Source organism: Macrotis lagotis, chromosome X (genome assembly GCF_037893015.1).
Source record: "Macrotis lagotis isolate mMagLag1 chromosome X, bilby.v1.9.chrom.fasta, whole genome shotgun sequence".
NCBI lineage: Eukaryota > Metazoa > Chordata > Mammalia > Peramelemorphia > Peramelidae > Macrotis > Macrotis lagotis.
The window spans coordinates 543,835,585-543,907,673 of record NC_133666.1 but is presented as its reverse complement, the minus strand read 5'-3'; positions in this window follow the sequence as shown (position 1 = coordinate 543,907,673).

The window sequence follows — 72,089 nt, the reverse complement described above, 5'->3', positions numbered from 1 at the left end:
TTAAATAATGATGTTAAACTTGAAGCTTAACTGGAAACTAGTTTGTATAGAAGACTATGCAGGGAGAAATAATGTGAGATGAGAATAGAAATATATAATATCACAAGCTATAAGTATCTTCCAAGGACATCTTAGCAAACTGTACTTGAGCAAGAATATTTCCTAAAGCCTGAGTTCATCCAGACTTATCTTGAGTAGAAATGTGTTGTCTTCTGAAAAAACTCATTCCACCCATGGCTAACTCCAGTTATGGAGTTATGCCTCTTCTCAAATGCCACATATTACTCCTAATTCTGATCACTGGGGCCAAGCAGAAAAAGGCTATTCACTCTCCCACTTGACAACCTTCGAAATACTTAAAAATTTCAAATACATTCTAATCACCTTCTTGCCAAGTCTTCTCTCAACTAGCACTCTCATCTTTTTTGATCATTCTTGATATGGACTGATAGCAAGATATTTTATCATTCTGGTTGCTCTTCATCTTAAAAATATCCTCCCAAAAAACCCAAACTGGTCTCATGTGTCACCAGAACTGAGAAAAGGATCAGCCAAACCTGTAAGTGATTGCATCTCCCCCTTTTCCTATTTCCATACAATGGTCTAATGATACATTTATTCAATCTTGTTCAATTCTTTTAGAATCAATTCAATACTAGTCACAAGATCATAGAATTTTGAAATGCATGTCCAGGCTCTTAACTGTTTAACACAACTGCATCATTTTAGAGATGATAAAAATGAGGCCCATGGGATAAAGTGACTGGTCCCAGGTCATAGACATGTACTGATCTGCCCCTATTGAGCATTATGTCAGTAGTTGGGACAAAGACTTATGTTTATACATGTTCATATACTTAAATATGAAAACTTACATAGATAACCACAATACAGAATAACATATTCTAGTTACATCAGAAAAGGACAAAACAAAGTAATTAATAATGTCAAGGGGACAAAATCCTTCTCATCTCATGGACAAAGTGAGATTTAAAGAATAACTATAAATACATTGAGAACAAAGGAAGAAAGGTGGAAAAATACATGGCACATTCAGGGGGTAGGGTAGAGAGTTATTTAGTTTGGTTGGAATATAAAGAACATACTAGAGAGCAATGCTAGAAAAGAATGAAAAGACAAGCTAGTGTCACCTTTTGAAGAGCCTTGAATACCAGGGAAGAATTTGAACCAAGTAGGTTAGGGGAAAGTAGAGGGAGGGATGTAAGAGGGTTGGGCAAAGGTGGCGCCTGAACTTAGGAGGAGACTAGGGGGTTGTAAGAGGGGGCAACTGAGCTTAATTAGTACCATTTTGGACACAATTCCAAATTATATTTGTAGATCAAAATTAAACTTGGCCTTATAACTTCTGTATTTACAGGTACTATTTTCCCTGTTGTGAATAAGCTGGCTTCATTGAGAACACAGTAGTTTGTGTTTAGGCTTCAGTGCCAGCCTGATTTCTAATATTTATCAAAACAAGAGAACTGAAGAATTGAAATGCCAAAAGTTTATCACACCATTGTGTCTGCTGCTAAGACTATAGAACAGTTGTTAATATTGAAAATGAGATGAAAGATGTTCTAAATTTATCTAATCAGCATTTGCTGCCCCCCATACAGTGATGGCTGTTTGACATGACCACATTGCTTTTCAGCCAATTGAAATCACATCTCAAATGACACTGATTAATTCACAAAACATGGCACAGAAATGAAGAGTCATGGAGGGGAGAAGTACTCATTCACCTGGGAACCATATTTTGACTGCATTATAGTATAAGTAAAGAGAAGCAATATTTGAATGAATATAAAAATCATACTTAAAAGACTTCAGATGGAAACTATATATTTTCCAATATCCCTATATAAATTAATATGTGCCATCTGGATTACAGCTGGCAATAACAAATTGTTGTCTCGTGTGTGCTATAGGTTTGAGAACCATTAAGCAGATCCTACATCTCAGACACAGAGCTTGTGAAGAAGATAGCCCTTTGTGACAGCATGATTCTCCAAATGAATTGAAAAAGACATGGGACCAGTCAGGTCAAATTTTATTGATGTACAGTGTAATGCTGTACAACATTATAGGACAGATCATAATACAACTACTGCCTCTCTTCCTGACCCTGGTATTGACATTTTACTGAGCTTACCTACAGCATGACAATAGATTATGCCAGAGTATTGTCTACTTTCCTTGGATTAATGGAATACCTTAGACTCAAAATAAACTTTACTGATGGGCAATTTAGCTTTTATGCTCAGTTTTTTTCCATAAATTAGAGTTTTATTTAAGTACCTTTCAACTATTAATTTTTTCTCTCCTCCAACTCCCCCAAATAAAAAGAAAAACAAAAAAATCTGTAATGAATATACATAATTAAATACACATATTCCTATGATGTTTATGCCCCAAACGTATATCTCATTCTGTATATTTAGTCTATCATCCCCTCTATCAGAAGGTGGCAAGCATTCTTTATCAACTGTCTCCTGGAATCATGGAAGATCAGGGAGTTGATCAGAGTTCTTAACTTTTTAAAAACTTTTTTGTTTATCTATGCATTCATAAGAAAAATAAATGAAAGACCCTGGAACATTAGGTGAAAATTTGTAGCATGGTAAGGCCAAGAGTTGTATGTGATGAGGCAGCCATGGATGACTTGCAAAATGCTTTGCTCAAGGAGTTTCCTTTTGATAAACGGATCCTAGAGTATATAATTCTAAGTATTAGAAGCAAAAAACAAAATGACACTTTCTTAATTCAAAGTTAATTCCTATACTTTTCAAGGATTATCATCCAGGGTGCTAAAATTCAGAACTCCTTATCCATTTCCAAAATAAGAAAAAAAAACCATTAAAGACATTTTACAACTCATTAATGATATTAACAAGCCACCTTGGTGCCCATAGAATGACAGAGGCAATTAGGGAGTGGGTAGAGGAAGATAACTGAAACAAGACACATGGCCCTATGGGGAGAGGAACCATCCTTTCTTTACTGATTTTTTCTTGTTAGTGTTCTGCTAAACTCATATGCTCCATTTTGCTATAGAAATGCAAGGGTCATTAAGATCATCTTATTTAGCCAGTCTCACCTACTTTGAGTCAAGTCTTTGACTCCTCATTCTCACTGATTCCCTATATCCAATTATTTGCCAAGTATTGACCATCCTATCTTTTGCATATATCCCTTGCACTCCACTAATACTACAATTCTCTATTTCAGGTTCCCAATACCTTTCTCCTAGTCAGGCAATGCCAACCTAAACTATAAGGGCCAAATCCAGCCTCTGTCTGTGTTTGTACAACTCTCAAGCTAAGAATATTATTTTACATTTTATTTGAAAATATGCTTCATATACTTCAATATCTTCAAGCATTCTCCAATGATAACACTACCATGTGCCTCAGCATTGCACCAAAGAAATGCAGAAACATCCCATCAGATTGCAGCATGTGCTAGACACCAGCACTAGAGCTCCAGCTCAACACCAGGTAAACTTCCAGAACCCTATGGCCTCCAGTAACACTAGCTACCACTCAGCACAGCACCAAACATGAGGATCTCAGGGCAACATCAGTGTAACACTAGATCAGGTCTGCTACTAAAACCACTGACACAAGAAGCCTGAGAAAGTGAGTGACTTTTCCACCCTTGAAGGAGGGCTCAAATTTAAAATAAAGGAAAAAAATACCTCTAAAAAAGATGAGCAAAAAAAAAGGATGTGATCATAGAAAATTATTATGGTGACAGGGAAGATCAATACAAAAACTCAGAAGAAGACAACAATGTCACCTATGGGAAAAACTCCAAAGAAAAACAGGAAGAAGTTTCAAGTCCAGAAAGAATTTATAGAAGAGCTCAAAAAGGAGATTAAAAACCATATGAAAGAGGTGGAAGAAAAATTGGGAAAAGAAATGAGAATGATCTGAAAGAATTATTGAAAAAGGCAACAGCATGAAAAATTGCTTAAAATGTAGAATTAGTCAAGTGTAAAAGAAGACACAAAAAACCTACTGAGAAAAATTCTTTAAAGGTAAAATTGAACAAAAGGTAAAGAAAATAGAAAACTTAATTGAGGAAAACAACTTATTAAAGGCTAGACTTGGGCAAGTGGAAGCGAATAACTCTATGAGATGATAAAAATTCAAGAAATTCAAAAGAATGAAAAAATGGAAGAAAATGTTAAATACTTTAAAGGGAAAAACAACTGATATGGAAAATATATTCAGGAGATATAGTATCAGAATCACTGGACTACCTGAAAGTCACAATCAAAAGGAGGTTATGGACAATATCTTTCAAGAAGTTATCAAAGAAATCTGTCTCAATATGCTGGAAAAAAGACCAAAATACGCAGTGAAACAATGTACCAAGCACCTCAGGAAAGAGGTCCCAAAATTGAAACTCCCAGGAACAATATATACAAATTTCATAATTATCAGCTCAAGGAAACATACTCCAAGTGGCCAAAGAGGATATTCAAATATTGGAGAGTCACAATCAGGATAACACAGAATGTGGCAACTGCAACATTAAAAGAGAGGAGTTATGGAAAATAACATTCCAGAAGGCAAAGGAGCTAGAACTACAACCAAGAATCACTTCCTGGGGAAATTAAGCATAATAATACATTAATGGGAAAATGTTTAATGGAATAGAAGGATTTCAAATTTTCCTAAGAAAATCAGAATTTAACCAAAATTTTGACCTCCAATATGAAGAACCAAAGACAAACATAAAAGTTAAAAAGGGGAAAGAAATTATGTGATTAAATAGAGCATAACTGTTTAGGTCTCTACAAAGGAAGATGATACTTGTAATTCTTAAAAAATTATATCACTAATAGCTCAGAAAGAAGGAATATACATAGACGGGGCACAAGTATAAGTTGAATTTATGGAAATTACAAAATACAAAATTACAAAAAAAATTGTGGAATGAGAAAGAGGAGTACAATGGAGAAATTGTACAAATTGTACAAAATTGTACAAAGGGAGTACAATGCAGAAAGAAGAGAAGGGAGAGGTAGAACAGGGTAAATTATTTCACATGAAAAGGTTTGAAAGACATATTACAGTGGAGGGGAAGGGGAGGATGGATAATGAGTAATACTTGAATCTTACTCTCATCAATATTGACTCAAAGAAGAAATAATTTTTGAATATAGAAACCTCTCTTAATTGACAGGCAGAAGAGTTTAAGTAAAGATAGGTGGGGTGATGTCTGACAAAAGGGAGGGTATATCAGGGCAAGTGAAAGATAAAAGCAAAACACTGTTGAGGAGAAAAAAAGGTGAAAGGAGAGTGAGTGAGGACAAAGAGGAGAAAGAATAGGATGGAGGGAAATGAAGAGGTAATAATCGTAACTGTATATAGGATAAATTCATCCATAGAAAGGAAGTGTATAGCAGAGTGAATCAAAAAAAAAAAAACAGAAGCTTGTGAAATATATAGAGAACTGAGTCAAATTTACTAAGAATGCAAGTCATTCCTCAATTGATAATAGGTCAAAGACTATGAACATGCAGTTTTCATATGAAGAAATTAAAGCTATCTTCAGTCACATAAAAATATTCTAGATCATTATTGATTAAAGAAATGCAAATTAAAATAACTTTGGGGTAACACCTTATACCTATCAGATTGACTAAAATCACATAAAAGGAAATTGGTAAAATGGAGAGGATAGGGGAAAATTGGGACACTAATGTCCTGTTGGTAGAGTTGGTGGAGTTGTGAAATGATTCAACTATTCTAGAGGACAATTTGGAACTATGCCCAAAGGATTACAAAACGGTGCATATCTTTTGAATCAGCAATCCTCTACTGGGTCTGTTATCCCATAGACATCATTAAAAAGGGGGAAAGATCCATATGTACCAAAATATTCATGGTAGTCCTCAAAATGTTGGAAATTGGGAGAAGATCCACCAAATGAAGGATGTCTGAGCAAGCTGTACTTTATGAATATAATGGAATACTGTCATGCAATATGAAATGAAGAAAAGAAAAATCTGGAAAGACTTGTATGAACTAATGCAAAGTGAAATAAGCAGAACCAGAAAAAATGTACACAGTACTGGCAACATTCTGTGAGGATCAACTATGATGGATTAAGCTCCTTTCAGCAGTTCAATGATCAAGGACAATTCTGAAAAACATGATGAAAATGACATCCACATCCAGATAAAAAACTGATGGACTCTTTAATACAGATCTAAGCATATTTTTTCTCAATTACTTGTTTCTTTCTTGTTTATTTTTCCTTTTGATCTATTTCTTTCATAGATATGTTTTACATAATAGCACATGTATAAACTATACCAAACTGTCTGCCATTTTCAGCAGTGGGGAGGGAGGGAGAAAATTTTGGAAATCAAAATTTTATAAAAATGAATGCTAAAATTTTCTTTATAAGTAATTGGGAAAAATAAAATATTAAAAAAATAAGAATTATTATTAAATAGAAAGTAGATAGGATGTGGGAAAACTATAGTGCATAATTTTGACCCTTAATCTAAATAATATCCTGATTGACTTTCTTCTTTCTTCCTCTCCAATCTATCCTCCTATATAGTTGTGAAATTGATATTAATAAAGCACAACAATGTGCTTTATGTTACCCTATAATAGTCCTCTCTAGTTGTCCTCCTTAATAATGTCTCTAATAAGCTAATATAATCAAATCTCTGCTAAACATTGCCTAACAATGGGAGAGGTAAAGAGAATTGAAGTTAGACAAAAAAAAAAAAGAATGTTAATATTGAGAACCTAACAATCCAGGCACCTTCAAAGCTGGAGTAACATGGAAAGTAAGAAACTTGACAGCATCTGCTCTGATCAGACAGTGGAATGGTCATGAATGAATCTGTTCTGCAAATAGATATAATTAAAAAATAAAAGAAACCTGATTTGGAGTTTATTTTGATTCGACCCAAATTTGACTAGGAGGAAGTAAGATGGCTGGAACATCTGTAAAACCATGCAAGACTTCTAATGACCAAACTTCTGACTGCAACAAAATTTACCTTTGTACACACAAGTAGTCTTCCAGAAATATATGAGACAGAGAATCTTATGCTGCTACATCTCTGAAAAATCAAAACTGTGAGTCACTCAAAAGGCAATGGAGAGACATATGGTGGGTAGAAATAGGCTGTAGCTTATTAACAATAACACACTGCAGGCAAGAAGACGTGTAAAAATGTCATCAAAGGGATGCATGCCTGGAAAAGGAGGGATACCAAGAGAGAATAGTTTGAGAGACTGTGTGAGCTGCTACCCAGATAATGCTAAAAAAATAGATAAAGACCTCTGCTACATTGGATGGAAGATTCTCTTGAAGGAGATTTATGAGAGGATAAGGATAAGAATCTAAAAATCTGAGTAGGCCAAGATGGGTTGCAACTTGCAACATGGCTGGCAATGACCACAGATGAGATCACAGATCCAATGAGTTATTAGAGCATTTATATACTGAAGAAGGGACCTGGTAAACTCAAAGATGAAGAAAACATGGCAGGAAATGTACCAGACTAAACAGAGGAAGAGGAGGAAAACATATCTATATCAATGTAATAAATATTTATAATATGAAAGAGATGTTTCAATAAAGAAAAGTATATTGATCCTGGTTTGACAATGTGAAATGCAAATCTATGAAAAAACTTTGGGACCTAGAACAATTTCCACATTCACTATTTCCTCATGTATGTAAGAAAAAAGCAACGTGGGAACTTGACTTGGAATCAAGAAAACTTGGGTCCAAATATAAATTAAGACTCCTACCAGCTATGCAATCCTGGGAAAGTCATTTAACCTCTCTGTACCTCAGTATCCTCATCTATATGATAAGGGGGATTGAATTCAATGCCCATCTTCATCCCTTTGAGCTCTAATTCTATAATCATGCAATCTGCAATTTCAGAGTCAAAGAAACTAGCACCTGCCTGATTTCTGGGAAACTTTGTACAATGTACTGAAAAAGACTCATCAAGTCAGAAAATGGAAGAGAAGACAAAAAGAACTCACTTTTGTTATTTAGTATGCACAGGAAAAAATGTTAAGTAAAAACATATTTTTCTTCCTTCTTTTGGGACAGATATTGACTATTTTACCTTATATTCTTAATTACTTATATACTTGACCACTATCCAAACACTATTCCCTGTTCCCAATATCTCCTTTTTTCCTCTGAATTGTCAGGGCATAATTTCCAATTAACATTAGCTTTTATTTATGTTTCTTCAGCAGCTAGGTAGTACAGTGAATTAAGCAATGGGCCTTAAGTCAGGAAGATCAGAAATCAAATATAGCCTCAGACACTAGAAGTAAGCACAACTGACATAATAATATTTTATAAGGTAATAATAGTTCATAGATAAAGAACTTTGAAAGACTCAAAAAGTCAGATCAATACAATGGTCATCCATAATTCCAGAGGACTTATGATGAAACTTGCTACTCAACTCCTGACTGAGAGGTAAATGGTTGAGCGTTCACTGAGTGAACAGCTAGATAGCACAATAGACAGAATACTGGGTCTGGAGCCAGGAAGAACTGAGTTCTAAACTGGACTCAGACACATGCTAATTGTGTGCTCTTGAGGCTAATGATTTAAATGTTGTCTATCTCAGCTTTTTCAATTCTTAACCTACTCCCAGAGTTATTATCAGGCTCAAATGTGACAGTATTTGAAAAGCACTTTTCACAATGTCTGTCCTATAGTAGATGCTTAATAAACACCATTCTCTTCTCTTCACAATTTTTAGGATTTTGCATAAAACTGTCATTCTTTGAGTAAAATGAGGCCTATACTCTATACTTCTCATGTACAAAAAGGGCTCCCTGGAAGAACTATCTTGTGCACAAGAAAGCAATACAAAGAAGGAGTCAACTTTAAACTGGAATGCATTTTTAACATACCAAATATATCTCAATGTCCATCTAGGGGGTGAACATGTTCTGTTCCATTAGATTAGTACTATGGAACAGAATGCTAATGTATCAATGTGTATGAAACTGCATACTAATGTACTCTATTTTTAATGTGTTGTTTGTTATGGATGCACACTCAGAGAATTTGGCAGTAGGAACACCTTATAAATTAAAGACAAATAAATAAATGGGAAATCCAAATGTTCACACCAAAGTCGTATATGAAATAAGCAAGAACTACAAGCAGTAATGAATAGTTCTAACTGAACACAGATGGGAAAATTGCATGCCTGGAATATTAGAAAAAAATAGGTATGATCTGCAGAGAAAGGGAACGACCACTTGTTGGGTGGGTTATAGTGGGAATTCCCTTGGTATATGGATAGCCATAGCTCTTTTCATACTCTCAAATTTTATAAATCCATGATTATGGGGATAGGTAAGAGAAGGAAGAAGAATGAGACTGTGAAGTTTGAAAGGATCTACTAACCCCTGAAGAAAAGAAAACATGAATTTCTTCTATTTTTCCTTAAGATTTTCAAGCCTCAATAATACCCTTATGCATTCTGAAAGAGTCATTGACAAAAGGAGGACAAAATTATCAGTGTAATAGTAGGTAACAGTATGTTATAAAAATGAAAAGTCCTTTTTTTAAAAGAATAGGAACTTGATTTGCATTTTCATTGGTATAAGAGTGATGAAATTCCTTCTATGAATGATATTGTAATTTTCTCTGCAATTTATTTTCCTATAGATTTTAGTGACTTCCCCCAAGATTACTTAGCAAGTATGTATCAAAGGGTAGGAAATAAACTCAAATCTTTCTGGTTCCAAGGTCAGCTTTCTATCCATTATGCAATACTGTCTATTTTGAAAGCAAATATTGCAAAAGTATGCATCAGTGTAAATAAAATTTTTGGTACTCTTTTGCTATTAACCAAATAATGAAAATGCTGCTAAGGTCAGAGATCATGGAATCATGGATTTTGAACTGGAAGACAACTGAACTCATCAATGCCAATTCCTCCATTTTAATGGGAGATCGAGTCATTTGTCCAAGGTCACACAAGTACTATAGCAAGTGACAGAGCTGGAATATTAACCAAAGGCATCTGATTCAGATCTAAAACTTAGGAACAGGAAGTCTCAAGGATGTTCTGCATATCCCAGAATTCTATATTTCAGTTATGTTAGCCTATTTTCTATTCCCTAAACCTAAGCATTCCATTTCCTCCATGCATGGTTTAGAAACAGGTACACACAAACACACACACACACACACACACACATACTTAGCATACATTCATTCTTCAACTCACCTCTATTACACTTGATATGCTCTAAGGTGCCACTTTCTTCAAGAAGATTTTGCTCATTTCTCCAGTTGTTAATTTTTTTCCCTCTTCAAATCATATTGCACATATATATACATATATGTATATATATGTGCATTTATGAGTGAATGAATGTATGCTACATCTCTCCAATATGGTATAAGCTTAAGAGAAAAAGCTGTTGTTTTCTCTTTTGATACATAAAGAGTCTTGCAAAAAGTGTGTACCTGATAAATAATTACTGAATTGATTTGAATTATACTATATCTATTGGTCAAAAATCTATTATGTACATTTCAGAAGATGTAATTAATATTTACTTTAGGTGTTTGCTACTTTAAAGGGACTTTTAAAAAGGTTTTGCTTTTGATTTGGATCAAAAATCATAAATGGCTATAATGTATCCCTACCAAGGAAAGGAATAATGCAGTGATTCTAATTTTGATTCGTAAAGGTCAAGCTCATTCAAAATAAACTCCCTAATTTCAGGACAAAAAACACAATAATACTTTGCAACACATTACAATGAAAATATTAAATTGCCTTCTAGATTCTGGATAATTCTAAGAATAATTTCTTTTTTTGGCAATATTGATAGGCTATAGAGGTTGATGAATATTTTGTAATCAGGTTTAAACATCTGTGTTGGTACTGTCCAAGGTGCTGAATTAAAAAATACATTCACTCTCATCCTTGCCTGTCAGATTTAATTATGTCTCTCTACTCTTAGAAGCCCTTCAGTGGCAAATGCCTTCATTAGAAAGTGGGCCTTCTTTCAGCAGACTATAAATGTATATTCTCCAAGCTCCCAACTCTAAATGGGACTGGCAGTTTTCTGACCATGTCCTGTAGCTTTAGGACAACATGCTGTATCGCACTACCCTCTACCCACATGTCGCAGTCTTGCTGATTACCATGAAATAGAATTTCAGAGCCTGTGATTGTCAAAACAATGTGCTAATGTGGAATTCAGCCACCCAAGTTTTCTCTGAGCACAGTTACTGCTGAAATCCAATCTATTTTATCACTCTGTCTTCTTGCTGGATTTAGCTGCTTCATAATTCCACACCTCTGTCAGCGAGACCCTCATTATGCAGGCTTCTAAACATTTTACTTGAGGAAAAAATAAACAACATATTTAGTACTAATGAGGTGAGATATTGCTTTTTTATTTGCATTACTGTTTAATGATTGCAACATCTTCAGTACTTTGGGCTTGGGAAGGTTGTTTTGATTGATGTGGATTTTCAGTAAGCGACTCTTGCTGACAGCCAGCTACTCACACAGTGCGGCTTGTTATAGGCTCAGGATGTATGACTCTGAAAGTGCAGCAAAATGAGAAGGGCAGCTTGTGTTTGGGAATGACTGTTCCATAGGTGGTAGCAGTACAAATTTGGTTATATTTTGAAGCAAGCTTTTAAAATCAAGAGTTAGCCAGCCAGAGAAATTTAATCATGAAATATTTTTTCTTTTTTATTATTTCAATGTGTTTCCCCCCCTTGCCCTAGAGTGGCTGTAAAATCCCAGTAATTCAGAATGTTTTCTCTGGCTCTATTATATCCATGAAAAATTACTTTTCAAATATTTTTTTAAAAAAGATGTTTCCTTTAGCCACAGTGTAATTTTTCAGAGATTGTTTAACTCAGTGCTAGTGTTTTCTAACAAAGAGAAACTATAATTCCAGAGTTAAGTTTCAACTATACATCACTAAAGTCAGTCACCTTTAGTCCCTAAATTCTTATTGCAATATGGCTCTGTGTGTGTGTGTGTGTGTGTGTGTGTTTGGGGGATGGAAAATAAAATTTGTGTGACTTAATCACTGTTTGAGGTTCCAGTGTAGAAGCTTCTTCCACTAGTTGAGTAACTCTTATAATTGACAGTCTAAAAGGGTTTTTCTAGGTCACTCATCTACAGTTTGTATATGTCAGGATCAGAATTTGACTTTTGGGCCCTCTTTCCTCCATGACTTGTCCACTCTACAACACAATATCATATACTATGTAATGAAAATTATTATTTGTGCATGTTCATGCTCATGAGAAATAAGTACATGGCCAAGAGGCCTCAGTCACAAAGAGAATTTCCTTGTTGATGATGCTAAAGAAAAATAGTTTTCTAGGAACAGATCATTATATCCTCACTTCTCTTAGATCCTGACCTCAGAGAGCAAAGACTCCTCTCTGTTATGATCTCATTTACTTTAAAATCAACAAGGAATTTTAAAGGAATGAGCTCCAATGTGTGCTATTGCCAGTGGGGACAATATCAGTCCTTCAGCTCTTCTCCATGGCATAAGAAGCAACAATCAAGCATAGGAAACAATCAATGATTTGAAACACTTGGGTAATTCTGCCTCTTCACCTTAACACAGACCTGACAGGCATCCTTATATGCTAATCTAATAAGGTTCTGCAATTATGTGAGGAGACTCTAGGGAGATTATTGGCTTGTTCAGAAATGAAGATGTCTCTTCTGTTCCAGTTTGGATTATAGAGAAAAGAATGAGGAAATAGGGTGGGTAATATTGGAGTCAGGAAAGTAGATGAATGTGGCATTTGCAATATATGGAAATCAACTACCATTACATTAAACCTTGTTCTATAAAATGGAATGTTCAAGCTAGAAAAGACTTTAGAGACCATGTAGTTTAACCCCCTAAACTTAAACTGCATTGAGAGAAGAAAAACACTTCAGAATATATGAGTGATAGTCCTACTGTAAACATCTACAATATTGTAATAAATTTGGAGCACCACATTTTGAAAATGACAATATGCCATCTAGGATAGGGCCACAATCATAGTAAAAGGCCTTGAAATCATGTAAAATGAAGATCATTTGAAGGAATTAGGAGTGTTTAACTTGGAAAAGCTCAAAAAGAACATAAGGGCTATCTTTAGCTCATTTTGAAAGGGTTGGTATATGGGAGAGAGATTATAGTTATTTTTCTTGTCTCTAGATGGAAGAACAAAGGTGAATGGATGGAACTAGTAACTAAGTAAAAGTTTAGGTTTGATCCAAAATTATCCAAGAATTTCCCAATTGCAGAGGTATTCAAGATGACCTGCTTTCATATTTGCTTTGTAGAGGATTCTTTTTTGGGTATGAGTTCAAATAGAAGATTTCTGAAGTCTTATTCAATTCTGTGACTCCCTGGTTCTGTTATCATTATGCAGAAGAGGAAAATTTTAAGTCTACAGAGGCTTACTCAAGATCATCTTGTTAATGAAGAATTCAGATTTGACCTTTAGTCTCTCAACTATCACCCCATTCAGTAATATTTTACTATGCCATGCAAACTCTATCTAATAGCACTTTCTGATTGAAAAGGAAAAGGGTTTAGATTTTTAATTATTTTCTATGTCTGGTTATGGGAATAAAGAATAGTTTAGAAGGGATTTTATTCAAGACAGAATGTACGTTCATAGAAGACAGAATGTAAGTTCCTAGAAGACAGAGACTGCTTTTTATATCTTAATTTGCCCATTGTGTAATAGAGTGCCTGAACATTAGAGGCTCATAAAATTTGCTTGTGATTGTCTAAAAGTAATATTTATCAGTGCAATTTCTTCCTCTCTCTTCCCCTTTCAACTGCTTTTTATATGTTGTTTTCTTCTATTAGAATATACACTGCTTGAAGGCAAGGATTTTCTAGCTTTTGGCTTGTATTTCCATCTCATAGCTCCCTCTGGTACATAAAAATAATTTATATGCTTGTGACTTGTTGATAGTTAATTTTGTAACTGCAATCTTTAGCTTCAGCAAAAATATTCTCTAAAGTCTTTTGGTTTAAATGTTCAGATTAAATGATTGAAGATACAATAGAAGACTGCTGGTCCTCAACACAACAGTTTGTATGACATTATATATTTACTTTCTACAGATTTTTGCCCAGAATATTTATATTTCTGTCTCTCAAAAATTTGTACGTTATATGTTATTTTTGTTTTTTAATAAAGAAACAAAGACATTTGGAACTGAACAAAATGTAGCTTCCACAACAAAGCAACCTAGTTGCTGAAAGCATTTGAAATTATACTTTAGAGAAACTTAATTAGCCTACTGTGTCTGACCACAGCAAGGAGGCAGAATCCGACCATGATTTGACAAGTGAAAGGGCCCCATAGTCAGTGAGTGTTTAATAGTGAATAATACACATCGTTATTTCCTGGACAGACCACTGCTCTCTTGCATTTATTTATTTGGTCTTTTTCCCAAATAATGCTTTGGATGAGATACATTCTTTTCCACAGATCTATCCCCTGTATCCAAGCCAAAATACAGAACATTTTAGACTCCCTCTGTCAATATAAAAATTGAACATTTGTTTTTATTTATTTAAAAGAAACAAATGCACTAGAACATAGCATTATGAAATGAAACCTAAATTTTTATTCCCTAATTGTCCCTCAAATGCACAATTCGTTATTGCTGAAAGAATATAGACAATAAACTTTCCAAACATTTAATTGATAATCAAAAACTGCCAACCTACAATGCAAGAGCTTTCTCTGGTTTTTTGAATAGCCTATAACAAGTCATTCGACCTCATTATGTTACAGTTGGACTTGCTAATTATGGAATAAAGCCTGTGTATTAGTCTAACTTATTCTGCCAAAAAAAAGTCTGGTATATCATTCTCCTTCCATATCTCTTCTTAATCCCATGGAATTTATCTTCCTTCCCTGACATTTATCTGAAACTTACTCTTTCCAATTTTGCCACTCATCTATTATTAATCCCAATTAGCTCTCATTTGTCTTTTAAACTTTATTTTGAAAAGCCTTTTTGTTGTCGGCCACTCTGAATATTTTTCTCATTGCGTTTTTAATCACATTTCTATGCTATTTCTTTTCCTACCTTTCTGTATAATTATTTATACTCCTTTGTAGGATCATTATCCATGTTCCATCCCTTATGTATAATATGCGTCCCAGGGGCCTTTGCTTAGTCTTCTCTTCTCCCTCTATAACTTTTCACTTAACCATCTCACCAGCCACAGGTTTAATAGCTATCTTTATACAAATAACTTTCAAAATTTACATATATAATCCTTATTATAGGGTACATGATTCTTATACCCCTGCTCATCCAATCTAAGTTCCAATACAGCTGATGTTTTTGTTGTTGTCCCTATAACACAATTCACTTTCACTCAAATGCTACTAACTCAAGAGTTCTTTACTGTTATTTATTCTAGGTTCCATTCTAGATTACTTTGTTTAAATTTTGTGAAGATTTTGTATTTACTCTTCAGTGTACATTGTATCTATTACCACTCCTGCCACTTAATAAAATTTAAGGTCTTTGGGGGCAGGATGCCTTAACTTGTTTTTGCAGTCTCATTGCCTTGTCCAGTACTTGTTATATAGAAATTTATTGCTCACTGTGTTCAAGTATATGGAAGAGAAGGAAGAGGAAGAAAAATTGGATGAAAAAGGGAATTGGAAGAAAATGGGAGAAACATGACTGACCCTTCCCAAGTACTCACTCATCTATAAAGTATTCAACTATGACTTATTTTCCATAAACACCTTTTTTTGTAGGAAGTTATAAAATCTTATAACTCTAAAGTTAATGTCAAACTTAATGTTTCATATAAAAGATGATACTGCTAACTGTAGTATTCATAAAAAAAACTGAAGATTAGGTAGAGATGTGAGAATCAGTTTAATTGCCAATTATATTTGGATATATGGTCTAAGAAAGACAATGTAACATAGTGTATGGGGGTTGGCCTTGGAAGAAATGATCATGAGTAAGTCTTTCTACCTGATCATGGGTAAATTACTTAATCTCTAAGTGCCCTCAGCTGCACTCTAAGACTATAATTTACAAATGAGTTTCTGATCTGCATCAGTGGAAGGCATGTCTACTACAGGATTTCCCTATACTGATAAAATCAAAGGTTTATGATGAAAATAGAGCATTCCAGCTATTTCTATTAATAAAAGAAGAATAACCAAAGATGTTGGTAGAAAGATTGATATAGGTTGCTATCTTGAACATGTAGAGAAGTTTGACTTCTTCACTGTGAGGGAAGTTAGCCCAAACAGGATTGGCACCCCATTCATTATCAAAAGTACTGAATTCCCCTGTTTCACTTTCTGAAGTATTTTTTGAAATTACTGACAATGGATTGTTCTTTTTTATTGAAAGGAAACGGGAAATAGATAAAAGAGACTCTTAATGACGCATGTGGATGTTATTGCATAAAAAGCACATCCTGGAAAGTTGCTCCTCTTGTAGAACTCACATTTGTTCATGCAATTTCAATAAATTCCAATGACTTTTAGGGCATAGGGCTCCTTTTATAAGCTATCATGACTATCACCAAAGGCATAGAAATCACCCTTTCTAAGAATTAATTCCTCTCAGCCTCACTAGCTTTCATGCATTGTCTTTTTATGAGCCATCTTTCCTCTCCTGCCTGAGGCCAGGTCATAGGGAGATGGTGACAGGCCCATGTGGAGAAGAACTGCATTGCTTCTAGGCAGAACATTTTTCATCTCTGAAATGAAACATGACAAATGTGACTACTTGTTGGTCCCATGTCCTGGTTCCTTGGATTCTCTTTTAATGCAACCCTTTTTTCTCCTCACAAATACCACCTATCAAAACCAGGACACCATCAAACTTATTATCACCTCCAATCCCCTTCTTTCTCCAACAATATCTGGATAAAAGTCTGAACTGCAAATTCCTGTTCATTTCTCTGTTTCTCTTCTTTCGCATTGCAGTTGTCTCTTAATGACCTGGAGCCCTCATTTCCACTTTCTTTCTCATGTTGTTCCTGCACAGTTGACCAGATAGTTGATAGCTCACACAGAGGGGTCAGACTCACTAAGAAGCTATTTCAAGTACTTTTGCATTATATGTTTTCAAATTGGGCCAAGTTCAATACATGCTAGGAAAGCTAGCTCCTCAGTAAAACCCATCAGGAAGATTTCAGATACACTAAACACAACAAAAGTCAGTAGATTGTATTATAATTATGTGGAGAGAGTAGTGCAGTGTCCATCAATTTCAAGATATCAAACTTACCTTAAACAAAATTCTGACTTTTTAACAAAATTGATATTTTAAAAAGTAAATGAAAAACAACAGGCAAAAGTTAGCTGTGTGATAACTGCAGTTAATGGAGGTGGGAAGGTCATTTGGAGGCAAACAACCCACCTGACACTTCTCAAATGAGAAATGAGTGTGATTCACATGCAATATATTCTCTTCCCCATTCCTAGGCATACAAGCAAATGTTTATGGTGAACGCAAGATGCATGGTGCTATTTTCATCTTGGAACAGGTGCCCACACAAGGAATGCTGTTAAAAACTAAATGTGAAGTTCTGTTCATTTTTGTTGTTGTTGTTTTGTTTGTTTTATCAATGCATTAGGACAGACCTGGCTAGAGTCAGAATTGCAAACTCAGATCTCAGGTGCTAACAATTAAGCATCAATCCAAAGTGACCTTTTATTTTCAGTACTACCAAGAGAAAGAATTGATTCCTGAGAGTCTGATTTTCCATGTACTGCTACATCTTTTCTTCAGAGTCACTACAATCCCTCAGCTAGTCCAATACTTTAAAACTCAGTAGTTTTAACTGGCTTCCCTTGTTTTCAATAACTACACTAAGCAAGAGGACTCAAAGCCACAGGTTAATAATAGAATTGGGGTGGTTTGAGGTCCAGCCTGAGATGGCTTGGTAGCAAGGGCTGGCAAAATGACAGGAAGCATACCAAATAAATGTTGGGATGTGTTTAGTGGAGGAATGATGTAAAATAGACAGAACCAAGCCAGATTCATACCAGATGTCAAACTCATTCCTACTCTTTTAGTTAAGGGGCATCGATATAGGAAATATATCCAAAAGGCAAATAATAAAGTAGCAAGAGGAAACTGTAAATAAAAGCACTCAACCTCACATAGAAATAATGTTTAATAAGAATACTTGATTTCTATCATCTGATACTTTTCCTTGTTTCCATTTTTTATACATGTCTTAATGAAATTTGAGCTGTTTGTAGAATCCTCTATATGATCACATTCATTAACCACATTCAATTGAATGTTTAACCACATTCAATTGAAACCTAAGTTGAGGCATGACTGCTACTGTTGTCACATTTGTACATATTGCTTAGGCCTATCTACTACTTCCTTTTCTGATGCCTAAAACACCCAGTGTCATCCCATTCTAGAACAAAGAAACAAAAAACTCACTTTATCCTATTATTGCCACTAGCTAGAATTCTTTTCGCTTCTCATATTTATAGTTAAAATAAAAAAAACTTTAGAAAGTCATCACATTTGATGCTTCCATTTCTTTCATTCTCTTCTAAATCCTTTGTAACTCAGTTTCTGACCCCATAATGCTGCTAAAAACCAATTTCTGCAAAGTTGTCAATTTTTTCCATTGCCAAATCCAATGGTCTTTTCTTTATCATCATGTTTATTGAACCCTCTGTAGATTTAACACTGATGATCAACTCTTCATGGGTATTTCTTCAATTTTTGTGGTGGTTCTTTTCTTGGTTTTCCATCTGACAGAGTATTCCTTTTCAGCTTCCTTTGCTAATTCTTGACCCATATCAGATTCAGGAGGATATCAGCATCCTCTCAGTTACTCAGGTAACAACTTAGATGTCATCTTTGATTTCACATTCTAACTCATCTCCACCTAGCCAATCCATTGCAGATCATGTTGTTTTTCCTTCCCTTGATATTTCTTGTATGCATTACCTACTCAATCTCCTTTTTCTACTCAGTAGGAACTATCCTAATTCAGAGCCTCATAACCTTGGGTCCTAACTGTTGCAATAGTCTTTCACTGATCTCCTTGTCTTAAGTCTTACCCTACTCCAATTGATCCTCTACTCTGTAAGTCAAGGTGACTTTGAAAGCATTGATCTGGCCATGTCACAACTTAGTCAATGAATTCCAGTTACTATTTATTACATGCATGATCAAATATAAACTCCTCTGTTTTGAATTTAATGTATTTCATACTCTGGTTCCTTCTTTCTTTTTAATCTCCTTATATTTTATTCTCCTTATGTGCTATAATTCTTCCACAGTGATTATGCACCTCCACATACATCACACTTCATTTTCCATCTCCTTTGAAGAATTGTACCTCAAAGGGAGGAAATGCAATGCTTCAAGAGAAAAGAGAAAGAGACAGAGACAAAAAGACAGAGAATGAGCTCCATAAAAACATAAGATAGTGGAAAACAAGACTTTAAATGTGTGTTAGAAGACTGAAAGGAAGAAAAATGCTACTCAGAGAAGGAAAGACTCAAATGACCAAATAATCAGCAAGTATTTAATAAAGCCCACCATGGCACTATGCTAGTTGCTAAGGAATAAAATTATAAAAAAACTTAATAATTCCTACTCACAAGGAGTTTACATTCAAAGGAAGAAGACAACTAGTATATAGAAACATACATATCACAAATATAATGTGAATAAATACAAATGTGGGTGTGTTTGTATGGATATATATACACACATATATATTATATATAATATATTATATATATATATATTATATTATATATATATATATATATGTAAAATGAGGCAAACTAGAGGACTCAGCAAATAGTGTGCTGTATCTTAAGTCAGGAAAACCTGAATGGTAGACCTTAGATACTCACTGTTCTAGCATGGCCCTGGGCAAGTCATTTAACTTCTGTTTGCCTTAATTCACTGGGAAAGGAAATGGCAATCAAAAAATGAGCAATCTTAAAAGCATAATATCAAGTATTCTAAATCCCGATGACAATTTAGCTATGTTGGAAGAGGGAAAGAAATACAAGAACAAGTAGAGGGTTGTTGCTTGAGGTGGATGGGATGATCTATTCAGCCTTGAATTTGTTTTCTGTATTCAATAGAACAATCCTCAGACTTAGGAATATAGAACCAAAAAAGAAAAAAAAATAACAAGAAGGTCAGTGCAAAATAAGAGATGGCAAGAGAATAACAATGAGTTCTAGTCACGAGACTCATAAAGATTAGATTCAGAATATTAAAACAATTTGTTGAAGTGATTTTTAAGCGACTATTTTGAAAATTATGGAAAATGGGAAAGTAGTTGCAAGTTTGTAGGTGACAAAAATTATCTAATTTCAAAAAATAGAAGTATTAATGCCTCAGACTCTATATTACTGAGTTTGACTTAAATTATTAGAATCATATTAAAAGTATGATTTTTGAGCACTAAGAAATGAATAGTGATCCTTATGAGCCAAGATGAGTTTAATGAGAATAAGATGTACCCAAATAATCATTTCCTGTTTTGACTGTTATTAAATTATTAAATCAGGAAATCCAATATACCAAGAAATATCTTTAAGCAATTGTCTTACAATATTCTTGTGGATAAAATAGACTAGTTATGGCCTAGTAAGATGATTTCAGAACTTGTTGAAAGACTATATCTTGATGATGAATAATGAATCAATGTCAAATGGAAAAAATAGCTTTTATGAAGGAGTCTCACTTGGTCCTTTAATATTTGAATATTCAAAACAATAAAGAAACAGCATGAAATAGCAAAGGAGTCCTAAGTTTACTTCTTGCCTCTAAAAGCCTTAGCAAATTATTCAACTTTATTTAGTCTAATTTTCTTCAATGTAAAAATCTGAATAATAATAACCACAGTAACTACCTAGCAGAGTTATTGTTAAGTTCAAATGAGATGATATAAGTAAAATCACTTTTCAAACTTTAAAATGTCCCAAAAATGCATTATTATTGTTGTTGCTGTTATTTTAATAATTATTAAAAAATCATTCTTCTCAAATAACTTACATAAATGAAAGAGGGGAACGAATGAATGAATAACTTAAAACATTCTTATTAAGCACTTACCATATACAAATTGTGCCAAGCTAAAGATGAGAAGGAAACAGATACAAAACTGAAAAGAGTCTCTGCCTTGAAAAAGCTTATGTTCTTGTAGGCCTATACTTAAAATGGATACGTGAGCAGACAAAAGCCATTTAATCAAGAAACTTTCAAGGATGGTTAGTGGGGTAGTAATCCAACACATCCCATCCAGGAACACTATCAGAATTGAATTGTCATGGTTCAAGAACTGAAGGAATATGGGGAGGAAGGAGGAAGATAAGAAAAATATAAAATATAAAATATAAAGGGTAGGAAAGAGAGAAATCTGGAAAACCCAAAGTGAAGTGAAGTGAAAATTGATTGGGGATTTTCATGAAATAACAACAATCAGAAAACATCAATCAGGAAACAGGGGGTTGGGGCAGAAGTTTCTTTAGGGTCAGAGAATGGAATATCATAGTAGAATTATTATTTTTGCAAGGTAGATAAGGCTTGGATTAGATGAGGTGAAAGTCCTCTTTAGCATCACTTATGTTGTATGTGTGATTTTATTTCTAATCAATTTGTTGGGAAGTGAGTTCTCTTTTAAAGAATCTGACTTCTGAAGACCTTAGCTTTGACTCAATAAATTACTATATCTGCTTATTGTTCTTGCCTTCTGAAGAGAAGGAAGCAATCAAGATACCATACTATTAAAACCAAACAGAAGCAAAGAGAAGGGTTGGCTAATATTTTGGAATTGAAAAGTAAAGAGGAAAAAGTATTATCTACCACTGGAAATTGAGACATTCCCCTTAATTTATCTTGAAAACCCAGTGACTAGTTGTAAGTATCATATGTCCCTAATAAGTATCTGTGCTCACTGCAGAAGTAATATGGGGTGTCTCCATCTTTCTTGCATTTCTCTTTAATTACCCAGCAGGGTACTGGGTACTTCACTTTTAGACAGAAGCTTCCCAGCAGGCATCAACATTGTGCTGGACACAGTATGAAGCCTCTCCATAACTGCAAACAGTTTTTTTTTTCTTAGAAATTTCATTTTTGACTAATGGTTGCACTTTAGATTGCCTCCAAAACCTGAAAAATTTGCATTTATCTATTAGTTTCTTACTATTCCCCCTTTTCTTTCCCAAAGGCATATTCTCTCCCTCTCCAGCTAAACAAATGAAACAGTATTGTATGATTCTGACAGTACACTTTGTTAACATAAAAAAATGCCATGGAACCACATTTTCTTGAGGTCTGACAAGCTTTTCTACACTGTAATGGCAAGGGAATCCTTTTCTATCACTAAAATCCCAAGTTCTATTCTTTTTCAAAATGTTTGCTATAAGTAACAGTGGCCACCATAAGAGAATGTAATCTTTTCCTTTGAGGTTTTTACTTATTTTTATAAGTCTTTTCCTGAACTTTTTTTCATCTTTGGGATAAAAAATATGAATATTTTTCAGCATTTTTATTCTGAAATTATAGAAAAGTAAAATATTTTCTGGTGGTTAACATTTTGACTTGATTATAATGTACAATACCATCTCAAACTTTGACTTTCATCATTACAGAGAGGGAAAAAAAACCTTCATGCTTGGGGTTGACCAGGCATTATCATGTCCATGTAATATGAATGAATACTATCATTTTAATCACTTCTTTTACTCAGGGGGGTACCAAAGGAAAAATAGTTGCTTTGGAGTTAAACAGTCTAGATTCAAATTTTTTCCCTCTAATATCAATCACCTAAAGGATCTTAGGCAAATCATTAAATAATTTGTTTTTTTCTTCAGTTTCTCCCTATGTAAATTGAGGGGGGTTGTATTAGAGGTTTCTACCAGGTCTAGATTCATGATTATAGTTCTAGACTATATACAGAAAGTCATACTAACCATGGATTAGATGATGTATAACGAGAATAAGATGTGCCCAAATTATAATAACAAAATATAATAAATATTTTTGAAGGAATAGGAAAGAAATAAAAGAACAACATTTTTAAAAATGAAAATAAGGCAAAATGAGGTTAATTGACTTGCCCAGAATCACATAGCTTATAAATATATAAGGCTAAATTTGGTTTGGGATCTTCCTGACACCAGACCCAGTATTTTCCCACAGTGCCACCTAATACCATATTAGGATGAGGTCCTATCCTAATAGGAAAGATAAGTACAAAAATAAATATTACTCCTGGCAGAGAATAAGGGAATTAGGAGAAGTACAAATAAATCTACTAGTGTTTTTGGAATATTGAGTCATTTTGTCAAGTGAGGAAGAACCGAATAAGCTTGATTTTCATTTTTGTTCATTCACTGGAGGAGCGCTGGGCAAGCTGACCTCAGAGTCAAGAAGAACAAGTTCTGACTCCCACCGCTGATACATAACTGCTGACTATTAGAGCCTGATGGAAGGTGAAGAGGGGAAAAGGAAGGGAACAACCATTTACAAAGAATCTACCAGAATAAGCTAAGAGCTTTAGAACTTTCATATCATTTACTCTTTGCAACAACTTTAGGAGGTAGGTACTATTATCACTGTCTTTTCATCAAGATGTATGGTTTTCTGCACCAATACATAAAGCAAACACCAGCTATTTAAGAATATATCAATCAGAAGGAGGTCAGAGAGGTCTAAACCTAAGGGCTAGCAGAATTCCTCCCAAGCCTATGCTCCTGAACCATTAATCAGCTACTCAATCTGCCTCTATTCACATATCCTACTCTTATGGGAATCTGAATAAGATGGTAAAGTACATTATTTATAAGCAACACATGTCCTTATACAGTGGAAGAAAAATTGCCTCTCCCCCATCTATACCCCAAAATGCAAGGGTGTAATAACATGGCCCCCTCCACCTATATAGGGTTTATCTTCTTAAAGCCCTTGTCATAGTCATTTGTTAAATATTTTCATCTGAAGAGTCTAGTATAATGCTTTTCATATAGTAACATTTAACAAGTATTCATTGAATTTGTGCCTCTCAGATCCTCTTGTATATGCTAGCTAATGTCCAATCCATCCACCCCCCCTTATAAAACATAATTGCTTTAATTTGAGGATATTGACCCTTATTTCAATTGGAGGGGAGAAATTTTTTTGATTCTTATGAGTTGTGTCACTGTTAATGATGGAACCAAGGAACAGACTTTAATAGATGGTCAGAAATAGACTCTGGTGATATCTAAGACAGATGGTGGTTTAGACCCTAAACTTCAGGGAAAGTAGTGTCATAGAATGGGCAAAAGGATGTAAAATTTCTTTCCCCAGAAGGAAATTGGGTAAAAAAAATAAAATTTCTCACATGTTATAATTTTACCAAGAGTAATTAGGCATCTCTTTTTACTACCCCTACCCATGCTAAGAATTGGTTAGAATCCTCTCAACAGTCAGCGTGTATTTTGATACTAGGTTTTCTCAATGCTATGGTAAACCTTTTGGAGAGTCCATCTCTTATCACAGTATTTTGTACATAACAACTACTAATAAATACTTGTAGTCCTAAACACTATTCCATCCTGTCTCAATGGCAGCTGAAGGTTCACTGTGAGAGTGAAATTTCATCAATGGCCAGAATCAGAATCAAGGTTTTACAAGAAACTAATAAATGAATTGGTGATGGGTAAATGGAGGCAGTGAAGGTAGATGGTTCTTCTTTCAAGAAATTTAATAGTAAGGTGGAGAGACATAGGACCAAAGACAAAATGTAAGAGTAAGGGTCCAGGGTCCAGGGTCCAGTAAGGGTTTTCCAAGCTCCTCATAGACAACCATTAAGTAGGGGAAAAAAATTGAAGATGAGAAAGAAAGAAAGAAAGATTTATAGGTTTTTTTGTGAAACAATTTATTTCTAATATAAATGTGTTTTTTGTCCTTCTCATCCCACTTCATGCTAACAAATTAAGGAATGTTGTTTGCTGAGTTTGTTTTCTAATTTTTATTGAATTTTACTTTTTAAATTAAAATTTCTTTTCTCTCTCACTAACTACACCCCTACACGCAAAGAAAAAGAAAAGAAAACTTATAAATACGCATAGTTTAGTGAAACAAGGTTCTACATTGGGCATGTCCCCAAATGTGTCTCATCCTCACCTTTCTATCAGGAGATAGGGGACATACTTCATTCCTGGTCTTCTGTAATTATTATTGATCATTACTGATCAGAGTTCTTAAATAACTGAAACTCACAAAGGAGAGGGGTAGTTGTAATTAAGGGTATAAAGAGTTCTAGACTTGATAAGGAGAATCAATCTGTCCCCTAAGTGTAGAGAAAAGGAAAATAGGAATATATGAAGACCCAGATGTTTGGAGTTAAAGAAGGCAGGTGAGAGAGCTCAAGATGTAAGCTATTAGTAAAATAGAGGATGAAGATTTCTGTGGTCAAGAGATTTGGACCAGCTGCTATAAGAAGTATAACATGGAACCAGATACAAATAAAAGGATGATCTAGGGCTGGAAGAGACCTTAGATACAATCTAGCCCTAGTTTCTCATTTAGGAGATAAGAAAATAGCCCACAAAAGTTAAGTGGCTTAATAGCAAAAAGATAATATGGTTCAGAAATGATGTAAGTACCCATTTTTTTTTACTGAAATTCCAATGATTACCTCAAAGAAACTCTGTATTCAAGCTGTAGACTATGAAACTGTGTCTTGGGCAATTATCTATGCTATAAAAAGTTATTTGGGATATTATCCTGAAGTTGTTATTTGGTGGTGGTGATGCAGATATAGGAAACTTCCAGAATGACATGTGAAGTACTAAAAGAATGTAAACTCCTTGAGGGCAAGAAATATTTCATTTTTACACCAGAGTCCAGTAAAATGGGAATGGGAGGAAGATGGAGGGAGAAAAGGAAGATACAATGAAATATACATATCTAACTCAACTACAGGAATTTATGAGAAGTAGGATTAAATCAGCTAACATTTTAGTTATCAATGAATGAGACTTTCATGTCCAGTTGAAATTGTGCAGGGGGAGAGGGAGCTAAAGACCATCAATTCCTTCACATTCCATGACCCATATCTGCTTTTAACTGGCACTCTAGCCACCTAGGTCAGAAGCTCAGATTTTAAAAAAAAGTATTCCAATATTTTTCCACTTGCTCCTTTAGTTCCCACCTCTTCCCATGGGCTTGGGTAGAGGAGCTGCTGTTACAAAATAAATGTAAACATTTCCACTCGATTCTTATATTGCTACCTAAGATAACCTTTTCAATCTCCTTCTTTTAAGTGTTTTCCCTTCCTTTTTTTGAGGCTCTTCCAATCCCCTACCCATTCCCAAATAATGTGATGTTTTGTTTTTTTTTCTTATCTCAAGAGAAAAGCTCAAATTCTTTTGATCTATGTGATTCTTCCTGCTGAGGAGGCTTTGCCTACATTTTATTAGAGAGGTGATAGAGGTACAGTAGCACTGTGTGATTGTTTTGAGGTTGAAGTAACTGGGCTCACATCTCAACTCTGCAACTTAGTAGTTTCAGGTGACTTTGAGAAGGTAACTGTACTTCTCCAATGACTATAGAAGATTGAGATAAATAGATGGTTTATAAAGGCCTTTAAAATTTTAAATTTATGATCCCAGTTTTATAGAAATGAAAACTAAACCAAAGGTGTGAAAGATTTTCCCAGTAGAACAGAGAATGTATGTGTGACTTCTGATTCAAAGCTCATAATGTCAAAATTAGGTAATACAAAAAACCCCACCATATTAGGTACTAAATATAGAAATCTTAGAAGCAAACCAGTCCATTATCTAACATAAAATAAACAAATTATTAAAATCTAGGCATGGAGCCTGTATTAGACCAACTGAGGAAATTGGATGATACTGAGAATACCATGGATGCTTCTAAAGACTTTTCAGTGCATCTTCCATTGAGTGAGCCAAAATGAAGAAATTGGCTTACCTATGGGAGGAAAGTCAGAGAATATGAGGGAATAAGGAAATGAAAAAGGACTAAATAATAGTTACAATGTGAAAAACATTATACTGAACAGGAGTAGGAACACAGATAGAAAAGCACAGCAGTCTGTTTTCAAGGAGCTCCCATTAAGGAGGATTCAGCTATGTCAGAAAAAAAGATTCAATGGTTCTTAGGGTAAAAGAGTTAAGTATCTTCTTTAGTTTTGTGTCTATCAATAAAACCACATCTGTTTGCTAATCATTTGATCATACTTTAGTTTGAGAACTTTCTTTTTTCCAGATCTTCAATAGCTGAGACTGTTGGGGAGGCAAAGACCAACTTGCTAGGTCTCATCTCCATTAGTGTTGCTTCAATGGATGATAGATCATACTAAAATCAGGATTGGTAGTCCTGGAGGAGGCTATTATTCCAGGGGTCTTGGGCTCAGTAGCTTAGGCTGCTGTGGGAGGTCATCACCTATCTGGCACATGATGCCTACATGCTTTAGCTACTCTGGCTTGACTGATCACTCACATATTGTTATCAATTTAGCTAGTCCTATTAGCTACATTGGATTCAAAGAAGATACATATGGGAAGCTTAGTAATATGAATGAAGTAAGTGTGTTTGTGTGTGTGTGTGTGTGTGTGTGTGTGTGTGTGTGTGATAGAAATGAGTGCTGGCCAAGGCATTAAAGTACAAGGATATGAAATATCTCAGTGTGAATATGTGATGTTGTATGAAGAATATGTGATTGTGTCTATCAGAATGAGCCTAGAATAATCTTACATGACAAATTAACAAGGTTTTTTCCCTTGGATACACACTGTATAATGGAGTTCCACCCAGAGTCATTTCATGATAGCTTGTTTTAGTCTTCAGAGGGTTGTCAGGGTGAGTCTAAAAAACTGAGATGTAATGGTCCTTTTCTCATTAAATGTGCAGTTTCTTCACCTTATAGCACTAATTTGTTCTCTTTTCAAGGTGATCAGAACCAGAGGACATCTTTTTCTTAGACTCTTGGAAGAATTGTCGGAACAAGATCCAATACTTTTACTAATGGTAATGGCTGACTTTGGGAAGGTCACTTTACTTCAATATGAGACAAAAAAATTTAGTTACAGACTTTGAGATCAAAGCTTATAAAAATCAGCTAAAGAACTAGAAAGTTTCTATAGCCTGGAGAAGAGGCAGACTTAGGGAAGAATATGACAGCTATCATATATGAATAATTATTGTTGTTGTTGAAATTCCAATTCAATTAAATAAGCAATATAAGACACATTGCTCACAAGAACCTGTTTACTGTCTAAAATGCCATGCACACATTCTCCAATTCTCAGTCAATGGACAAATCCATACAAGGCACTAAATGGTTATTGATTTGAGCAGATCAGTGAAAAATCAATCACCTCATCACAAAATCAATAAAATTATCATATAATTTGGTTGGGTAGTTGATGATCTAAAAGTCTCCATTTAGTCTGTTCTAATGGCTAAATCACATTAGCGATGATTCTGTCTATTTGGTCCACATAATGATCAAGTTGGATTGACCACACAACTAGCTGATCGATAGCTCAGCAGAAAATTAGTCACATGATCAAAGGACAAAGTAGAAAATGGATGATAAAAATCCCAGATGAAACATAAAAGTCTAGATTCCCCATTTTGCTATCTGAAAGTTTTCATCATTTAAAATTGACATAAGGTCTTATTGTCATGAATAAAATTCCTCCTTTCTCAGAGGAAAACACCATGAAAATTAATGTCCACTAACATCAATGTTTGTTTGAAGTAAAGAGTCTATTATAACTCCATTAGAGAAGAATTGCTTGTGGCATAAAATTACTGTGGGAAACCAGTTCGTCGCTCCACCCTCCCATGCACACATTGCTAAGTCCCTGTTGAGAATCCATTAGTGGGACCTGGAGTCACACTAGCCTATAATTTTTCTTTGCCTTAGGAAAACAGTAGCCTATAATTTTTCTTTGCCCAGGGTTTTAAAAGGACTATCCCTGACTGAGTCTCAAACATTCCCTCAGATCAATCCAGTGCCTAACTTCTGTCCTAGCTCCCTAGTAAACACCTTCTAAAGAAAATACAAGCCTTTGGAAGCAATCTTTCTTTTTCCATGGTTTGTGTTATAACCAAAGAAATCCTCCCTTAGAGGCATGGCTTTGGTTTGTCATTAAAGGCTTGTTTCTAATTTTATAAATTATCTCTAAGATTCTCATTTATTTGGTTTCACATCCAAGTTAAATAATGACCATTTTCCAGTTTTCATTTGAATTGGAACCAATATGTCAATAGGGCAAAAGTTAAACTTCTGTGCATCCAATTTTAGCCTTTGCGTTGTTTGTTGCCATACTTTTCATATTAAAGTGTAACTAGTGTGGATATAGCGTTTTTGAATAGACTATGTTTGCAATTTAAAAAAATCATATTTAAATGGATTGTTAGACATACAGATGTAGGCTTTATTATATGAAGTAAAGATATATTAATTAGTTGATGGTAAAGCTATTACTTGATTACTTATACAATGTGAGTGAATTAAGAATGGTAAGAAAATCAATTACTTATGTAAAATGATGGGAGTTAGTTTCTTCTTTTACCTGCACAAAAAAAATGCATCATTAAAGGCAGGTAGTTTTACTTTTGTGAGATTTAGAAACATACAAGAATGGAAGAGAGTTGTAGAATACAAGCTCGTAAATGCAGAACAATTACCTTGCTTCCGTTAATGATTTTTTTTTTATTCAGGTTCAAATTTATTTATGTGCCAATTTCTAATCCTGGCAGATATCTTTCCAAGATAAATAATTGTGATCTCATCTCCAGAAAAGGGAATTAAAAGAAAAGGTATTATTAGCTATTGGGAATTTTGCCTGTATTTTGCTAACTGGCTATAGTGAGTCTATCTATGGCTAATAAAGCACCTACCTAGATGTAACAGTGAGGTGCTTTCTATTCATTGCAACCTAAAAGACTGGAGCAGAGATGTTTAGCAGAGTTAGTAGACCTGAAGAATTAAAGTCTAGTGACTGGTAACATATAGCAATACCCCACAGCAATCACAAGACCAACAATTAATATGACAGGTGCAAATCAGGTACAGTAAGAAACAGTTCCAGAGAGAACAGTGTCATGAAAATGAATAAAACTTTTAACAAACCTTAGAGTGTTAGAAGTGAGAGTTGGTCCTTAGTCCTCACTGTGTGCGTTGATTCTATGGGACTGTACTTTCCATTCATGGTATATGTATTTGTAAGATAATATATCACAAGACTGTGAAAAGATTGTTGTCTTGTATTTTAGTTTATTTTATTAAATACCTTTTCTTTGAACCATGTCTTCTGACTGCAAAAGAAAACTCATTGGTTGGTCTCGTGAACTATAATTTTGAAAATCAGTAATAATATACCATGAATCTGAGATTCCTATGTGCAGGAAGAGAGTGTATCAAGTACCAAAAAATAGTAAGCCAGTTTTATCCAAAAAGCTTCAGCCTCCTTCTCCACTAAATCTTTGAGTTCTCTCCTTTTGATGTTGCCTTGAAAAGGGGATAGAGACTGCATTTATGATTTCATAAGTCTAAGAAAAACCCATGTACAAAAATTTTGTTGATATAGGTCAACACTTTTACTGTACTTGTCTTAAAAGTTACCTAGATTAGGTGTCAGAGACATAATGTGACTTTGAGGTAGGATTCCCAAGATGTATTTCATCATAATCTCTCATAGACCTTATATTTACTTTGCATTTATTTTATTTTTGAATATGAGCTAATTCTAAAAGAGGAGGACATAAACTCTTTGACAACAGGGACTGTTTCATGCCTCAGCCTTTATATTCCTTTGCTTTGCCTAGGGCTTTGGACACAGCAATAATAGTGACACTTCTACTACTTACTACTAATACTGCTGCTGCTACTGCTGTTGCTGCTGCTACTTTCATTACTAGTGTTGCCACTGATGTTATTATTACTGTTATTGCTACTAGCTTCACACTTATATAGGGTCTACCATGTCAAGCAAATACTCTCATTCGATCTTTATTAAACACAGTGAGATGGGTGTTATTATTAATCCCCTTTATTCAGTCAATGAAACTGAGGCAGGCAGAGGCTAAGTGAACTGCTTGAAATCACAGAGGTAGTAAATATCTGAGGTCTCATTTGAACTCAGATCTTCCAGACTCAGCACTCTATTCACTGAAACTCCTAGTTGCCTCTAGTAAACACCTAATAAATTATTTCTTGAATTATTAAATTTAATTGACCAGAGCCATGGCAAGTTTCTGAACAGAATGATTTAAGTTTCCCCTGCATTAATTTAAGATACAGTGCTACCTCTGGCTAAAGTATAAAGTAGTGCCTTGGTCCCAGCAATTTCTAGTTTAACATCTATGGATTTTTCCCCCCTCAGCATGACTGAGACTGTTCTGCACTGCTCTTTTGGCATTTATATTCCATTAATTTAATGCCATCACTGCACTATTTCTTTCAACAATTCTGTTAACACTTTGGATACTTTAATATTGGTTGCCATGGATTATACGCTAGGATGCTTTTCAGGGCTCTGCTTTCTGTGGCAGATATCTGCAGGGGTAAGGGTGGGAGAGAACATGTTCACAGAAATTTTTGAGCAAGAAAGGCCCTTGGAAAAAATAGCAATGATAGTTCTAATTTGTATAATGTTTGATGATTTATAAAATGCTTACTTTATAACAGGTCTAGAAGTAGATTCTGTAAACAGTATTTTTCTTATCTTATATGTAAGGCATGGAGTTAAAATCACCCCTTCCCTTTGGTTCTGATATGTTTTATCAGGAGAAAACACATCTTGTTTGTACACTAAGTGTGAACAAGTCCTGAAGGCTTTCCTAGGTGTGGTAGAAAGTCTAAGCTATCTGAGGGACTTGGTTATCCCTCTGGAGGCTATATAAAAGGATTAAGTTAACTGGAAAAGAGATTTGAGTGAATGATTGCCAAGAGAGATCCTACCCTATGAAGAGAAACCATTTACAAATAAGAAACCCTTGGCCTCATGGCAGTGACAACCTCCTACCCCCTCTTAGTGGGAAGGATATTTGAGAGCTTTGAAGAGTAAAGAGAATTTTGGACATTCATGTTACTATCCCGATAACAAGAAAATGCCAGGAAATGTTTAAACAAACAACTGATTCTGGGTGATGAAGGGAAGGATTTGTTCACAGGACATACTTTTAAATTTAATCTGAATTATAGCATTTTCCATCATCACCTTTTTATTCTTTTTTGTTGTTTTGGTTTTTTTTTTGCAAGACAATGGAGATAAGTGACCTAGTCAACTTCACATAGCTAGTAACTATCAAATGTTTGAAGTCATAATTGAACTCAAGTTCTCCTGACTCCAGGGCCAGAACTCTATCCATTGTTCCATCTAGCTTCCTCCTCATTACTTTCTGAAGACTAAACAACTAGCACAATAATAAATTATAAATAGATAATAATTATAATAAAGCCCTGATTTTTCACATTTACAAAGAGTTATATTGAAAACTGAGCAATAGTTTCCTAGGAGTTAAGTGGCCATGATAAATGTTTCTATGAGAGCTGATAGCACTGGCTACGTCTAGTGCCAAGGAAAGACTGAACAAGATGAACGAAACAGATTCAAGGTATTACAAAACGTCTTCAGAAAAATTTATGCTATACTAAGGGGAAATATCTTGAAGGCTAGAGAAAAGTGCTTCCATGAGCTGTGAGTTGCCCCATTGTCACATAGACCCTCTAAGTTTTGTTCAACTTTCCTATGAACTTTGTATTTATGGGAGCCTTTGGAGAAGATCTTGTGGTAACTATTCTTAATATACTGCCTTCATAAATGTCTCTCCCTAAGATCTAATGAGGTCAGGTTGACTAATTGAGATCAACCATAGTTATGGGGAGAAGCACTGGAATAAGCTCTTGAGCATTATTCCTTGACTCAGGAGCTCTAAGATTAGGCAGAGTTAAACTCTGATGAGTAACTGAGTAATAGTGGGAACTGGAGTTAGGGCCAGCATAGTCCATCAATTTTATATATAGATGAAAGGGAAGCAAATGTCTTATCCAAAGTTATGCAGTGGAGATGTGGTAATTCATCTCCCTTGTGAGAAGACATCTAGAGAGACAGTATGGTTCAAGTGAAAGGAAGGTAGATTCTTGAATCAGAGATATGCAAGCTCATATCCTACCATTTCCATATACTGACTCAAGACCCTGCACAAAAAAATCTTTCAGTGCTCTCTGACAGTTTTCTAAGTCAATTCCCTGAATTTCAGAGAAGGTTGTTGATGTACTTTGGCAGTTCCTCTTTTGGAAGTCTCTAGATAGTTGAAATCACTGGTCTGATTTAAAAAAAAAATCATCAACTTTACCTAGCACTCTAAACTTTTTAGTGTGTGGTGTGTACATATACTATGTATGAAATAATCACATGTATCTAACACAGCATGTGTATAAATAAATGCATGTATGTGTCCACGTGTTTACATACTGATATAAATCTAAAAAAATTTTTCAGTGCTCTCTGACAGTTTTCTAAGTCAATTCCCTGAATTTCAGAGAAGGTTGTTGATGTACTTTGGCAGTTCCTCATTTGGAAGTCTCTAGATAGTTGAAATCACTGGTCTGATTTAAAAAAAAAAATCATCAACTTTACCTAGCACTCTAAACTTTTTAGTGTGTGGTGTGTACATATACTATGTATGAGATAATCACATGTATCTAACACAGCATGTGTAAATAAATGCATGTATGTATCCATGTGTTTACATACTGATATAAATCTATATGTGCATCTTTCCAAGTTTAAATAGTTGCATGACCCTGGGAAAGTCACTTAATGCTTTTGCTCAGTTTTCTCCTCTGTAAAATGAGCAGAAGGAAATGGCAAACTACTTCAGCATCTTTGCCCAAAAGGGTCATGAAAAATTGGACTTGAAAGACCAACAAATACATACATATTCATATTTGTATACAATAAGCAATATTTTCAAATATTATACACATATGCATATGTACATTGTGTGATACTATTTGATCTTTACAATAAGTCTATGAAGTAAGTATATTCATTTTTCAGATGATGAAACTGAGACTTGGGGGGGGGGGGAGTCAAGTAGTTTGCCCAAAGTCACACAAAAGAGAGACAATTAGAGGCAAGATATAAACCAAAGTGACCTCAAATATATTTTCTGTGGAATTTCAACTTTATGATAACTAGTGTCAAACTGTCTCTCAAATGAAGTTCAATTCAATAAACATTTATTAAATGATTAAATAAGTGAAACAACTGAAGTCTCTAGAAGCTAAATGATTTGGGAAAGAAAATAGAGCTTTAAAGTGAAAGAACCTGGACTAGAACTAATTCTTCTTTACTCCCCACCAAGGACATTTTCCAATATGGTAGGCTGACCCTCAATTTATTATCTTTAAATTGGGCAAGGAGGGTATGGGTGGGTCAAATGGCCTCTGAAGTCCTATCCAATTTTAAATCTATGATTCTAAAAGTTTCTCAGATAACAAATAGTTTAGAATAAGTTGTGGTAATTTTTGGTTTGTTTTTACATTTTCTGGGATAATTGACTAGGTAATTAAAAGATTCAACAAATATTTATTAAGTATAATATCATGTATTGGGCATTGTGCTAAGTCCTGGGCATGTAAATACATAAAAAGGGGGGGAGGGAATAGCTGCTTATACGAATTTACAGACTATCAGGAAAAAATAATATAGATTTATATGAATACATCTAGAATAAATACATCATGGTTAAATGTAAGCTTTTTGGGGAGGGATGATACTAGCAGTGGTGGTTTCAGTTAAGTCTTCACAGAGTGAGGGATTATATGAAGAGGAATTCAGGAGGGAATGAAAGCCACATGTGAGGGTCAGTCAGTAAGTATAAAGGCAGAGAAAAAGAAAAGGAAGTACTGTGTTCGAGGACTAGCAGGAAAGCCAGTTTGAAGAGATCAGGAAGGGAGTCATGTATAAAAACTTGATAATATGGGGTGGCTAGGTGGCACAGTGGATAAAGCACCAGCCCTGGAGTCAGGAGTACCTGGGTTCAAATCTGGTCTCAGACACTTAATAATTACTTAGCTGTGTGGCCTTGGGCAAGCCACTTAACCCCATTTGCGTTGCAAAGAAAAAAACTAAAAAAAAAACTTGAAAATGTAATATCTTAATCCTGCATAGATAGATTGTTGGAAGGTTGTTTGAGTAGTCAAGTGACATTAAGAAGTGTCTATATTTTATAATTTTATAAACAAAAATAAAAGGAAGCCCTAGGTGGCACAGCAGATGGAACACTATATTCAAGAGGACCTGAGTTCAAATCCAGCCTCAAATACTTGACAATTACTAACTGTGTCACCTTGGGCAATTCATTTAACCCTAACTGCCTCTCATCCAGGACCATCTCCAGTCATCCTGACTTATATCTGACCATTGGACCCAGATGGTTTGTGGAGAGAGAATGAGGCTGGTGACTTAGCACAGACCCCCCTCACTCAAATCCAGTTCACTTGCATGTCATGGCATCACCATGATGTCATGGTCTTCTTTGAGAATGAATGACAAACATCATCATCATCAAATGATGGAATTTGTTGAGTAATAAAAAAGACCTACTCCACACTTCAGGAAAATAACCATTTTGGCTGATGTTGTCTTTCACATTACAGAAAAACTCAAATTGAAACATTCTTCACTCACATCTTTTAAGAGAAAAAAGAAAAATCTGACTTCCCCCCCACCCAGTACTTTTCAATTTTTCAAAAATCTGTTTCAAGTGTAATTATATAAGAATTAAAAAACAAGCTCCCTGCCTCTTAAAAATAAATGAGGAAAATTAACTCCTTGATAATTTTCACTCCCCTCATCCCACTTATTTTGTTGTTGACAGCACTGACTTTCTTCTCTTCAAAGCATTAACTTTTTCCCTGGATAAAATTGTCCTCATAGAATGATTCTAATGTTGTTCAATTTTCTGCTCTGTCACAGTAGCTGTTCTCACAGTTCAATATTTGACCCTAGGTTTCCTTAAAATAAACCTTCACTGGTTGCCTTCATTACTGATCATGCACTTTTAAATATTGTAGTTGTGCATTTACACGCAATTTATTGCTCCTGTGATTTTAGGACATCTAGTTTTTCTAGACATCAATATCTAATTGTAGCTGCATCACCTCCAACCTATCAATCATTAGTCCTTTAGAGTTTCAGCACCTACTTTTACAAAACACCATACCTTTTTTCCCCATATAATTAAAACCACATTCAAATGAATTTTATTTCCTAAATACTTGTTCAGGACTAGGCACTCTAAGTGTTACAGGTAACAAAGACAAAAATGAAATAGGGCCTGCTTCTTGTGGTCTTTATGTGTGTGTGTGTGTCTGTGGCAGGGAGTGGAGTGGGGGGGGGGACTGAATTTACAGCATTTATGCAATTAAGTAAATATAAATTATATTCCAAGCAATTTAATTGGGGGGAAGAACTATCAACTATTAGTCCATGGAAAACCTTGTGTAGAAGGTGTAAAGGAGTTAAAAGTAATGAGGATTTGATATAAGCCCAAATCACTCAAGATGAGTTCTCTCATGTGAAAGACACAGAAAACCAAATGCTTCTTAGGTACTGAAGAATAGCCCATATGTGGAAACTCTGAATTGGCTTATCTCTTGGTTGGTTGTAGTCTTTTTCTTGTATTTTTCCCTTGGTTTCATAGTCAGAGTTGTATGAATCTTGATAACTACCTGAAAAACATCAGGGCCTCTTCCTGAATCTGAGTCTAAAGATGAAGGACTCCTTCATTCACAACTGGTGACATTGTGCTGTGTAAGAGAGAGGAGTTTCCAATGGGTATCTAAGCATCTGGGAATCCAGATAGAGTGCTGAGGCCAACCTTGAAAGGATGTCCTAAGGAGCAAAATCACGGGAAGCTAGCCCAACAGGATTTTGAACTAGAAATGGGTGGAGCCGGTTCTACATAGGGACTGAACTAAACTGTCAGCCTAAGTAACTAAAACCTCCCCGTCTTCCCTAATCTCCTCTGCCCATACACAAGTGCTAAGAATATTTTGATTATGTTCTGGGGATGTAAGGACAATATTTTAGGGTTTTTTTCTATATCTCAGTTGATTCTGGCCTTATTCTTTCAATGACAGATCTGTTACATTTTAAGCATCACTCCCTGCTCCTAATGTTCTCCAAATGAGTTTATTTTCTTTATCAGTGACTTACTTCCCCACTGATTGTGTTACTCCCATTATTAGGGACTCCCTAATATCCATCCAGCCACTTAATTTATATTAGATTTGAAAAATGAATATTTATTTCAAAGCTATTTAAAAAAACAAAGAAATGTTTCCTCCAAACCTTGGGGATATAAATATGGTCACATGGCTTCAAATTGAGGGAGGGGGTAGAATTAGGATCAGAGTTTAGGTCAGGGCCTACATAGTTTTAATCTATTAAGTTTATTTACAAACATTCTGTTGGGCTAACTCCCCTTGACCTTTGTTCCTCAGGGCTTTCTTCCTGGACTGGCTTCAAAACTTAAAATGGATCCCTGCACTCCTAGATCCCCCAAAAAGAACAGACTTTCTGGACATCAGGCATCAATTGTAAGTGGAAATGTCCTTCATTGTCATATACTAATAGGCATAAAGCATATACAAAGATGCCTGATGATCTGGCTATGTGTCCGAAGGAAGAAGGATACAACTGATCACTTCGTAAACCAACAGTGAATGCCCATACATGTGCCAATTCTCCAGTTTCCAAAAAAAAGGTAAATGGGTGATGCCATGTTAGCTGATCTGGGTCTGTGAAAAACATGCATTACATAGGAATTTCAAGATGTAGACATAGAAAGGAGAAGCATTTCAAGCATAGGAAACAATCCGGGATAGAGGTTGTATTACTACTGCTATACATAAGAAACAGGTAGGTAGTTAGGTTGGCACAATACAGGATTTTGAATCAGGATTTTGACTCTCTTGAGCTCAAATCTGGCCTCAGACACTAATTAGTTGTGTGACCCTGAGCAAGTCATTTAAGTCACTCCAGTTTCTTTACCAAGAAAACCCCAAATGGGGTAATAGTCAGATGCAACTGAAAAGATATCAGAAAAGAGGCAAATTTAATCCAACCTATCCTGAATGCTGTAATGGGTGTGTGCTTGTGTGTGTGTGTGTGTGTGTGTGTATGTGTGTGTGAGAGAGAGAGAGAGAAAGAGAGGAATGTTGGAACATTGGAGAGTGAGGGTGGAAAAGGGTATGATACTATTTAGATATTATTTATTTTAGACATGTGGAGTTGGTAAGTAGGATATTCTGATGTAAAGGTATCCTGAAAGTAGTAGTGAATGTGTACAATGGATAGCTGCAATAGTCAGTGTTCCTGCAAGTCAAGGGTTATAGCTACTTAGATTTAGGATTTGTCTGTCGAGTCACATGTATAAATTTGGTCTCTTTTGAGGTGAGTTTTAGCTAAATATAATCTTTTTTTACGCTCTGTCTTCTAGAATGGATCACTCAGAGCCCAAATAGTCCTTTTTATTAAAAAGGGGACCAGTCCCACCAGTCAGTAGTAGTTCAGGTGTAAACAAATACTTTTCTAAAAAGAGTCTTGGTGTTAGGAAGATGAGTCTAAATCCTGCCTTAAATATTTATTGGCTATGTTACTTTAGACAAGTCATTTGACCCATGCCAAATTCTGTTTCTTCATCTGCAAAACTGAGATAACAGTAACCTCATAAGATTATTGTGAAGATCAGATAACATTGAAGAGTTATCTAAATGGTTCTTTATCACTACTACTGTTGCTATTGCTGCTATTGCCATTGCTACTCAGGGGCCAGCCCAGCAATAGAGAGAGAAAGAACATTTTCAGCTATGTAATTTTTGAAGCAGACCTAATTTTTATCTTCAAGAATGGTATTCAAATGTGCCTAATCTCATTTCCCTCTGGTCCCTGAGGAAAATTAAAAAAAAAATAGAAGCATAACTTTAGATCTGGAAAGGACCTCCAAAGTCATCTAGAAGAGTTCCCTCCTTTTATAGATGAGGAAAAAGAGGACTGAGGAGATTAAATGACTTATTCAGGGCTGTACGGATACTAAGTAAATGAATGGCAGAGGTGATTTTCAAATTGAAGTCTCCTTCCCTGAAAAGAAAATGACATGTTTTCCCTCTCCATTCTTTGTTGCCTCCTTTTAATTCAATGTTTTGCCTTTTATTGTCTGAATCATTGCCTGGAAAAGATTTCTCAAGAACATTTCACTCTAATAACTATGGATTTTTACTTATCCTTTTCTGTTCCATCCAACCAGGAAATAAGAGTGTTCCTAGATAGAAGATTCTCAATGAACAATGGAGGATATGGGGGAGACAGTGTTCTAAAGTGACTTGAAAAATGAATTGTCATGGTTCAGTGTTTTGATTAATCCATGAATTAGTTCAAGACATGTGTCCAATATTGTTCCCAAACAAGCAAGTGATTAAGTTCCCAGGTAGACAAGCAAACAAAGCATTTACATGGAGGAAAACATTCTGGAAAATATCTATATCAAGTTGTCTGGAAAATGGTGATATATAGGCTGTTTGTATTCAGGTAAGGAATACTTCAGCAATAAGGAATTCATCTGTTTTCTGCTTGGTTCCAGACCAGAACATCATAAAGTTAGGAGAGAACAAAAAGGGAAACCAATTCAAACAAGTCATTTCAGAATTGTAATAAATGCTAAGCAATAATTTGAATTTCAAGGCTATGTTTTATTTAGTTGCTCTTTTCTGCAAATCAGACAAGTTACAGATGAAAAAAATTATTAACCTCAATTTTTTTTCCAAGTAGAAGAGAATTTTGCACAATCACACCAAATCTTGTTTGCAAAAGAGGCAAGAGAAGCATTATCTTTTGGTTGAACATTTCTAGAGGCTCTGTCTTTGATAGCCTACTATCTCTATCAATTGGTTACTTGAAAGTTACTTTTATCAGAAAGTAGAAGGATAAATGTAGAGGTGGCTATGCTTTGTCTCCATGGAAACAATTGAAGCTTTACAAACTCTGTTTAGAGAGTCCTTATCGCCACTCCCACTTACACAGATGAGCTATATCTTTTTTTCTCTTCCAGTTTAGGGAAAGAGGTCTCAAAAATGATGTGATTGCTACAAAGCATTTCCCCTACCAAGTTTACTTCTGAATGCAGGATTATCAATGGTTGAAATTATCTTAGAAAACAGCATCTTGGGTGCCAGATTGGATGCTTTGCTTTGCATCCCACATGTCACTTACACAGAGCAGCTTTCCATGCCAGATTTTGGCTGCTTGCAAACACCAGTATGGATGTCAGCTCCTGGATCCCCACTGTTCTTCCTCCTTTTCAAAAGTTGCGTGTTCACATCCTTGCCCACTCATTCATCAATACTTTTTTTTCATCTAAGGACTAGAAAGAACAAATAAAAAGAACTGAAGTACAGGGGCATCATTTTTTCATGGTCATATGAGGGGCCCACATAGAGAGAGTGGGCTCTTGGAATTGATTGATTCTATCTCTTATTCCCAACCAGATGCTTACAGCAATTATTACCTTGGTCACTACCAGGAAAAGGCCAAATTAGTACCTATTATATCACCCTAATTTCTGATCCAGCAAAAGGAAACAGTCAAAGAGTATACATGCTCTGCAGAATATAGCAGAACATTTTATGTCATCATATATTTCTAGTAGCAGGTTCACCAAACTTTCCTGCGGTATAATATAGAGCATATGTTCTGAAAGTATAAGTTCTATCAGTCAGTCTCCCATTGCTACATGTTCAAGGGTGAACTATAGCAATTATTTGGATAAATCAGATCAAAAAAACTCTTCACTCTCTGCAGACAATTACAATATAAACTCCCTGGGGGGCAGGAAACTATTTTTTTTCTCTTTATAACCTTCTGTGCTTAGCATAATTGGCTTCATTTTGTTTTTGAGAAACACACACACATATAATTTTCCATATTCTAGATCTATCTTGTAGGATCTTTTATTTTACTTTTTCAATTTATTATTTTCACCCATATGCACATGTATATTTCTTAGTTACAAAATTTTCTACCACCCTCCCTTCCCACCTCCCTCCCCTCAGTGGTAAACAGCCATTGTATATACATATTTTGGTAAACATATTTACAGATTACTTATTTTTGGTATAAAGAATTAGGATTAAGGGGAAATAGATATATAAGAGATAATTTTTATGAAGTGTTCATCAGATTTTGAAGGGTTGGTTTTTTGTTTTTCTTCCTCTGGATAACATAGTCCATAGCCATTCTAATACAGTTGTCCTAGCTCTCTGAACTGCTGAGGGGTCTTGAAGGATATTTTGAAAGGACTTACTATTAAAGAAATGGTATAGTCTAACCTGAGAGAATTCAATCTGGAAATATTGCCTGGAATTCTTTCTGGGTCATGACTCTGCCCTAATATGTTAGCTAAGCCTTTCAGCTCTCCTTCATTTAAATATTTTATGAGCTTGTCTTTTATGACTTTATCTGAAACTCTGATTGAAATGTTTTTTTTTAAAAAAAAAAAAGCTCAGACCACTAGGATACTACACTAGAGATTTCCTTCCCAGTTGATTTTTTAAACATTCCTCAATGTCAGTCCGTTTAACCAGCGACAAATCCACATTAAATATCATCATCCCTATAGATCATATATTTTTATATTTTCCATGAGAATTCCTTAAGATAGTTTATCATATGCTATAATGTAATTTTAGGAAAAAATATAGATCTAGATTTTTTTTATCCCCATCAATAAGGAATAGTCCAAATTTTGATTCAATCATTCCTCAGCTGTGCACATTTTTTCACCTATCTGTTTTTTGTTATCGTAAATGATGTTTAAAATATTCAATATGCATATGTGTCTTTTTTTTTACTTTCATTAACTTTTTGGGGGGGGTATAAATTTAATTATAGGATCATTGGGTTAGTAATGAGATTTCCAGGTTAAATGAAATGAAGTTTTGAGCAACTTTTCTTGTAAAATCTCAAATTATTTTCTAGAGCACTTTTTCTAATTCACAAAACCATCAACCATGATTTAGTACACCTAGTCCTCATTATTTTCTCACATTCTCTACACTCATTACAAGTGACATGATATCTCAGTTTTTTTAATTTGCTTTTTCTGTTTATTAAGGATCTGGAATAACATTTTAAATGACTATATCTATGATTTCTTCTTTTAAAAGTTAATATATACTTTTAATGCTATATAAATCAAATTTCCAAGGTAATGCTAGATAAAATTTTCAAGTGTATAAATGATAAAAACAAAATTCATTTGGGAAAAACAAAACATCTGGAATACCAAGGGAAATGATTAAAAGGAGTACAAATGAAGGGAGAATAAAACATCCATATCTCAAAGTTATCAAATTTTTGTATTCCTTTAAAAAAATCAGAGAAATCAATGGAGTAGATAAGTTAAGGGAGAATCAGAAACAATAGAACTCAATAGCTCAATATTTAATATTGCCCAGGAAAAAACTCCTTAATATATTAAAACTGCTAGGAAAACTAGAAAACATTCTCACAGAAATTAGGTTTAGAAATTAGGTTTAACACAATGCATCACATTCTCTGGTTGCTGATGGAATTTGGGGTTGCCAATTAAATATAGAAATCGAGGGTTGCTGAAAAACAAAGGGATTTGCATGCTCCCTAGGATTTTAAAATTGCTCAGGATTTATTGAATAATATTGCAATGAAAATAGGTTAAAACTTTTCTCCTCCTGAAGAGTCAACAAGCTTGTAGGACAAGGTGAGTAACAAAAGGATAGGCAAGGTTGCAAGAGAGAGAGGGAGGGAGGGAGAGAGGGAGAGAGAGAGAGAGAGAGAGAGAAGACAGAGATAGACACAGAGAATGACCAGGTGAAGCTGATTGGGCCAGAGGCCCAACTAGCCCCAAGTGGAGGTCCAGCTCAGGTTTTTACAGCCTTGCCCATTATCTGGGCACTGAGGGAAAAAGAGGAAATCCCTTCCCCCTTAAATGAGCAAAACCAAGTAGAATATTGGAAGCTGGGGGTTAGGAATGAGGTGATAGGGTACAAATTTTACATTTTACCATGAACAATGGAGCCAATTTACATCTCAAGAGCATAGGGCCTTCACTCTTTAACAAGATTTAACAACATTAAAGATTACAGAATTTGCTTCAGGTTACAAATTTTCTACATTCATAATTCTCTGCAACACTATAATATATCCTAAGTGCATTTGTGATATTATTAAAGATTATAACATTAAAAATTAGAAGAGAAACAATGAGACGAGAAACAGCTTTGAGAATATGTATTTTTTAATTAAACAGGTCAGACAGGCAATTGCATAAAACAAATAAAAAAGAACTTTAATTAAACAGAAAAACATCTGCACAGACAATATTAATTATTCTAGGATAAGGAAAGAACATTTTTTATCAAATTTTCATGTAAATGTGTAAGATTAAGAGTCAAATACTATTTTAAAAGCATTTTGGTGAAAAACAGATTTACATAACCATCTTACAACATTCATCAGAATGTATTCCAAATGAAAAAATTGATCAAAACAATTTTAAAAAGTCACACTATATAAAAGTAAAGGAGAAAAAATGTTCATATATTTCAGAATCTTGAATAGATAGAAATTTGTAATAAGATGATAAAAAACAAAATAGACCATCTTGAATATATAAAACTAGAACATTTTTAGAGAACAAAATTAATTAATGTACCTAGAAATAGAAGGAAATATAAATACATATATAAGCAATTTGAAATTAGAAAGGGGGAAATGTTATAGTATTAAACATCATTATAAAAAGACCATTATAAAAATAGAGAAAAATATATTAATGAATAACTCTAAGCAATAAAATTCATGTCCTTAAATGTCTGCCTAAAATCCACCAAGTATAGGTAATAAACAGCATGAACTAGATATCTTAGGACAAAGAGACACATTTGGTCTCATGGATAATGCATTAACTTAATGAAATGAATGAGACATATTATTGAAATTTTCTCTTAAAGGGGATGAAGCATCACAAAGGAACAGAATAGATGGAAGACAATACAATAGCATCATATTAAAACTAACAAACATGTAACAGTTATTCAGCATGCCAATTGGTTTAGACCCTTCACTGTAATCCCTCACCTGGAGTGTAGGTTACCTAATTTATTCTAGATTGTTATAATACCAACCTGCCTTCATACTTGGTTTCCAGAAAAGGACCACTACCATGAAGCTATAGTTAAATACATTCAGGGTCCTATGGGTGGGTCCTATACACTCCCAATATAAATCTTGAACTATTAACAATGTGAGACTGAAAAATACTATTCTAGTTAAACTAAACAAGCCATTCATAATTATAACACTATTATTTCCATATACAGCTATTTACTTAATAATAAAGGCAAAGCAATAATTATTAGTATGCTACAGGTTTCCAATATAAAGCAAATGCAGAAATAATAAGCATATACACATATAAACCTGAGTCTCCTAATAAAGCTATATGGACATTGAGTGGGCAAACTTTACTTGGCTAGAAGAATTGATGAGCTCAACGATCTCAGGAAAACATGGAGAAACTTACACAAAATAAAGAAGAGCAAAAATGAACAGAATTCGTATATAGTAGCAACACTGTGAACCAATAAGTCATTTTCACTACTATAAAATATTATATCAAATTATAAAAATAGAAATATCAAAATTAACTATGAAGGGGATATGAAGGTAGATGTTATCTGCATCTATAGAAAGAACTGTTAAATAGAAGTATGCATGGAATGAATATATATGTATGTATATGTGTGTATGTGCCTATTTGTGTCTAATGACAACCATTTTGAAGATGAGGGGAGGGAAGGAAGAAGAAAAAGGAAAAAATGTACATGCAAACTTTATTATATATTTAAAAGAAATAGCATATTGTACATAATTTCATGTGTAATCATCTTTTTAATTATACTATGGAAATGATTGTTTTATTCCACAAAGTAAAGATAAATAGTAAGATAAAATTGAAATAAAATAAAGCGTTGAGATAAATGAGTGAGGAAGGTTCCTGGGCATGAATCACAACTCTGGTCTCCAGGCTTTGCTATCATTGGTGTCAGAAAAATGTGAATACTGTCTGACACTTTCTCTCTGTTAACTGTTTTCAGTCTTATCTTCAGTACCCTCCCACTCTCCTGGGTAGGCAAATCATCTTCTACTTTCAAACTGGTGAAGCATTGACAAACTCTTTTAACTCATCATCACCTTTAAAAGGACATTTAGAAGTCTTACACTATTATATTAGGTAAGTGTTCCCTTAAACAGCAAAACACATTAGGCTGGCTCTCTCTGTGAGTTTTTCACTCATAAATATTTTATATCATCCAGTTGGCTGCCAGATGACCAAATCAACAGGCAACTTAATGGTCAAACCTTTTCTTTCGCATTTCTGCTTTTCCTTTTGATATTTATCCTTCATTTTTTGAAGAAGACCATGACATCAGGGAAGTTCCATGATAAGCACAAGCATATGAATTGGATTTGAGCTGGGGGTGGGGGTTGTACTAAGTCATCAACCTCACCTTCTCCTCCAGAGTCATTTGGGTTCAGTGGACAAAGGCAAATCAGAATGACTGGAGATGGCCCTGGATCAAGTGACTGGTCCAAGTATACAAAGCTCATAGGTGGCAAGTGTCTGAGGCTGGATTTGAACTCCCATCCTACTGATTCCAAGGCTGGTGCTCCATCCAGTGTGCCACCTAGCTGCCCTTAAGCCAGAGTTGGCAATACAGATCAAGAGTCTGTTCAGAGGTTTGCCTGTTTTAAAAAGGTAATTCAATTATCTTTCAATGAGCTTCATCTCTTATCTAGCCAATCAAGAACTGAAGCCTTTTTGGAAACTGACTTTCACCTTGTTCATTTTTCCACACTTTGTAAAAGCTGTTTTTTTCCACTCATTGCTAAATTCTCCCTCTCTCATTCAATTCTTTACCTTCAATCAGGTCAGCATTGATCTTCATTATAGACACTAGAGAACTAATCAAGTTGGAAGAGAAAAGCTAAAAAACAATACTTTGACCATTGAAAAGCATTGCTAAATATATTTATAGAAACTTTCTGATTTATGCTTAATTTTACCAGAAAATATTCATTCATGAAGTCAAATATCTGATAGACCAATTATGATATAAATAGTATTCTATGACAATAAATTTTCTCCCTGGATATTTAAAGGAATTTAAATGAGTATTTAATTTAAAAGAATTTTTTAATTTAAAAGAATATTTAAAAATATATTACATGTGTATCTTTAAGATTTGCAAACACTACAAATACCTCATTTTTGCTCTCACAACAACTATGTGGTATAGATGCTATTTCTTTCACATTTTTTTTAGATGAGGACTGAACTTGGAAGCGTCAAATTACTTAGGCTGATACACAACAAGCAAATGTCTAATATTCAGGAGTCATTTTTCTTCTATTCATGAATTCACTTTATAATTTTCAATTTTAAATTAAAGTTTTCATCTTTTTAAAATTGTATCAGCTACCAAGTCTACGATTCTGTGTAAGTGAATTGCTCAACACTTTTACAAGTTGTTCTGTACTTCTAAAAGATATGAAAAAGAAGAAAATCCATGAAGTCTAAAGTCAAAAGTATTTAAATTTTAATTTAATATTCAATATATATATATAAATTCAAAATTATATAAAATAAATTGGTTTTAATTAATCAAGTTTCATTCAACTAGGTCAAATCATGTGTTCTTTCTTGTACTGTCTTCTTAGTATATGCACCTGTGTTTATTTGGATGCTTACAATGGGAGGAATTTTGCCTCCCATATTCATTTTTTTGAATAGGTACAAGTTGAGTGAGGGTAAGTTGCTTCCTGAAACCAAAACTGCTTCTACTTTGTCCAACAAGAATAAAAGAATTCAGTATATAAATAGTTTTTAAAGATCTTTTTTTCCTTACTGTAAATGGCACACAGATGGTACTTAACTGTTCCCTGAATCATTTCCAAATATATTCAATATTCTCAGTAGGGAGAAATGGAGATGGTTGAGGTTCTATAGAAATCTTTAGAACTTGGGGAAATTTTCTAGAAGTTAGATCAAAATTTTATTACCAATTTTATTGATAAATTCTATTATTAAGTCATTTTGAGGAAAATTATTTTCAAGGTAAATGATTAAATGAAATTCAATAACATTTTCTTTCTGAATTGATGGAAAAGAATATCCTTAATATATACATACTGTATGTGTATACTCATACTTGACACACAGACATATATTTTCAATCCTATACACACCACTTGGCTAACCAGCCTCCTGCAGATGGAACTTCTAACAATTTTATTTGGATTTCACTTTTCCCTAAGAGATTTACCATTTTGCTTCTAGGCCACATCTATCTTTTCCCTTTCTTTCTTTTGAAGCTCTCATTCTTTCTTCCTCCTACTCCCTTTACTTCAAAATAGAAATAAAATAAACACATCAAGGGAACTAAATGGTCTAACCTATTCATCTTTCCTACTTTCTCATTTGTATGCAGAAAAGCAGAGGGAACCTTGATAATATTTATGACTGACTATAATAACTCCTATTTCTACAGCCCATACTTCCTAAAATAACACCTCCCTTGAAACATCCTGTGCAGGATGGAAAGCTTTCGTAGGTAGGAAATGGTGATGACAAACATGAAGAAAAGACAAGAGGAAGATGACATAGAGGTAGGAGGAAAAAGAATAAAATGGGGTAAGGTGGAGGAGGCAGAGAGGGGTGGGAAGAATCCTTGATCAACAGCATCGTTTTACATCCTTCAAAAAACCTAGACCTACAGAAATATGAATTGTCCTCCTCTTGGGATTGAGGATACCCTTGACATTCTACTTCTGAAGTTATCTGTGGTGTACTCATTTCAATCAAGGGCATTTAATGATGGTTTGAAGGTATCCTAGAGACACAAGGAAAGAGAAGACCACATATAGTACAAGGAGAAAGCAGGGCATTAGAAAGTCCTTAATTTACCTCAGGAAATTGAAATCCACAATTTCAATCTAGATCTCCTTCCCTTTCAGTCTTTGTCAACTTAGTGAATAGAATAGAATTCATTAAAAACATAATATTAGGAGAAATATCTGAGGGAAGAAGGGTGGCTATTGAAACAGAATGAAGGTTAGTGACAGAGGAGAGAAGACAAAATGAAATAACTCACCATCATGGGATAGAAGTATGAGTTTATAACTTTTCATCATTCTGGTTCTTTCACCCTACTCCCCTACTCCCTTCACATCAACCTCCCCCCCAGCCTACACACAGAAGGACAAAAGGGTGAGTCCTTTGGTAAGAGGAAGGAAGGAATTCCTTCAACTAGGGATGTTGGAAAGACCAGCATCTTTTTTTTTAATCCTAAAGGATAAACAGTCTTTGATTTAGAACTGGCTTTGGAGTGCCTTTAGTTAGGTAGGAGGGATCTGTGAGCCAAGGAGAGAGGAGAGAAGGATCTCATGGTTTATGAAGAGCTCTAGAATGGAGAGGGAGAGAGATAATGTTTCATTCTAGGCTGTTTGGCAGAATTTTTCAGGAGAAGAAAAGGGAAAGAATAGATAATCTTTCCAGCATTATTATAGACTGGACTGAAATTTCTTGTTGGTGTGGACCTTAAAGTTATAAGAAGAAATTATCATTTTCTGGAATCCAGCCTTAAAAATGAGATAAAGAAACCTGTCATTGTGGCCAGAGATCTTGGTAAAAATGTCTACAGAGCCCAGGGCTAGCTAAATTAAAAGTTGTACTGCAAGAACAGTTGACCTTTAATGTTTACTTTGTGTGTGTGTGTGTGTGTGTGTGTATGTGTGTGTGTGTGTGTGATCTCACTGAATCTTCACCACATTCCTATGAAGCAGGAAATTCAGGTATTATTCTTTCTAATTTACAAATGGTGAAACTGAAATTTGCCAGTAATCACGTAGCAAGAAAGGATCAGAAATGTTTATTGCGTTTGGATCTCTATTGACTTTAGGTTCATGTCTTTTCCCACTAAACTACACTGCCTTGGTAAAGTCTAATCTCTAAAATCTTTCCAGATCAAGATTATGTGTTTACTTTTCTTGTTTCCTCAATACCAATAACTATTAAGGAGCCAAAACTGAAACCTGGATCTATAAAAGACTCAGTGAAAAGAACATGGGATGGGAAATTAGAATAGCTGGTCCAATCCTACTTCTGACATTTATTTAATTATCAAGATGTTTAATCTCTCTAGGCCTCATTTTCCTCATCTGTAAAAGGAGGGGGATAAACTCAATGATGTTTATATTCCTTCCAAGTTTAAATCTATGAACCTATTTCTTTTTTTGGTCCTTCTAATAATCAAGTTATTCTTGCTCTTTTCTCCTGGTGAGAAAGTAATGCACAACTTGAGAAAGATGTCTAGGGAATTGTTGATACCTCATTTCAAAGTAAGAGAAAAACCATGATATGTGAACTCAGGCCATAGGAGATCTGTATTTCTGTGAAGATCCCAGAGACTCAAACCCATTGCAATATTTGGGAACTGAGGATGATGAACAACCCTGTTAATGGTACCTAGTGCTGCTATATTGCCTGCTTGGGAAACAGCTGAATTTACCATAATGCAAGGAACTTACTAGGACAGATAAGAATTCCACCCTAGCTTTTCATCACACCCCAGATGAAAAGCAATTTAAATAACAGTTGTAAGAAATGAGGTTTGGGAAACGTGAGATTGCATGTAGTGGAACAGGTTGTTGTTTTTTTTATGAATAGCACTTCCTACTGAAATGTTTTCTTGTAGGAAATTTACATCATATTTTGCAGATGATAACTAGCTTTGAAATCAAGGTAAACTTTCACTGCATTTTACAAACTTTGTTGGCATGCTTGTTATCAGAAACTACCAGTCATAATCTGGAAATTCAGGGCAATGTTTCAGTAACAGATTGTTTTTTCTAAATGCACCACAAATATTTTATTTCTTATTCTTTCATTCAACAAGCCAGACACCTATATTATTAGCATTGTGCTATGAGCTAGGGTTAAAAAACAAAAATAAAACAACCCCTATTCTCAGGTAGCTTACTTTTCCCTAAGGGATATAAAAATATAGACCTAGGAGTCATAGAGATAACCAGATGGTACAGTGTATAGACCACTGGGCTCAGTCACGGAAGCCTGAGTAAAAATGCAGCCTCAAATACTTACTAGTTATGTGACCTTAGCAAGTAACTTAACCTGTTTGCCTCCATTTCTTTAATTGTAAAATGGGACAACTACTTACCAGGGTTTTTGTGAGGCTATTTTGTAAAGTGGAACACAGTGGCTAATATTTAAATGATAGCTTTGATTATTTATTAACATACTAATAGATAGCAACATGTATATATATATATATATATATATATACACACACAAGTAAATACAGTATAGTGAGGGATGGGGCAGTAACACTGATAAATGAGGAAAATCAGGAAAGGCTTCTTAGAAAAGACATTTTGAACTGAGCCCTAAAGGAAGCTAAGGCTTTTAAGAGGTGAAGAGAAAGAGCATTCCAGGCATGGGAGATCAACACTGCCAAGGCAAAGAGACAGCAGATGGAATGTCTTGTACAGGGAATATAAGTAGGTGAATTTGGCTGAAATATGGATTGTGTGAAGAGAAGTAATTAAAATAACTTTGACAATTCTCTTGCCGTTTTGGATCCAAGTTCAAATCAGTAGTTGAGAAGTTAAGTCTAAAAACTATGTCCTAAGAATTTCGAGCATGGCTGGTTGAAAATAATCAAGTTTAGAAACTCAAATTCAAATCAAATCCAAGAACTTTCCACATCTACAATTTGCAAGAAGAAAACTACCTGATGAGAAAAAAAGTTGAACAGAGGACAATTTACAAACAAAGCTAAAAGGGTTCCTTAACTGAGATTACTTTAAACAACATCAATTAGAGGATAAGATTAAAAGTCTGATTACATTCAAAAGAAATAACTCCTGATACATTTGTTTATTTTGTAAATAGATGAAGGATGACCAATCAAAGCTTAAGGATTTCACAAATATGATTATTATGAAAGCTTCCAATTAGAACATGCAATATACAATGATGATGATGATGATGATGATGTTTGTCCATCATTCTCAAAGAAAACCATGACATCAGGAAGGTGATATGTACAGTGCACTGGCTACTTGAGTTCTCTGACCAGCAGAGAACTGTTCTCAGCTTGCAGTAAATGAGACAGGGAGGCAGAGATGGTAAAGCACTCCAAAGGGATCACACAGCAGCTTATATCCTAGTTTACTTCCGTACTCATGTACAACTCATGCTACCAGATTAAGCACCAATCATATTAAAGATTACCATTGGTTATAGCATTACACATTAGTTAACCAATTACATATTCTTATACATACTGCATTGCTCTTGCTATAATGTGATTCTTGATCAGTGTCAGGAGATACAAAGGAGCTGGGGTCGTGCTGATCTTATGGAAAAGCAAAGGGGTTTGGGTCGTGCTGGTCTCCTGAGAAACTGAGCCAGTGTGTTTGCAAAACAAGAGGCCAAGAGGGTCTTTAAACCATTACCTTTGACATTTCACAGCAGTAGTCCTCAAGGATCCCTAACAGTGACACCATGACAAACAAATGAATAGGATTTGAGTGAGGGGGATGCTAAGTCACCAGCCTCACTTTTTTCTCCCGAACCATCTGGGTTCAGGGGCCAGAAATGAATCAGGACTACTGGAGATAATTCTGAATGTGAGACATCAGGGTTAAATGATTTGCCCAAGGTTAAACAGTTAATAAGAATCAAGTGTCAGGGATAGCTAAGCACTGGCCCTGGAGTCAGGAGGACCTGGTTTCAAATCTGCCTAGGGGTTCCTGCAATTTAAATAAGTGGTATTTATCAGAGGCAGCAGTGTCACTGAAGCTAGAACACTGAGATTTGAGTTGGGATGTTATAAATTCAAATTTAGTCAGAAATGTTCTAGGTCTGAGAGCCTGGGCATCCTGTGCTATTTACCCACTCTGTAAAGGATCAATGTTATCTAAAACTTGGTCATTGAATACAAGGATCTGAATTGCCCAGTTCTTAAAATACTCTTCCCACTCCCCACTCCCATTCTTTGTCCAAGATTTTTTTATCACATTTTACTAACCTTTAAAAGACTAAACATAGAACATTCACTTCTGTACAGCAAGGGAAGACCAGTACTCTCATTGCCTTATGCAGAAGGACATCTCTGGTCTGAACTATACCTTTCCCCTGCACTAACAATTCTCTCACTTAAATCCAATCCACGTTTTAAATTATTTATTTATTTTCATTCATTTCCACATGCATATTTCCAAGTTACAAAATTTCCTTCCATCTTCCCTTTACACCCTCCTCCCCTTAGCAGGGAACAGTCAGATTAACATTATGCATATATATTTTGTTAAACATGTTTAGTAATTAGTAATTACTAATTAGTTGCCACTATAAAAAGAGCTGCAATGAATATTTTGGAACATGTAGGACCTTTCCTGTTTTTTATAATTTCTTCTGAATATAGACCTAGAATTGTAATTGCTAGATCAAAAGATATGAACGGTTTTATTCCTCTTTGGGCATAGTTTCATATTGCTCTCCAGAAAGTTTGGATCCATGCACAACTTCACCAACAAAGCATCAATGTCCCAGTCCTCCCACCACCTCTCCAACATTGCATTTCTCTAATCAATAATGATTCGGATCATTTTTTCTGTTCTTCCCAAAGACTGTACATTTTGATAACTGAAACTTCATGATATCTGGGGCTTTACAGGCCAGATTTCTTTTTTGCCTTAAAACCAAATCACTTTGGCTTTCATTCATTGGTTAACAACAGGTTCCAGGCCAAACCCTATTTAGTCATTGTTAAGGTCCTGATCAATTCAGAGTAAATGCAAATAGCAATTGTTTTAATTTTGGCCAGAAACCCTGATTCCCCTCCTAGACTGATTTTTTTTTTGACTAGTAAGAGAACATTCTCATCATCATTTCTTACCTAGCCCTAATCACTACATGAGCATTGTCTCAGTCAAACTGAGAGCTATTAAAGATCCAAGTTTAAAAAGGTTAAAATCTCCAACTGTGTCCATCTCTAGTCATCCTGATCTATATCTGGTCACTGGAACCAAATGGCTCAGGAGGAGAAAGTGATTCTGGCGACTTTGTCCAGCCCTCCCTCATTTAAATCCAATTCACTTGCAAGTCATGCCATTACTTTATTGTCCTCGTGATCTTCTAGTACAAAAGACAAACAATAATTTGTTTTATGTAGTACAACTGAAACATAGTTAAATCTCATAATTATGGAAAACTTAAAGGACAATGGTAATTCCTTATTTGAGAGGCAAATTCTGAATGTGGAAGGCTACCTCTTTATTTCATGTGTTGGTGCTATCAAGATTCTCCACATGATCATATAAGAGAGGGTTAAAGAAATCCTGTTGTAAAATGATTGTTTCCTGAGGTGACATGATATGGGATATTATTTAATCTTTATGAGCCTCATTTTCTCATCTGCAAAATGGAAATGACAACAAATGAAATACCATCTAACCATGCATGGCTTCTGTGAGGCTCAAAATGATATAAAGTACTTTGTAGACTAAAATATTGCATTTCATTGTCATTAACCGTATTTAATTTATTATTAATTTAAGAATGGTCTATAATGCAAATCAATAAATCACAAAGCTTATAGGACATTAAGGGGTAATAATAATAAGAACTAGGTGGCACAGAGAATAGAATGCTGGTCCTGAAGTCAGAAGGATTTGAGTTCTTATCTGGTTCAGACTGTTGACCCTGAATAAGTCATTTAATCCTGTTTGTCTCGGTTTTTTTTTCATCTGTAAAATGCTTGAGAAGAAAATAGCAACACCTTAAGCATTTATGCCAAGAAACCCTAAATGGAGTCAAGAAGAATCAGATATGACTGAAAAATGATTAAACGGAGATAAAAACATCCTATCCATTCTTAATAGTTATAATAATGGTGGTGCATACAGATGCTAAATCCTCCACAAAGACTTCCCTGAACCTTCCACCCAATCAGTGGTAAAGTCTTTTTCTCTCTCAGATTTTAGAAAGCTTTATGAACATCTAAAAATAAAATGTTTCTTTTTTTTCAGAGAGCCAGTATGGTTTTTCAGGAGGAAAGTAGTCCAATTTCCTTTTGGGATCAGTAGAATAGAATGTTTCATTCACTTACACAAATAGTGCATTTCACCAAATTACTGGTGAGATTCTTATAGTGAGGATGAAGACATGCATCATATGGTAGTACATTTGCTAGATTAAAAAATGAAGTCATTACTGGTTCACTATCAAGGTGGAGGGAAGTCTAGAGGGTAGTTCTCCAGGAATTTATGCTTGGTGTCCTGGTATGTATCGGTAGAGGATCTATAATTTCCTTCTAATATTAAAGTAAATTGTTCAAACAATTCAAATCCACTGGGAAGAAGTCTGCTTGGTCAGCAGTCCCAATGTGTTTCTCTTCTGGAAGAAGTAAAAATGATGTGAACCTGAGTCAAAAAAGATTCTAGTTTTGTCATGTAAAAGTGAGACAATTCAAAGGAAGAAGAATGGTTTTGATTGCTTACAAATTACTGTGAAAGCTCTATGTATCTCTTTGTGTATTTCTATATCTGTTATGAATGCTTTCTGACTTCAAACATTTTCTTCAAGCTGATGTAAAAGCTATCATCTAACCACTATCCTTTGGTTTTCATAGGATATGAGGATACTATTAACCATATTTCTGGAAATCTGGACATAAACTAAACATGAAGTATATATTGAGATGGCCCAAGAGTAAATGCTGGATGGTACCATAACAAGTCAAAGAGATGTTGATCTTTTGGGTCAGCACCCAGAACTGAGTTGAATATATATGAGATCCAGACAAAAGATGGCAATACTAAATGTGAGAGAGTTTGTGGAAAGATAAACATTCTAATACAATGTTGGTAGAACCATGAATTAATTTAACTTCCAGAAAGCATTTTAGAATTAAGCAAAGAAAGAGAATAGGGGCAGTCAGATAGTTCAGTGAATAGAGCAGAGGGAATCAGGAAGACCTGAGTTCAAATCTGTACTCAAACCCTGGACTGGTTAGCTAAACTCAGCTTATCTTAATTCACTAAGGAAGAAAATGGTAAACTACTCCAGTATCTTTGCCAAGAAAACCCCATGGGCAGTGTGGCCTGTGGTGTCATGAAGAGTCAGACACAACTAAACGACAATCACAAAGGAAATGAATAAATTTTCTAACATTCACTTTTTATTATTGTGTTATTGTTATTCCATTTATATAGTTGTAGTTCATTGTGTTTATTGTTTTTCGTGGTTCTGCTTCATTTATTTTGTGTTATGTTATCGTTTTTTATAGTTCAATAATATTCCATTATATTCACATTATCACAGTTCAGTTTTACATTTCCAAATTGATGGGTATCTACTTTGTCCATATTTTCAAACTCAGAGATTCTACTTTTAAGCAGTCACATAATATAGTTAATGACAATGGAAAGTTTCCATAAAAACTACAATATTTATAGAAGCACTTTTGTGGTAGCAAAGAACTGGAAGCAAAATCATTTGAGGAACAGACAAACGAACCATGAAACATGAATATAATGGGATTTTACCGAGCTGTAAAAAATGAAAAACATGATGCAAAATGAAAAAAGCAGAATCAAGCAAACAATAAGCACAACTAAAACTATATAAATAGATAAAACAACAAGAAAATGATAAGTGAATGCTACAAAATCAAAGTGACCAAGATGTTCCCAAGGTAAAGATATGAAAAGACCTTGTTGAGGTAGGAGATTTGACAACTATAGATCTCTCTATATAACTTCAGATTTCTTTTTGATGTTTTGTGGAACTTTTTTCATGTTTTTTTTTAATTCTGCACTAAAAAATTGATTCCCTGAGTGGATATGAAGAAGGTTTACAGTGAAAATGTAAATTAATTTTTTTAAAAAAATGAATGAAATCATATTAAAAAGAAATGTGATGAGTTTTTCAAGGATAAAGAACTAATGACAGGGTAGAGAGAAGATTATAAAAGGCTTCAATTTTTTTCAATTGATATTTTATTTTATTTTTTAATTACATATTATGAAAGTTTTTCAACATTCATCCACATGCATATACATATTTTTAAATAATATGATTTCCTTCCACCCTCCCTACCCAACTCCTTCCCTCAGCAGTGAAGTCAGGTGAATATTGTACATATTCATTTCTGTATAACAGGTTTAGAAATTAGTCATTTTCAGCATGAGGAATAAAGATTAAGGGAATAGAAAGAAAACCATGAGATCAGAAAGAAATACATAAGAGAACATTTTTTAAAACATGTAGTGTTCATTCAGATTCTGTAGTTTTTTGTTTTGTTTTGTTTTGTCTTTCTTCCTCTAAATGGGGATAGCCTTGTCCATAGTTGCTCTCTGAGGATTGTTCTAGCCTTTGAACTGCTGAGAGGAACTGCATCCATCATGGTTGATCAGGTTATAATGCTGTAGTTAATGTGTATAATGTTTTGTTGGTTCTGCTCCCTTTGCTCTGCATTAGTTTCTGTAATTCAATCAATGCTTTTCTAGAGTCTGATCAGTTAGTTTCTTATAGAACAATAGTATTCAATAATATTCCTATATCATAACTTGTTCAACATTCCCCAATTGATGGGCATCCCCCTCAGTTTCCAATTCTTTGCCACTACAAAAGGAGCTACTATGAATATTTTGGAAGATATGGAACTATTCTTATTTTTTATGATTTCTTCTGGATATAGGCCTAGAATTGGTATTGCTGGGTCAAACAGTATGATCAGTTTTATTGCTCTTTGGGCATAGTTCCATATTGCTCTCGATAATAGTTGGATCAATTCACAATTCCACCTGCATTAATGTCCCAATCCTCCCACAATCTCTCCAACATTGATCATTTTCCCTTTTTTGTCATTTTAGCCAATTTGATAGGTGTCGATTGGAAGCTCATAGTTTTAATTTGTATTTCTCTAATCAGCAATGATTTGAAGCATTTTTTCAAATATATATATATATATATATATATAGTTTTAATTTCTACATTTGAAAAATGTCTGTTCTTTTTCTTTGACTTTTTATCAATTAGGTAATGACTTGTAAACCTTATAAATTTGATGTAATTCTCTATATGTTTTATAAATCAGACTTTTGGTCAAGATGAGAAAAAGGGAAAATGATCAATGTGGGAGAGATTGTGGGAGGATTGGGACATTTATGCATTACTGGTGAAGTTATGAATGGCTCCAATCATTCTGAAAAGCAATATGGAACTATGACCAAAGAGCAATTAAAATGTTCATTCCCTTTGACCCCCACAATTCCAATTCGAGGCCTATATCCAGAAGAAATCATAAAAATATTAAAAGTCCCACATGTTCCAAAATATTAGTAGCAGCTCTTTTTGTAGTGGCAACAAATTAAAAATTGAAAGGATACCAATGAATTGGGGAATGACTAAACAAGTTATGGTACATGAATACTATGGAATACTATTGTTCTATGAGAACCATAAATGGTCGGACTCTGGAGAAGCATGGGATGACTTATAGGATCTGATGCTGAGAGAAGAAAGTAGAACCAGAGAACAATATACACATTAACAATAACATTGTGAGATGAACAACCTTGATGGAAGCAACTCCTATCAGCAGTCCAGAGAGGTAGGACAACAATATTAGACCAGCTATGGATAATATTATCCCCATCCAGAGGAAGAAAAACAAAACAAAACAAAACCCTTCAGAATCTGATGAACACTTTATAAAACTGATCTCTTATATATCTCTTTCCTTTAATCCTAATTCCTCATACCGAAAATGACTAATCGATAAACCTGTTTATCAAAAATACGTATGTACAATGCTAACCTGACATTTGTCACTGAGGGGAGGGGGGTGGAGTGGGAAGGGAGGATGGAAGGAAATTTTGTAACTTAAAAATATACATGTACATATGGATGAAAAAAAAGATGCTACTTAAAAAACTGAGATTTTTTTTATCAGAATCCCTTGTTGTAAAAATTGATAATCAGCTTTCTGTTTTCCTTCTAATTTTGACAGCATTGATTTTACTTATTAATCATCAATTTTGCAATTTAAAATATATTCTACTTCTTGCTTAGTCATAAATTTCTCTCCTTTCCATAGATTTGACAAATAGACTATTTAATGATCTGGTAATTAGTCTATGGTGTTGCACTTTATGTCTCAATCTTGTACCCATTTTGACTTTATTTTAGTTTAGGGCATGAGATATGTGCCAAGGGCCATTTTTGCCATACTATTTTTCAGTTTTCTGAACAATTTTTCATAGTGAGTTTTTATCCCAGAAGCGAATGTTGAATTTGTCAAACAGATTTACTGTAGTCATCTACTACTGTTTCCTTTGAACTTATCCTAACTAATGCATTGATCTATTTATTTATTAACCAGTACCAGGCAGTTTTGATGATGGCTATTTTATAATAAAGTTTTAGACCTGGTAGAAGTAGGCCACCTTTCATTAGATTTCTTTTTCTTCAGTCCCTTGCTATTTTTTTCCTTTGGTAGCTCCAGATGAATTTTGTTATTATTTTTTCTAGCTCTGTAGGATAATTATTTGGTAGTTTGATTGGTATAGCACTGTATAAGTAATTTAATTTTGGTAGAATTGTCATTTTGATTATATTAGCTCAACCTAAACATGAGCTATTAACATTTTTCCAATTTTTAGATCTGACATTATTCTTGTGAGAATTGCTTTGAAATTATGTTCATATAGATTCTGGGCTTTTGGGGGAGGTAGATTCCTAAATATTTAATGTTGTCTGAGGTTATTATATATGGAATTTCTCAGACTTCTAGGACAGAGCCAAGATGGTGGCATGAAACTAACATGCTCCTGGATCTTTTCCCTATTAAAGATAAATGAAGCCTCTGCACTGATGTTAAGGCAACAGATCCTACCAAGAAAAGATCCAAACAAGTTTTCAATGGTAGATATTGTGGAGGATCTTCAGATAAAGTCAGTATCTTTGGGGAAAAGGGGAAGTAAAACCAAGCAAGATGGGAGAGGGAGAAAACCAGCTTTAAGCCACAGGTTCCAACAGTTTGACAACAGCTTAAGTATGGGCAGCTAGATAGTTAGACAGCAGGGAGGGTCCCAACCCCAAACAAAATCTGAACCCTTGGAATACCAGGGCAAAAGTCAGGACTGGGTTGGGAACATAAAGGAGGAAATAAACCTCTGGAAAGGCAAGACCTAGTCTGTATAGGCAACATCTTGACCAATGACAAGCCAGGGATCAGACCCCAGCTCCTGCATAAAAATCTTGGAGATATACTCCCTATACCCTAGGAGCAGAGCTAAAACAACAAAGATGAGCAAAAAATCTTAAAGAATGCTCACTATAGAAAACTACTTTGCAGATAATGACGATAACAATGCCATGATGGAAAAAGAAATCAATGAAAAAATTACTCACAGGGGAAGTCTCAAAAAAAGTCTATGAATTGGACTCAAATCCAAAAGCTCATAGAAGAACTTAAAAAAGCATTTAAAAACCAGAGAAGATGCCCATCAATTTGGGAATGGCTAATCATGTTATGATACATGATTACTATAGAATATATTGTTCTATAAGAAACCATAAATGGTCAGACTCTAGAGAAGCATGGAGTATATTACAGTCTCTGATACTGAGTGAAGGGAGCAGGACCAAGAAAACAATAGACACATTAACAGCCACATGGTGAGATCATCACCCTTGATGAAATGAGCTCCTCTCAGTAGGTCAGAGAGCTAGGATAACTGTATTAGGCCACCTATGAACAATGTTATCCCTTTCCAGAGGAAGAAAAACAAAACAAAACAAAACAAATACCACTTCAGAATCTGCTGAACACTTTATAAAAACTATCTCTTATGTATCTCTTTCCCTTAATCCTAATTCCTCATGCCAAAAATTTACTAATCTATAAACAATGTTTATCAAAATATGTATATACAATGCTAACCTGAATGTTTGCCAGTGAGGGAGGGGGATAGGAAGGGAGGGTGGAAGATATACATGTACATATGGATGAAAAAATTTTTTTTTTTAAAAAGCAAAGAAGAGAAGGGGAAGAAAATGGAAAAAATAAATGGGAATCATTCAGGAAAATTACAGAAAATTGATCAGAGAAATCACCTTTGTTAAAATAAAAATAAGCAACTAGAAAAAAAGGAACAAAATCTAATTGAAGAAAATAAAATCCTAAAAATTAGAAATTGAATATATTGAAACCAATGAATCCACAAGACTACAAGATTCCATCAAACAAAAATAAAAAGCCTGAAAAAACAGGGAAAAAAGTCAGGTTCCTTTTAGGAAAATCAAATGATCTGGAAAATAGTTCCAGGGAGATAATTTACAAATCATCAGACTACTAGAAAGCCTAGATAAAAAGAACCTTGAAAATATCATACGGGAAATTATCAGGGGAAGCTGTCCAAATTAGCTAGAACAAGAAAACAAAATAGCCACTGAAATAATACACAGAACAACCTGGGATTACAACCCAGAACCTGCAAAATTCAGCATATACTGTCAAGAGGAAAGAAAATAGAGTATTTCCAATAGAGTTCAAGAAAATAGAGTATTTCCAAAATTTCCTGACAAAAAGATCAGAACTGAACACAACTCAAGAGGTACATAAAAAGGTAAATGTAAAGGTGAAAGACAAAACAAAACAAATGTTAGTCAAGACTATCAAACTGCATATCACTTATGAGTCTTGAGAATTGTACTTCTTTTGGGATAATTAAAGGGTCGAACATAATGAAGGGATTGGACTTAAACCATATGGGTATGGTTGGGTCTTGTCTCTCCATTGAAGAGGTTCAAGATGATATCACTGTGAGAGGAAAAGGCCTATGAAAAGGGAGGGATTGTTTACTCTAAACTGAAGTGTCTCAGTTTCCTTTGACCTACTCTAATTCTACTGGCTCCCAAAACTTAGCACTTTCTCTGATGAGAGCATCATAAGCAGGGTAGTCCTGAGTCAGTGTCTCCCATACCTTACAATCAGTTGTAAAGTTCTTAAGTGAGTCCTTCAGAGTGTCCCAGTACTTAAGAGAACTTTGAGATTCTTATAGTTAATTAAATCAAGGTTTCCCTTAATCCACACTTTACTTAACAAGGGGTTAAGTAACCTGGGTATGGAAAGGTGGGAATTGTGGGAGAAAATATGTTTGGAGGGAGGGGGTACAAATAGTTCTTGAAATGACTTGGTCTTGGATGGTACTTTGACTCCTGAGGGTTGGGTGTCCCTAGAGGGTATTTAAAAGGGGGTAAGATTAAAAAATGATTATAATTTGATGAAATTCAAGATTCTTGAAAAGTATACTTCTACTGAGATAGAAGAGAGGAGACTTATTGACTTTGAGGCAATGAGGCAATGCTACTTATCAAACAATCAGCAATCCATCGATCAATCTGTGATGGTACTTTGATAATATTTTGAGTGTATCAAGCAATCAAATAATCAAGCTGTGATTGATGATTCCTGATTAATAATACTTGAAAGATAACATCAGGTGAAGAGGCACAAAGATTTATAATTTTAGAAAGAAGGGTGGGTGTGAAGACTGAGTAAATTCTGTTCAATAGATTTGGCCCAAAGAGGGAATAAGATACATTCCAACTTGGGTTTAAAATTCTATCCCATTCTACAGGGAAGGGGGTGGGGGAAAGATAAGGAAAAAGAGATTGAGAAAAGGGAAGGTGAAGGTATAAGTGAAAATAAACTTAAATTTTTATATTTTAAAAGGAAAGTTAAAGGGGAAAGGAAGTAAAACTTTAGTGGGGAGAAATAAAAGGAAAGGAAAGAGAAAAATGAAAGGAAAGGAAAGAGAAAAATATAAATTGAAAGATAGCATGGAAGGAAATACAGAATTAATAATCTTAACTATAAATGTGAATGGGATGAATTGTCCCATTAAAAGGATAACAGAAACAGAATTCTACAATATGTTTACAAGAAACACATTTGAAGCAGAGAGATACACACAAGGTAAAAGGATGGAGCAAAATATATTATGCTTCAATTGAAGTAAAAAAATCAGGGGGTATCCATTCTGATTTCAGATAAAGCAAAAGCAAAAAATAAATATCATTAAAAGGGATAAGGAAGGAAACTACATCTTCCTAAAATGAACCATAGGTAATGAAACTATATCATTATTAAACATGTATACACCTGATAGTATAGCATCCAAATCCCTAGAGGAAAACCTGAGTGAATGAAAAGGTGACAGAGAGAAAAACTTTAATAATGGGGGATCTCAACCTCCCTCTCTCAGAACTAGATAATCTAACCACAAAATAAATAATGAGGTGGCTAGGTGGCACAGTGGATAGAGCACTGGCCCTGGAGTCAGGCGTACCTGAGTTTAAATCTGGCCTTAGACATTTAATAATTACCTAGCTGTGTGGCCTTAGGCAAGCCACTTAATCCAATTGCCTTGCAAAAAAACCATAAAATAAACAAATAAATTAATAAACAAACAAACAAATAAATAAATAAATAGATGGATAGATAAATAAACAAGAAGGAAATTAAGAAGGTAAATGAAATCTTAGAAAACTTAGATGATGCTTATTATTTTAAGGAAAAACTCCATTTATTCCTCTACCTTTTAAAGGTTCTAATAGGAATGAATGTTGTATTTTGTCAAAGACTTTTTCAGAATCTATGGAGATATGATTTCTGTTGGTTTTGCTATTGTTCAATTATGTGGAGTGTTTTCCTAATATTGTACCATCCCTGCCTACCTGGTATCAATCCTACCTTATCATCAACCTCACTTTCTCCTCCAGAGCCATCTGGAACCAGTGGCCAGATATGAATCAGGATGACTGGAGATGGCCCTAGATACAATACAATGAAAGTTAAGTGACTTGTCCAAGGTCACAAAGCCAGTAAGTGTCAGGTGTCTGAAGTTGGATTCAAACTCCTGTCCCCTTGATTCCAAGGTCAGTGCTCCATCAACTGTGCCATACTTCAAGAAAATTGCTTTTAAGCTAAATCACAGAATACTATTTGATAGAATATCCTGCATTAACAATTATTTTCACTCGCATTAAAATTTAGAACGTGTGACAAATATTTTTTTCCAAATTTTATTTTCATAATGGAGATATCAAAAAACATGGAATATTTTTATTCTGAGTCTCCACATATATCAATTGATTGAATTAAGATTGACAACAGATGAAGAAGAGTGAAAAATAAAGCACACTGAATTTATTCAGAGAGTTGCAGGTTTGATGAAAAAAAAATAACCAGTTAACTAAATTTGTCACTTTCAGTTGAGTGTTTGAGCATCGTATAGCTTCAGAATCTAACTATATGAAACTAAAGAAGATACCAATATAGGCAAGTGGAAGATGGTGGCAAGTAGGAAATAACATCCATAATTTGTTTTTAAATGCTCTATGCCAATGAACTAAATTGATTTTTTTAAAAAAAAAAGCAGAATGGCCAGATTAACTTGATATTTGGGCATGATATATGCAATCTAAATCTTAGCCAAACAAAACCTATGACATAAATGGAGTCACAAATCAGGAAAGCACATACCATGTTTGCAACTCCTCTTCCCTTACTTATCAGTTTATAGGTTTAATCTATAATGTGTAGAACCTATTAAGTATTCAGAGTTGAATTGAAGTTCATAATTGTAAGGTCTGGTGACAGTCTGTTAAGAGGTAGGAGAGAAAATGCTTTATTGACCACAATAAAAGAATTGTCTCAAGAAGCTTCTGACCTCACAGATAAAAGCTCAGCTGAAAGCCATTGCAATCCTGGGAGCATGACAAATTGATTTAGAAGGAGAAACAGTCCACTTTTTGATCAGAAAAGGTCACTCTTCATGCATTTTCTCAAATTTAAAAGGTGCAGAAAATAGGAATTACATTATGGCATCCTGAATTACATTATGCTATTTTTCAATTATACCATAAATTTCCTCAGGATGATTCAGGTTCCAGTCATCTAAATTAGGATAAGAAGTCATTAAGTTCTATGCCCTAAAATCTGTTTTTCAGAAGTAACTCAGAGGTTAAAAGAATTGTATAGGAAACCAAAGGGGGTAATTGGAAAACTGAAGGTCGACATCTCCGCTGTTCCTTTGTTAAGTATCCAAAGGGGATGTCACTGAAAAACCTAAAGATAGACTGCAAGGTTCATGGGAGGTAAATACAGACTGGAAAAGGCAATAACCCCAGCAATGTGAGGACCTGTTTCCTACTGTGTTGATTATCTCTGTACTACAAAACTCAATTAGCTCTTTTCTTTCTGCCTGCTTAGGACAGGCTGAGTTTCTACAGGCAAACCATGGTGAATTCTGACTTTTTAACTTGAAAGCAAAAGGTTATGTTAAAGCTAAAAGCTGAGGAGTGGATGCAGCTAGGATATATGGCCTCAGAGAAGCAACTGGAATCTAGATAATTAGTGGGTGCTTGGAAGTTGTGGTCCATAAAAGCTAGAAATCAATACTTGAGAGATTGGGCATCAAGAAGTCTTGAGTTTGAATCCCTCCTTAGACACTTGTATGACCTTGGTCAAGATGTCTAAGTTTCCTTTTTCTTATCTATAAAATGAAGAGTAGCATCTACCTCCCAAGGCTCACATAAGATAATATGATCAACCAAACTTCTCATTTTTCCTTTTGAATATTTTAGTGTTAAATTCAAAGGAAATGGGGAAAATTTTGCAATGTGGAGGAATAAGGATCCTGCAAATTCAGAAAAGAAGCTTTACAAGGTTAAGATGAAATTTACAATGAAAACATCTGAAAAGTCGGATGTTAGTTCTAATACAATGTATAAAGAGAAGTTGGAATGACAGAATTCACATAATAGCAGTGTTCATTCTCTTTTCCATAATTAGACTTCTAGGAAAAAGTCTTATGGTTCATCCATCTTGTACACCCTCTTCTCACAATCTAACTTCTGTCCTGACTGCTAAACTGAAATCATTCTTTTCAAGGTCATTAAAGAATTTTTTTTCACAAACTTGAATGTCATTTGGGAACAGGGCTCCTCATTATATTTTCTGCAATGTTTCATGCTTCTGACTGTACTACCCTTATTCAAATTTTTTTTTTTTAACCATGAGGACTTCCATACCCTAGAGGAACACCCACCCTGGGACCTTACTTTACTGATTTGTGACTGCATTTCCCCAAATACTAGCCTTAGGCATCTTTCACTCTAATATATTATCTCTTGCTCTATCCTCCACAATCTTTTGGAGAACCACCAAACTATGAACCCTCCAGTTCTTAAATCATGCATCACATGAAGCATAATCAAATCAACTTTACCTTTGTTCTTGGGGAGATCAGTGTAAATCAACTCTCCTTTAGGTCCACTCACCATCCTTTTGACTTTCTAGACCAATGTGACTTTCCCTGACCAACACTATCTTTTAGAAATTTGTTTCCCCGTTGGATTATAAACTCTAAGGTCAAAGACTCTCATTGCTTTTGTACTGGTAATCTCATCATTTAACACAAGGTTTGGAATGTAGTCAGTACTTAATAAATGCCTTTAAATAATTAAATAATTCTTTCATCCACTCTTTTGCTTCTGACATTACTTTGTCATTCTTATTGAGACACAAGTAGATAGGATAATAAACAGGTTGCTAGATTTTGAATCTGGATGTTTGGAGTTCAAATCCTGCCCTAGATACTTACTAGGGTGGCTAGGTAATACAGTGGATAGAGTATTGACCTTGGGTTAAGGAGGACCTGAGTTCAAATGCAGCCTCAGGCACTTGATACTAGTTATGTGACCTTGGACAAGTCCCTGAATTCTGATTGTCTCACATCCAGGGTGGTCTCCAGTCATCCTGATTCATATCTGGCCATTGCATCTATATGGCTCTGAAGGAGAAAGTGAGGCTAGTGACTTAGCAAAGCACCCCTTCACTCAAATCCAATTCATGTACTTGTCATGGAATCACCTCCCTGATGTCATGATCTTCTTCAAGAATGAAAGATTAGCATCATTATCAGATACTTACTTTGTGAAATGTTGAGCAAGTCAGACTGTAAATAGGTTATGATAATAACTCCCAAGGTCTTTGTAAAGATTCAATGAAAGGGGCAGCTAGGTGGCATAATGGATAAACAACTGGCCCTGGAGTCAGGAGTACCTAAGTTCAAATCCGGTCTCAGACACTTAATAATTACCTAGCTGTGTGGCCTTGGACAAGCCACTTAACCCCATTTGCCTTGCAAAAAAAAAAAAAAACCTAAAAAAAAAGATTCAGTGAAACAATAAATGTAATATATTCCAATCTTAAAATGTCTCTCTCTTTATATATATATGAATGAGGATAAAAGTGAGAATAATAGCTGTACCTCCTATCTCCAAAATAAGAACATTATTCAGGTGTCTATCTTTAGGTAGGGCAGCTAGGTGGTGCAGTGAATAGAGCACTGGCCTTGGAGTCAGGAAGATGGGAGTTCTAATCTGGCATCTGTTACTTGCCACTTACTAGATGTGTGACCTTGGGCAAGTCACTTAACCCTGATTACCTCACATCCAGGGCCATCTCCAGTTATCCTGATTCATATCTGATCACTTTACCCAGATGGCTCTGGAGGAGAAAGTGAGGCTGGTGACTTAGCACAGAACCCCCCTCACTCAAATCCAATTCACAGGCTTGTCATGGCATCACCTCCTTGATGCAATGTCTTCTTAGAGACTGGAAGGACAAATATCATCTTTGTTAGATTGTGGAATTTAGAACTAGAAAGATATAGTCTAAAGTCCTTATTTTAAAATAAAGAAATTGGGACCCAGTTAAGTGATTTGTACAAATTTATATAGATAGTAAGTAATAATCAAAACTTTTTATTCAGTCTTATTTGTTACAAATCCAATATTCTTGACACTATTACCCCTTTCTTCTATCCCTTGGCAATCCCAATTATTCATCCACTTCCATTTATTGTTTCTATGAGAATTCCAAAGCTAAACTGTCATCCTCAACATTTCCTCAAATTCCCATTCCCATTTTGCCTATCTCTAACTCATTGTAAAAGTCATGCTACTGTCTTGATTGCTCACTTTCAGTTGAGACTTCAATAAACCTAAGAGTCACTGAAGCTGGAAAACTTGAAATAGTTTTTGACTATTCTCTTCCTTACTCATCACAACTAACCAAAATCAGTCAGTTCTACTACCATAATAATGGCTAAAACAATTTCTTATTGCCCTCCCTATTGGTTCTATTGTAACTGAGTTATTTATTATCTCTAATCTACATTATCATCATGTTTTACAAACTGGGCTTACTTGTCTTTCCAGTTCATCCTTCTCACCTCTCTCAGCATAATTTTCCTAAGATACAAGCCTAGAATATCTATTTTAAAATCACTATTAACTCCACTTTACTAATGAATAAGGTGTCTAACTTTCCAACTCTATTGTACATTCTTCATTGGTGTGCTAGTACATATTTAACAACCAGTTCCCCAAACACCTCCAAAATGCACACACAACACATTTAATAATTACTAGTTTCTTTATAAAATTATTTAATCTAGACAATCAGCAAAATAATAAATTAAGCCCTTATCTGTAGCATTTGTCAATTTCTGAGGTTTAAAAGTTCATATTGAAATTTTACCAATTAGCTCTAATGAGTTGGTTTCAGCTGGCTCTAGCACACCACTAACATTTCTCCCCTTCATATACATATATATATACATATATATATATATATATATATATATATATTATTAAGTCTCATCCATGTAAAAGACAAAAAGACATCAGGTTAGGCACTGGGGTAGCTTCAAAAATGAAAGCAATCCTACTCACAAGCAGATTACATTCTAAGAGAGGTATATATACACAAAAAATAAACAGAAAGAATAAATAGAAATAAATTTGTTGTCATTTAGCTCTTTTCCAATTGTGACTTACTGTTTGTGATACCTTTTGTGGTTTTCTTGAAAAATATACTGGATTTAGATTGCCATTTCCTTCTTTGCCTTATTTCTACAGATGAGAAAACTGAGGCAAACAGGGTTAAGTGGCTTCTCCAGGGCCACATAGCTGGTAAACATCTAAGGCTGGATTTGAACTCAAGAGGAATCTTCCTCATTCTAGGCATAGCACTCTACAAGATATTCTGGGAGAAAGGGTGATAACAGTTGGTCAGGTGTGGGGCAGAGATTAGTAAAGACTTCATGGGGAAGATCAAACTGGAGTTATCTACAAGCAAAGAAATTTTTCTAGAAGGGTAAATGAGGAAGCACAAGGGGCAACCAGCACAACGACAAAGAGATGAGAGGTGGAGGGTTATTTGTAGGGAACAGAGAAGACAACTAACTTACTTGGATCAAAGAAGTTTAAGGAGAAGGGTGGAAGAGAACACTATTGTAAGATTAGAAAGGTAGTTTGGAGTCAGTTTATGAAAAGCTTTAAAATCTAAACAAAGGAGGTTATATTTTTTCCCAAAAGTAATGAGTCCCAAAAAAGGGAAGGAAGGAAGTATTTAAATAATGCAAGCGTACAAAGTACTTTTGCAATTATCAAAGTTTATCCTCATAACCTTGTGAGGTAAGTGCCATTGTCCTATTTTCCAGTGAGGTTAACAGAGGTTAAGTGACTTGTCCAGGTTTGCACAGATATTATTGTCTTAGATGAGATTTGAATTCAGAATTTCCTGGTGCGGTTAGTTATCCACTACACCAACAGTTGCCTCCCATAGGATACATCAGCATACCACCAGTGTTTGTTGAGCATGGAAATGCCATGGTTAGACTTACATTTAAGGAAAATCATTTAAGAGTTTTCCCCCTTTCCATCTTGCTCTATTGAATGCATCTTATTTAAGAAAACATTTTAGCTTCAATAATGATAATATTTGTGTGTGGGTGTAGGGCTCTGTGTTTGTGTGTGTGTGTGTGTGTGTGTGTGTGTGTGTGTGTGTGTATGTGTGTGTGTGTGTGTGTGTGTGTGATCAGCACATTGAACCATGAACTGCTTTAGGAAGTAATGAGTTCCTTACACTGAATGAACCTATTTTTCTCTTTCTTTCTTTCTTTCTTTCTTTCTTTCTTTCTTCCTTCCTTCCTTCCTTCCTTCCTTCCTTCCTTCCTTCCTTCCTTTCTTTCTTTCTTTCTTTCTTTCTTTATTTCTTTTTGGTTTGTGGAAAGCAATGAGGTTAAGGTCACACAGCTAAGTAAGTGTTCAGTGACTTGAGGTCAGATTTGAATTCATGTCCTCCTGACTTCAGGGCAGTGTTCTATCTACTATACCACCCAGCTGCCCCTGAATAAACCCTTTTGCAGATACTACATATGGAATTTTTGTCCAGACAGTATCATAATAAATCAGAGGTCTCCAAAGTAGGTTGTGGACACCCTTAAAAATTTACAAGATTATTCCCTGAGATGAAGGGGAAAAAAAATTGAATTATAATTCTATTTGTTTTTTTTTAATTTAGAGAATTAAGTTTTATTAGTATTTATTATATGGATTTATATTCTTGCTTTCATTAGGCATGTGTGTCATATATGTTTCACAGACTTCACAAGGTATCCTGAGGGAAAAGATGACATTCCACAACACATTGGGATAGACAGTGACTCTCTCATCTTTCTATTTCCTCTCAGTGTATTATGTCCTATTGCAGTTTACACATGCCTAGTTTGGTGGATTTGTGTTAGGTATTTAATAGATGTTTGTGGATTTACTGACTGGCTGACTTTTAAGCAACCTAATCCTCACAAAATGAATGAGGAGCTTTGAAAGATTCCTGCACTGAAGTCATGTGTTAAAGATAGTACTAATGATGGCCAGCACAAAATAACAAGAAAATGGCACACCTTTGCTTCCATCATGAATTCTCTTGTCACAGCCACATGACAGATCAAAACATTATCTAATCAGATCCAACTCAATGGCAAAACAGAAACAAAATCCTCAAAATGAATAAGAAGCTTATTTGAAATAATGGATTTATATCCATTATCAATGATCAAGTTCACCCAAAATTCATACTGTGTCAAATCTAGTGTAAATAAGAAGATATTTTGTTTATATTCAGTATGAAAATTTAAAAACTTGATTTGGTTCCTGAAAAAAAACTAGTGTGTCACTTATAAAAACTATCTGTACACTTAAAACTTCAAAGGATTATGTTAATGATTCACTCAAAATAAACTTCCAAATGAAGAGTTCCAGTGAATTTTGAATCCATTAAAAATATAAAAATGCAATAACTTCTGGTTAATTTGTTAAAATAATGGGATAGGCATAGTAAAGATTGAAGTTTACTAGTTGAATATCAATTTCAAAAGCTTAGTAAAATTGATGTGAAGGCTGAAAGGTAAGTATCTTGATTTAGTAAACCATACTTAATTTCTTCCAATCAGTTCTATGTATCTTTGTGAGGTATGTTTCAGTTATAATTGGCATTATAAAACTTGAGTTGAATTAAACTTTAGAAAATTATTCTATGATCACTTGTAATAATTGATTAAATTTTTAAAATAATGAAAAACATTCAGTCCAAGTGAATGCTTGGAATGATATTTTTTTTTAGATTTTTCAAGGCAATGGGGTTAAGTGGTTTGCCCAAGGCCACACAGCTAGGTAATTATTAAGTGTCTGAGGTCAGATTTGAACTCAGGTCCTCCTGACTCCAAGGCCAGTCCTCTATCCACTGCACCATCTAACTGCCCCATTGGAATGATATTCTTTATCATTTCTGTCAAAATCTGATTTTATCTTCATTATATAGTATTCTCTAGTTCATTTAGAAATAATCTCTTCTCAAGTTTTTTATATCATTGGATATTTCTCCTTTGTACTTTTATCCTAATATATTTTATAGTTATTGCTTATCCATCCTTGGTGTCCACCCATCACCAAACTCTCACTTGTGGCTCCAAGAAGGGTTAGGACATGCAGTGGCCATACCTTACTAAAACCATCTCAGTAGATGTTCTAAATCCATAAAACTATCAATGACATAGGGAGGTACTTACTCCAAGTGTGTTAAAACATCCCCCCCAATGGAATGAGCAAAGGAGAAAAAGAAATTGTTCTATTAGCCTCGAAGGTAGTAGAAATAGGTTCTGTGGAGCACTTAAGAGTTTGGTCAGATATAGAAGACATGAAGTTCATCCATTGTATCCTGAGTTGTCTCGATTTTGTCTTGCCACTGAAAGTGGTAGAGAAACTGAGGCTGATGATTTTGAACAACTTATCTCACTTAAATACAGTTCACATATAAGTTGAAACATCACCCATTATTGTGGCCCCAGCATTATGATGTCATTGACCCACTTTGAGAATGAAGAATGAGCAACCACATATAAATACAGACAAATAATCAATCAGCATTTATCTAATATCTATGTTGTGCTGGGAATTGTGACATGAGCTAAGGATACAAAAAGGAAAAGAAAAAAGTCTGTGTTCTGAGGAGAGACAATTATATCATCAAAGAGAGACAAGTATACATTCAAGTGTGTTTAAAATATATACAAAAGAGTATAATGTAATTTAGGGAGGGAGATAGTAGTCACAGAAGAAATTAGGAAAGTCACCTGGCAAGAACTAGTGTTTGAGCTAGACTTCAAACTTAACCAGAGATTCTAGTTTTTTTCTCATCCATTAGAGTTTAGGTTTTATGAGAGAAGTTAATGGTTTAAGTAGATTTTTTTAAACCTCACAATCTGTAACCCATAGTTTCAAAAAAAATAAATATTGTATTAAAAATATCATGAGCTATTTTGACTTCAATGTCAAAAAAAAGTATCTAGGTGGCAAGTACTGGAAAGACCTAAGTTCAAACTGAGTCTCAGATACTTAA